The sequence below is a fragment of the Terrapene carolina genome, unplaced genomic scaffold (genome assembly GCF_002925995.2).
Source record: "Terrapene carolina triunguis isolate 2854851 unplaced genomic scaffold, T_m_triunguis-2.0 Scaffold35098, whole genome shotgun sequence".
Taxonomy (NCBI): Eukaryota; Metazoa; Chordata; order Testudines; family Emydidae; genus Terrapene; species Terrapene triunguis.
This window is the reverse complement of record NW_020699449.1, coordinates 9,517,197-9,588,742: the sequence shown is the minus strand read 5'-3', so window position 1 is coordinate 9,588,742 and position 71,546 is coordinate 9,517,197. Positions and strand designations below refer to the sequence as shown.

At 43.6% G+C, this 71,546-nt stretch overlaps 3 protein-coding genes across 3 annotated transcripts in view; 2 read left to right on the top strand and 1 right to left on the bottom strand.

Annotated features, from left to right (window-relative positions):
• Positions 1–10,309, top strand: part of ECPAS (Ecm29 proteasome adaptor and scaffold) — an 86,430-nt gene extending 76,121 nt beyond the window's left edge. The window contains exons 44-49 of the mRNA XM_024215177.2: positions 854–1,046; positions 1,823–1,964; positions 2,710–2,815; positions 3,002–3,090; positions 6,309–6,380; positions 7,425–10,309. Coding sequence (XP_024070945.2) covers positions 854–1,046; positions 1,823–1,964; positions 2,710–2,815; positions 3,002–3,090; positions 6,309–6,380; positions 7,425–7,564 — 742 coding nt within the window. The 3' untranslated portion in view covers positions 7,565–10,309. The remainder of the gene's footprint in view (positions 1–853; positions 1,047–1,822; positions 1,965–2,709; positions 2,816–3,001; positions 3,091–6,308; positions 6,381–7,424) is intronic.
• A 4,019-nt stretch (positions 10,310–14,328) lies between these two features.
• On the bottom strand, positions 14,329–52,017 carry LOC112117239 (structural maintenance of chromosomes protein 2). Its single transcript, XM_026646527.1, has 25 exons — positions 51,930–52,017; positions 48,712–48,953; positions 47,216–47,365; positions 45,317–45,439; positions 44,751–44,789; positions 44,432–44,542; positions 44,050–44,094; positions 43,098–43,331; positions 40,418–40,567; positions 37,172–37,405; positions 35,443–35,602; positions 34,379–34,496; positions 32,968–33,106; positions 32,312–32,431; positions 26,767–26,971; positions 24,774–24,909; positions 22,993–23,117; positions 22,019–22,212; positions 21,519–21,662; positions 21,010–21,204; positions 20,283–20,483; positions 19,386–19,502; positions 17,720–17,880; positions 16,602–16,749; positions 14,329–15,332 (listed from the first exon to the last, which is right to left on the bottom strand). The coding sequence occupies exons 2-25, from the start codon at positions 48,877–48,879 to the stop codon at positions 15,144–15,146; spliced, it is 3,606 nt and encodes a 1,201-aa protein (XP_026502312.1). The 5' UTR covers positions 48,880–48,953; positions 51,930–52,017; the 3' UTR covers positions 14,329–15,143.
• A 12,429-nt stretch (positions 52,018–64,446) lies between these two features.
• The window catches only part of LOC112117234 (prostaglandin reductase 1), a 41,562-nt gene continuing 34,462 nt past the window's right edge, over positions 64,447–71,546 (top strand). The window contains exon 1 of the mRNA XM_026646528.1: positions 64,447–64,529. The gene's annotated coding sequence lies outside the window, so the exon portion shown is untranslated. The remainder of the gene's footprint in view (positions 64,530–71,546) is intronic.

Sequence of the window (71,546 nt, the reverse complement as noted above, 5' to 3'; positions counted from 1 at the left end):
GAGGCGTGGGATGGTGAAGGTGGTGAATGGATGGGCAAGTGGATTATGGGGGTGGGAAAGACAGAGGGATGGGATTGAGAAAGAGGATGAGGGACAGAGGAGGAAGTGATGGGGGGGTTGTGTTGAAAGTGTGTGAGGAGGTAGGGGAAGAACACAGGAAGTGGGGAAAACGTGAGGAAGAAGAAAGGAAGAGGGAACAACAGATACTGCAAGACTGAGGAAGAGCTCAGGTACAGAAATGTACTTACAGGGAAGGAAGGGAGAACGAATGGAGCCACAGAGAGTGAAACGTTGCCCTTAGAATGGAGGGTGCGTGTATGTACGCTGGTTAATGCTGGGAGAAGGAATTCCCTGCCTCTGGTGGAGATTCGCACACTCTGGAGCTAACGGGTTAACTTTTGTTCATAGAGATTTGTTCTCCCGAATAGCATTTTTCCCATTTGCGAATGCCCCAGACTCCACCAAATGACAAGGAACCCCTCCCTCTTCCGAGAAAAACTTCCCAGAGGAGAGTGCCATTAGGATGCACCTCCAAGGGCTGCATCTTCTCCTTGCAAATTACTGGATATTTTTGGGGATGGCCAGAAGATCTTGTCTAGAGCACTTTGAACTGGCCATACCAGGCCTAGAAAAGGGCCCAGTCCGGCTCTGAGCTCTTCACTGGCACCAGTAAGAGTGTGTGTGTGTGATAACCCATTTTATTTAACCTGTATTAAAATAAAAAGGATGGAAAGTCTGAATTGTGGCAGTAATTGTGTGGCGTCCTGGGTTCAAGGTGTCGGAGCTTACTTAACTAACAGCCTCGTGGGGGTGTCACTTGTGTTTGACCTTCCATGTGCTTCTGGTGTTTCAGTGTAGAGTTGCAGAAGTCTGTGCCCAATCAGCCCAGCGTCAATGATGTTGTCCAGGCTGTCCTGAAAGAGTGTCGCAAAGAGAACCTCAAGTACAAGATGGTAGCGCTCCGATGTACGGCAGACGTGCTGAAGGCGACAAAGGAAGACCGTTTCCAGGAGCTGGCGGACATCGTCTTTCCGATGATAAAGAAGGTGACGCATCAGCTTTTTGATTTACTTTTTTTTGAAAACCAGCTGGTGGTGGTAGGCCTGCCTGGGTGAAGTCATGTCCATGGGGCTTTTTCTCCTCAGAGCTGATGCTTTGAAAAGCTCTCCCCATTCAGACTGGTCCAGTACAGGTGTGAACGTCTCCCACTTGTAATCTCACAAGGTTTTTCCCAATCCCCACTTTTTTTGATTTGTCGAGTCTTAGCCCCTCACCTTTTCAGTGAAGCTAAACACAGTTCCGTGTGGTTTCCGGCATGTGGTGCTTCTCCAGAAAGACATTAAAACCCAAGTCCCCAGCTGCTCTGCTGGAAACTAAAGATCCCATGACACTATCTCAAACCACAGGGTTTTCATAGCATTTCTCCTCCAAACCCACTGTTGCGCACTGTGATGTCTACCGGTTGCAGCCCCCCATCTGAATCTTGAAGAGTGTGACTTTTCAAGTGCTGCGCATCTGCAGCTTGGGCTGAAGCCAATGGGAACTACAAGTGTGCTGCACCTCTGAAAACTCGGCCCTGTTGTTAAAGCGCTTTGGGGTCCTGCTGGATGAAAGACAGCATAGAAATTAATAACATTTCTGTAGCTTTTCCTGATGGCAACAGAACTTCAGTGAATTGGGGTTCTCTAACTATGTGGTGTGTGTGGATTATATGATGACTAGATACAGGGGCTGGTTGTTAGCAAAGCGTACTGTGGAATAAACAAAGCATAATATCCTGTCTTCCCCCCCCCCCCCCCCCCCATTCCTGGTACCTCTCCAGAATTCTCATGAGAGCGTAGGAGCTGGTTCACCAAAGAATGATGATGACGAGAATGAAAAAGAAAAGGAGCTTCAGATGGAATCTCTGCTCTGTGCCTTTGAGAGTTTGGGCAAGGCCTGGCCTAGGAATCTGGAGACACAGCGTAAGTTGGATCAGACAAATAATGAGCAAAGCTGGCAGAGTGTGGATCAAAGAGCATTTGCTTAAAAAAGGGACTCAACCAGAAAGCAGGTTGAGGGATGCGGAGGAATGTCCAGGGCTTTCAAGAGCCATTTGCTTGAGCAGCAGGGTCAGTTGGAGCAATCTGCTGGATACGCCATCCTGGCAGTAATTTACAGTAACTGGGGAAGATGCTGTCTTTTGCACTCCAACAAACGTACACTGCATATCCTGTCTTTCCCCAGGCTCACCCCTGAAGGGTCCTTACAAGTGCACTAAATGCCATGCACCAAGCTGTTTCGAAGGCGAAGAGTGATGTGATGGGACATGTAGGCCAATGTTTTCTAACTGGGGGTGCCTGAAGCAAGACCCCTAAATAAGTGGCCTGGTTTTCCTAGGTGCTGAGCACCCACTGTTTCCACTAATATCAATAGGAATTTCAGGGGCTCAGCACCTCTGAATGATCAGGCCCCTTTTTATTGAGATGACAGAATGTGGATTTAGTTGCCTGTGATTTTGGCCCCTATGTATGAAAGTGTTGCCCCATCAGGATTAACCAGGGTTTCAGGGGCCTGTGTGGGAGGAGGATGTTTTGATCTCCTTGCAGTGACTGAAGCCAGATCTAATTTGGAGCATGAACATAGACAGCGATATTAGTGTGAAGTAGGGAACGTTCACATCTTCCTTCCCCTTATTAATGTAATGACACCCTAATTTGTTGTTTTCAGGCTGCTATTGGCAAGAGCTGTGCAAATTAATGTGTGAGCGTCTGAAACTCAGTACGTGGAAAGTGCAGCTTGGAGTGCTACAGGCCATGAACGCCTATTTTCAAGGGTAATTTTCCTGCTTGTGCTTCACTTTTATTTCCTGCCTTCACCCAGGCATTTCAATCCTTTTCATGAAATTGTGACAAATGCGCTGTTACGTTGGCTGTAATGATTCCTCAGAGTAAGCCAAGCAGATCCGTAGAGTGGCTTGTTTCCTTCGGCACGAGTCTCACACTGCTTTTACATTTGCTAGGTTAATGCTTTTTGAAGAGGCGCACTCAGACCCTGGGGCTTTGACAGAAATCCTGTTGGAAACCTGCTCATCCATCACACACTCTTTAGGTAAATGTATTTTCCCAGCAGGCGGCTGGTGATGAACAGCTCGTGTAAATGCTTGTCTTCTGGGAGCTGGCTGGTGGATATAATTTGAATCTCTCTCTCTCTCTCTCGGGACATGTTCACTGAAGTGTAATCTGTAACGTTAGAGCCCATAACTTTGAGTTCCCTTTAAGCTCCCTCCCTTGGAATGGCTGCTGACGACTATTGCCCGTGATGCTTTGACCAGAAGTGTCTTACTCTTTTAGAGCAGGAACACCCCTTCCTCTCCAATAGTAAATACCTTGATTTTGGAGGTGGTAGATTGCTGTGTGGGCTCCTGTACTTTCTACATATCCATAACTTCACCTTTTTAAAGTGTCGTCCTTGCAGAAGATGAGTCACGTAGGACTGGAGAACTGAATGACACATCATTTTCCCAGTCTCTTCATTCAGACTTTTTATAGCTAGGCCAAGTTCACACCTGAAACAATATCCCATATTTATCTCTGGTGTAGTTCCCTCAAAGTCAGTGGAGTTACACCAGAGACTATTTTGGCCCTGTATATCCATGATCATTGTCTAGGATGGAAAATTTCTTACCCAAGAATCTCCTTTCTGCTGGCAGCATCTCCCATCATTCTAATATGTCTGGGTTGCTCCCCTGCACTCTGCGGTTCCTGGAGGCAGTTCAGAGCTGCAATGCAGCGTGCGCTGGGCATGGCTTCTGTTGCTGCTTGCCATCAGATGAGTCATTTCAAAGCTGTATAAAAACTCATATGCAGTGTTGTTGTAGCCACCTTGGTCCCAGATATTAGAGAGACAAGGTGGGTGAGGTAATATCTTTTATTGGACCAACTTCTGTTGGGAGAGAGACAAACTTTTGAGCTTACACAGTGCTCTTTTTCGGGTCTGGGAAATGTCACAGCTAAATACAAGGTGGAACAGATTATTTAGCATAAGGAGTTAATACATATTTCAAGGGACCATTCGAGGGAAAAGTGGCCCATTAACATAGTTCTCCAGTCGTAAGGGGGCGGGGAGGAAGCTAAGGGGTGGGATAGGTTAGTGGGTTATAGATTGTTGTAATAAGCCATAAATCCACTGTGTCTATTCAGTCTGGGATTTTTCATGTCTAGCAAAGTTACGAAGTTAAGCTTGAAAATCAAGCACTAAAAATCATGGCTTCCACTCTCCTGTCCGTTAGGTCTTAAGGAATAACCATGTCCCTAGCTACGGAGGTTACTGTGGCACTGGGCTTCAGTGAGAGCATTCTCTGGTTCTTGCAGCTAATAGAACCGGAAGTCGTGATCGCTGATACATTTAACCTGTGTCAGACTTGTCCCGGATTATGTCTTTGAAGGAGGAGCGCAGGGGACTTGCTGCCTCGGGGGAGGATTTGGAGGGAAGGTATTTGCTTTGAGGCTTATCCTCAGGAACCTGCTCAGGTTCGATCTGGACTGTGGCCACAACCTTTTTGCACACGGCCTCAAACTTCTCAGGGGAAAAATCAATTGTTGCATTTTTTCCAAGTCTTGCATGGAGTTGGAGTCCAGAAGCTTTCCTTCCTCGGCAGAGGGGGAGGAGTCTGACTCAGAGGAGGTGTCTCTTCTGAAATATTTTGTTCTTTTTTCCTCCCCCTTTTTATTCCTTGTGGACTTTTTTGACTTTTTTGGCGAGCTTTGCTGGAGACGGTGACCAGACGTGGGTTGCTTTGTGCAGAGCCCGGAGAAGTTTCTCCCTGGCAGTGTGCTCCTTCAGGATCCCATGCTTCTTGAGCAGGAGACGGGATCTCATTATCACGGTTCTCTGACTCAAACTGGGGGGGCTGGATATAACCCTGAGGGTGCTCAAGGCCCATTCCCAGATGTACCCCTGGGTCGTCTGGATGAAGTCCTCCTTAGAGCCTGTTCTGCCCTGGGTCTCCTGGTCAGGCTTTTCTGGGTGGAGTTGTGGGGAGGGTCCCAACATGCCTGTCTGACTCAGAGCCTCACTCCCATGCGGGCGCTAGGGTTGGCTGCCTGGGAGGAGGCTGGGCATAATTCGCCCTCTGCTGATCCTGGGAAGGCTCCGTCACTTGCAGAGCACCATTCGGGTCTAGCCTGGCGTTTGTGCCAGGCCAGTAAGGGGGCAAAGGGGCTCAGCAGGAAGGCGTTGCAGTGGAGGCTCCAGGGCCTGGAGCTGCACAGACCCTCACCCAGGAAGAAGGAAGGAGAAAAGGCTCACTACTGCCTGAAAAGGGCAATAAACAATAAAGGGACGGGAGTAAATGAACTGTCACTTTGCTGCTGCAGAGGCAGGAGATCTGGCAGCAAGTGGGAGGAGGGGGCATGACCAGCACATGCTGCATCCCAGCTGTGAGGCGCTTCCGGGACCTGCGGGATGAAGGGGAGCAGCCCCACCCCAGACCTCTCAGGATGGTGGGAGATGATGGGCTGCAAAAAGAAACCAGAGATAAAAGGTGCACGACAGACTCTCAAGAGAGGCCATGTTTGTGCCCTCCCAGTCCTGCTATGCTCCAAACACGCCCCTCCTGCACCCAACCCCATGGCCAATGAAGGAGCCCTAAGGCTGTCAGCAGTGCCTTTGTTGGGGGAATTGTCCCCTGGGCAGATATAGGGCTCTTAGGGCCCCTTTATGCCACTTCCATCCTTTTATGTGGCTTAAAGGGGCCAGTGGGATAAGGATATCACCCCAGGGGCTGAGGACCGTGGAAACTCTTATGCAAGTTATGGTCACAGGAAAACAACTTGGTCTCTGATGACTTTGGCTGCATGCTTTGGGTGAAAGCCCATATAACATAACCTAATATCCTATTTGTTTAGGAAATACCTGGATGATTATTTTAAGCATTGCCAAGCCACAGGTTGATTGATTGCGATTCCTCTACATAAAAAGAGTTTTCTCAAGGGCTCCGATGTAGGAATATGACTGTACTGCAATTTCACCAGCTTTGTTAGCCTCCAATTCCTCTTTAACCCATGGAAGGGTTGCATTGTGGGTACTGTACCAGAAGGCTATGCATGATGCTTTTCTAACATGGTGGGGGAGTCTGTGTATTTGCAGACTCCATACTGCTAATACACCTGACTGTCTGGGGGGGTTTCTGAGCCGGCCATATGATGGACAGAAGTGTTTGGAGCTACAAAAGCTAAAGTCCTTTGTGGAAAGAAATGGCTAAAGCTGTATTTGTGCCACTGATGTGTACTGCGCTTTGAAAGTTGGAATGCATTCTTTCTCCATAGAAAATAGGAGCTACACCTCCATCAGAACAGAAGCGTTGTCTGTGATAGAACTGCTGCTTACCAGACTTAAAGGTGAGGTTCTTTGTTTGCTTATCACGCGGAAGAGCCAAGGCTGAGATTCCAGCTCAGTGTGTGGCCCCAAGGCCTGGAAGGGCGGAGAAGGCGATGCCTTCTGTTGCTCTGCATTTACTCGGCTGGGTGATTTAGGAGCAACGTTGACCAGCTGCATGTAGCCCTTCGCACCTGGCAGGACAGCGCAGCACTGACATGGGGTGGAGGCGGGAAAAGTGGGAGGGAGAAATTCTGAGTTAGGCGTGGAGAAGCTGTGGATGAATCTAAGGTCGGGAATACAAGGTCTGCCCCCTTTGGCGTGAGAACCCTTCAGGAGAGTTAGGTGGAGACAGCACATTCCTGGGAGGCAGGATATCGAGGTTCATTCTCCAGCTCTGTCTCAGACTCACGGTGCCAGATTCTGCATTGTGCTCTGGCCCTTCTATGCTGCTCCATGGCTGGCATTGGTGGAAATGCTGCCTGCCCCCTGGAGGGCTGGAGGAGGTTTTGCTGATGCAGGAAGTGCTTCTCTTCTTGTAACACCTGTGCTGAATTTAGCCTCTCCGTTTGGGGTTCCATCCCCTTTAAGGCCTAAACAGGTGTGTTCCTTCAAGTGCCCTACATGGCTGCAGTTGCTCTTTATTTAGTGAACTTTCTCCTGTGAGCCTTTAGGTTCCTGCTCTAGCTCCGTGTGTCTCCTTTAGTGGAAGAGGGCTGTGTTCTTTTTTCCTGCTGCTCTTCTGGCTGCTCCATGATTCACTTGGCGCAATCATGAAGTGAGAAAGAAATGCCCCCAAACCCCTTTCCCTCATGCTGAGCACTGTGAAGCACATTTAGCCAGGCCTTGGTGGGCACAGCTCCTGTGCCAGTCCGTGGGACTTGCATCTGTGTAAGGCAGGCTGAATTTCTCCCGATGGTTGATAATCCTGCAGGATCTCCTCCCTGAATAGCGATTTGGATCAAGCGTAGAACTCGAAGCAGTTCCTGTTTCATGATGTCCGGGGGCCTAGTTACTTTGCATCATTCTGGTATTCATTTGAAAATGCAGTTTTTTTATCCACACAGAGTCTAAACAATGGGACAGCCTGCCACTGGAAAGTAGAGCGCTCCTCATTGGCTCACTTACTACCATGGTATTGGACAGCAGACCTGAGCTGCAAGAGAAAGCATCTTTATTGAAGAAAACACTTGAAAACCTTGACTAAATTGTAAAACACCAACAGCAAAGTGCCATGTAAAACAAAAACAAGTGCAGTGTGATCCGAAAACCAAGTGGGGAAATGAAGATTAATCTGTAGCATGCATCATTCCTTGGCCAAAATAAAAAATGCCTTAAATTCTGTTCCCCATTAACTGTATTTTTACTGTTTTAAGCAGCTGGTTAGTAAACAACTTTGAAGTTGTGGAAAAAATAGTTGTATCAGTAAATACCTCTAATGATCTGCCCTAAAAGACTTATAGGTGTGTGATCTAAAAGAAGTATTAAGGGCAAGAAGCATCTGATTCTTAAAATAGGCAAAGGATGTAACTTAATTTACGCTAGATCCCAAATGCCCCTGTAAAGAATTGTTGAAGGTGGCTGAAAAACCAACAGCTCTGGAAAGTTTAAATGCTTGTTTTCATTTCACTGAACCTTGCATGTGGCGGTTTAATACTTGGTGCCCAAATAGTGATTCTTTAAGTCTCTCCAGGAGATCGGGGGCAACTAATATTTATATTAACGAGGGTTGAAATCCTGCCTCTGTTTAAATCAATGGCAGAATTCCCATTGACTTCACTGGGGGCAAGATTTCATCCCAGAACTCCCAGCTCACTGCTAGCCCAGTCTGGTCCTCCCTGGCACACGCTCCCAGTGTTTGTGAAACGTGAAAGGCAGAATATTGTTGACTTATTTCCTCCATCTCTGCCTTGAGTGGATTTAGCAAATCCAGGCCCCCTTCACAGCTAATGGATCCCTGCCTCCCACATTTTAAACAACAATGATTTTCTCCAAAAGTATGCACCTGAAAGAGCACTTTAATGAGCGGCCTGGGGCTGAGGTGGTTTGGATCTGTAAGAAATGACAGCTGGGGAACACTGCTCTTCTCAAAGTTGTTTTGCATGACACTCCTTAACTGCGGCAAAAAATGACACCCTCCCGCCAACTTTTTCTAGAAAATGTTTTTCCAGAGTGTTCAGTTTGCCATGATGGAAATTTTTATAGTAGTAGTCTTTTTTTCATGTTTGTAACTCTGTTCTTGCTTTGGAAAGCTGTAACAATTTAGACTTCTCAATGTTTGTAACAAACTGAATAATCGATATCATCTATCAGTCGCCAGCTCACACTGGTTTCTAGAAAATACTTTTAATTTGCACTTAATAAGAAAGACCATATCTGCATTAACATGGAGTAAAAATTCTATTTGATTAAATGGCCACGCTCCCCTATCCCCCCTCTTTCTTAGACAAAAGGCGTAAACCTGGATGCTGTGACGACAGGCTTTAGAAATGTAAAATGACCACTGTAACCTTAGCGTGGGTCGTTCATCGCTTTGCTGATTATGAATAAAATCATGAGCGTTGGCAACCTCACAGCCATGGATTTCAGCAGAGAAAGACTTGTCGTTTTCTTAAAGACTCCCTCCAGTCCCTTTCTGACTTTCTCTCCCCCAGTAGATTATCAAATAACCTTGCCAACCATCATTGCTCTGTGTTGCTGGCATATTCAGGATTGAGTGTTCAGTACCTACCTTTCCCTCAGCTCTGTGCTATTTCACGTACATTGGAAAAGCATTGAACTAGCTTACTAGTCTGATGTACCTAGGGGGAGGGGCAGTGCAGTCCATACCCATCTCATCAGAGAATTTCAGCCAATGTTGGGGTAAGACTCTTCATCTTATGGCACTTCTGTATCAAGCTCTAATGCATCTTGTATTAGCACACATTAGGCAATCCCTTGGTGCTGAGAGCTGGTGCTAAAACATTTGATCTATGACTTAGTGGCAGGGAGCTGCTGTTTGTTTACATTGTTTGGATTACCAAGCACATTTGTAAATTTTAAAAGCTTATTGGGCAAATCACTTGCATAAGATGGTACCATTTAAACAACTTGCCTTCCATGAAATCTTTCCACAGGAGCTCATTTTTGTATGAATGAGAATTCCCCGTGTTGCTTTGCTGTAGCCATTGTTCGTCTGACTTATTCTTTTTCATATAGTTCAAAGCAACAGACAGTTACAGGAAACCAAGCGCTCCCAATCGCTGAGCCCTTGATTTCAGCAGGGATGTGCGTATTGGGAGGCAGTACCTAAGATTATGTAGCCCTAGCTAGAGCAACTGGGCTAGCTGCCGTAACAAATGTTTTTCTGCTAGGGGTTTATAGTACATAGAAGAAGAGGTTCTAGAAATTCTACTGATGTCTGGATTGACAACTGTGGCCAGGATTACTGGGAAGCTGGAGATGGTGTATTAGAATCTCTCTGACTCATAAAGCAATATGTTTTTAATGATTAAAAGTACAGATTCAGAATTCTTCTACAGCATGTGCCTATACACAGAACCTACCTGCACAGAAGTTGATATGAATTTAAACCAAGGTCTGATTTCTACCCCCCTTTTCATTTGTAAACTTGACAGGAAAAAAAAAAATAGATGTGGCCTTCCTAGAGTTTTTCCTCTGAAAGTGATTGCACTATGTAAAACACACTGTACTTTGCCCAAGATGGGCATTTCTTGTGCTGCTGCTTTGTAGACCAAGAGTGAGGCGTGCAAGTCTGACACTAGCACTCATTCTAACCTGCAAGCTGTTGCTTAAATGGATGTATATTAAGAAAAGTTTTCTAATGTTGCAAGGTCTCCATCAAATTCATTGTGATCTGTACTTGGATGTTGAAGTATGTAAATGGACTGATTGAAAGAAAACCCTCCCGCTTACCAAAAAGGTAACATTAAATAAAGGTGCATGACCTGTTCTTGGAAGCAACTGGTAATTTTTTCCCTATTAATGTGTCAAAATTTAACCTATCCAGCACTTTCTAACATTCAAAGCTGGCATTAATGTTATGAACTAGTCATACATGACTGGTAACTTCCCCCCTCCCACCTTAGGAGCAGTTTAAGCTGCTGTCTCATCTCTCAGCTACTCCCAAAGTCTAAATAATATACAATGGTTTTATTTCAAATAGTGGCTTTGCTCCAAGCCATGGCCCCTCTAGCTGGGTTACTGCCAGTTAGAATAGACTGCATTTCTGGCCTGTTGAGGTCAGTAGGGTTGCATAGATGTCAGCAAAGGCAGGACTGGGCTGTGATGTTGAACGTTACATAATAAGCAATGTTAAAAAAAAAACCCTCACCTTTTGAACTATTTATCAAAGCTACCAAAATACACAGGAACCCCTCCCTGAAAAATACAGTGTAGAATATGTTGGATGTTTTTTTACATTTTCATATATATATATATATGTCATATTCTGTGTTGTAATTAAAATCAGTGTAGATTTTTGCTTACAAATATTTGCACTGTAAAAATGATAAAAGAAATAGTATTTTTTTATTTACCTGATACAAGTACTATGGTGCCATCTTTTTATCATGAAAGTGTAACTTACAAGTGTAGATTTTTTTGTTACATGACTGCACTCAAAAACAAAACAATATAAAACTTCAGAGCCTACAAGTCCACTCAGTCCTACTTCTTGTTCAGTGAATTGCTTACATTTATGAGAGATAATGCTGCCTACTTCTTATTTACAATGTCACCTGAAAGTGAGAAGAGGTGTTCACATGGCACTTTTGTAGTCAGCGTTGCAAGGTATTTACATGCCAGACATGCTAAACATTCGTATGCCCCTTCATGCTTCAGCCACCATTCCAGAGGGCATGGTTCCATGCTCATGACACTCATTAAAAAAATAAGCATTAATTGACTTTCTGACTGAACTCCTTGGGGGAGAATTGTACATCCCCTGCTCTGTTTTACCCATGTTCTGCCATATATTTCCTGTTTTAGCATTTTAAGAACACTTTCACTGCAGATTTGACAAAACGCAAAGCAGGTACCAATGTGAGATTTCTAAAGATAGCTACAACACTCAACTCAAGGTTTAAGAATCGGAAGTGCCTTCCAAAATCTGAGAGGGATGAGGTGTGGAGCATGCTTTCAGAAGTCTTAAAAGAGCAACACTGCAATGCAGAACCCAAACCACCAAAAAATAAAATCAGCCTTCTGCTGGTGGCATCTGACTCAGATCATGAAAATGAACATGCGTCGGTCCGTATTGCTTTGGATCGTTATCAAGCAGAACCCGTCATCAGCATGGATGCATGTCTTCTGGAATGGTGGTTGAAGCATGAAGGGACATATGAATCTTTAGCGAATCTGGCACGTAAATATCTTGCGACACCAGCTACAACAGTGCCATGAGAACGCCTGTTCTCACTTTCAGGTGACATTGTAAACAAGAAGTGGGTAGCATTATCTCCTACAAATGTAAACAAACTTGTTTTCCTACGCTAAGCAATTAGCTAAACAAGCAGTAGGACTGAGTGGACTTGCAGGCTCTAAAATTTTACATTGTATTATTTTTAAATGCAGGTTTTTTTGTATATAATTTACATTTGTAAGTTCAACTTTCACAATAAAGAGCTTGCACTACAGTACGTAAATGAGGTGAATTGAAAAATACTCTTTTACAGTACAAATACTTGTAATCAAAAAATAAATATAAAGTGCACACTGTACACTTTGTATTCTGTGTTGTAATTGAAATCAATATTTGAAAATGTAGAAAACATATTTGAATAAATTGTATTCTATTACTGTTTAACAGGGCGATGAATTGAGATTAATTTTTTTAATTGCTTGACAGCCTTAGTAATTATATCACTCAATACTGTAAGGTACAATTTGTGTATGACAAGTTCTAAAGCGCTATCCTGCTTGAGAAACCAACATGGCAAACTGAAGTGGTATTTAGTTCAGTCGGTCTTAAAAAGGGACCCAGAATGGGTTAGCCAGAATGAAACTGCTTCCACAGGAGAGGGTGAGGGAGCCCTACATCAGATCATCCCATAGCTCAGTGGTTGGCCCACACTGCTGTAAGGTGAGAGCCACCTCTTCAAATACTTTCTCCCCATCTGGCAGAGAAGGGGGAATTGAACCCTGGTCTCCCATATCTCCAGCAAGTGCCAACAGCAGCATCACCTCATCTACCTGATTTTAGGTGGTGGGTTCCCAGTTGTGGCTCACTAAACAGAGCTAGACAACTTCCTACAACCTGGATTGATTGAAGGGCAGGATTTAGGACACACCACTGTCATCAGCATCTCACATGAGCTAGCTTTGGCAGCTCCCTGGTTAGTCTGCTAGCTTTTGTGGATTGCATTCTAAGGCACCTATCTGTCCCCGTTCACTGGATAGGGAACCTTGTCGGTTAACTCAGCTTTGTGGATCACAGCGTTGGTCCTGTGTTTTCCTAGGTACCTAAAACGTTAGGTGTTGCAATGTGAAGTATCACAGCACCTAAATCGCTGCTTGGTAGCTGGTTCTCAGATTTCTAACTTTCAAAGAAACAAGATGACAGGTCTTTTTACTGTGCCAGCTAGTGCAGAATTACTCCTTACTCGCTCCAGGGGCTGCTTCTTGTCTTCAATGATCCAAGCAATGAGGGGTCTCCTGCTTCCTTTGCCATGCTCGTAGACAGTGACTTTGTTCAATGTCAATCAACTTCTAGTTCTAGCTCTTTAAGCATTACAAACAATTCCTTTCCTATTCCTTTCAGTGAGAACGCTATATGCCTTACGTGTTACCCTCCACACTGCACCGAACACTGAAAACGAGTGGGGGAAAATCTGTATTGTGGCAAATGAAGGATTAGTTTAAGGGAGATGAGGTAGCTGAGGCTAGCAATGGTTTGTACCATACAAAAAAAAATTAAGCAGCCCCTGCTGTAGAACTGAGCTGGTGCACATTGACCTGGCCAGAAACAGGCCTAATAGATGCAGGTGAGGTTCCTTTTCTACATGCATGTAACTGGGAGCTACTCATTTTATTTCTGAGGAGCAGCTCATGGTCAGATCATAATACCAGATGACTAAGCTCCATTAGTAACTTGATAGAAGCAGAGCTAAATTACCATTGGAAGTACCCTTTGGCCACAGGTGCTCCAGACAGTCAACTAGGACACATTGTTATGAGCCTAGAAAGCTGCTATGACAAGGAAGCAACTCATAGGCAGACTTCGATTGTAGCTCGGGTGGGGAAAACCAATGTATTTCTAAAACTGCACTGACTAAATAAAACAGTGATCAGTAAAATGGAACTATTGGCAAACCAGATTAGTGCCCAACAAGAGGTGGACTGGGATTTCAGGAAGAGCAAATGAAAAAAAAAAAAAAAAAACAGTTCAAAACTTGGTCCTGCCCTGCTGAAGATGCACTGCATATTGACAGCATATCCAGTTAAAAGGAATCACCGCAGGGATTGATACAATGGAGCATCTGGTTTTTCGCTGTTCTGTTTTTGATATAACAAGAGAATGTGTCCACTGCAGTGGAACAAATCTACTGATATCCTTTCCAGATCCAGCATCTACACACACAGCTGAAAGCTCCAGAAACAACTTTAAGGGACTTAGAAGAAAACCAGTAGGTCTTATGCCTCCCTGGCAAAGCTCCAGGTAAGTTTTGACCGAGGGAACCCCTCTTTTGAGCAGTAGTTTTTCCTCAGAATTCTTCAGATGGCAGTCAGCAAGATACCTTAAATGTTTGACCCAGAATCAAACAATTCCTGCAGAGTATCTTTCCCTTTGTTCTTGTTTAATTCAACTAGTTAGACACTGATGTTATGAACTACATAACTAACCCCAAGACTAGTCGGAGTAATGTATTTCAAACTTGCCCAAGCATAGTCACATGCCACTCTGCTAAGTGGTTACCTACAAGGTGAGAAAAGAAACCAAAAGTGAAGTTAGGCTTCATGTTTGAGCTAAAATCATTTATTGACAAGACAAACAAATTAAAATATTAACATGGCAATTTTAGCAACTGTACCAAAGTTATAGTTTAGAAGGATAAGAAGTTCCTTTCCTGTTTTGCTTTTTGAAAAAAGTCAGCAGTATAAACATTAGCATTTCATTTTTATGTTGTATTCTTTAGCAATCAAGCTTCTCCCATAAGTATTTTCAATTGCTTTTTGATACAAGATTTAAGAACTCAATTAAGTAGTCCCTATTCCCCTACCTTACTGAAATTTCACACACATTTACATGATGTCAGAATACAAGAACCCGTTTCTCGTTTTTAAGGAATCATGATAGAAAGAAAAAAGCAGATTTTAAAAATGGAGGAAAACATTGAATTGTGAGTGGGACACATAATAGAAGTAGCAATTGTTCATGGTCGGCCTGGCTTCAGCCAATACAATGGCAATGCTTTGCCTGAGTGGAGAGGACAGAGTTAGAAATTCAGGTATGAAAACAAAAAAGGAAGGTACGTAGGATAAAACAGAGGACGTGTCTAGAAATGAACAAGCGGAAAGACAAAAGTGAGTGGCTATTTAGTCCAGATTTCTCTTTAGAAAACCAAGTATAATGAGAATTTTAAACATGAATTACAATTAGAGAATATATAGAATAAAACTGGCCAGAGTATTCACTGACTCCCTCATGCTCACTTCAGGGTTTTGTTGTTTTTTTAAGTTGGCCATTTAGTAATGTGTTTTTATAATGGCATTTCCAGTCTCTTCAACGTAAAGACAAGAAACACAGGACATTCCAACAGAAAGTGCTGCAGGTGGAAGTTTGCTCTTCAAGCATCCACATAGGGTCTGGGTCTATTCTTCTGTTTTGCCTTGTCAGCTTTTTGCTGTGCAGATACATTACTTCCATTCTGTGCCTGAGTATATCTTGCCACGGTGGATACACCATCTACAAACTTGGTCTTATAGAGGACATTTGCATTGTTGAACATCCCATCCTTCAAGGATACCACAATGAACTAAAGAAAGAAAAATGTTTCCACAGCATGAAAACCATAATCTGAACGTAAAAGGACAATAGAGATTTTAAAATTAAGATTGATAAAGCCTTCATAAAGTCCTATAGGTATGGAAATAGTCTAAAAGCAACAGTTTAGATACACTGCTCCATTTATCCTAATTGGCTATTGTCCTGGGCACTAGTTCTCCAGGAACGTTCTGAATAGGTCACCTGAAACCATAGCAAAATAGAAACCTCCCCTGCCCAAACCACAGAGACAAGATATAAGCCCAGTTCTAGGGTTGGGATCTTTTGGTTGGGCAAAAAAATAAGGTAAGCCCCATGTATTAGGCCGTCCCAAATTAAGTCCCTGATGCTGAACAAGGCCCCTTCATTTCAGATCAAACAACCTGTCACTGACAGATATGAGGTGAGCCTCCTCCCTCATAGTTGGGAAGGGCACTTTACTCTCCCTTGTGACAGCCAGAAGATAGTTCTCTCTTCTTCAGTCCTTCCCACTTTGCATGGGTGGGTCTAGTCCATTTGTTTCACAGAAGCACTTTGCTTAGCCCTAGGCAAAGAACACTTCACGGATACAGATAGTACAAGTAGCATGTTCAGAGCTCTCAAATTTGTGCAGGTGAGAATCTAGTCTCAATAACAGGAGGAAGACAGAGACCAGACTGGGAAGTTGGGGTGAGGTATGTCAAACCCATACTGATTCTGTTTCAGATTGTGTGTGATTTGCCTATAAAGGACCCTTCAGTTCTACCACATGAACACACAGGATCACCTGAAGAACAAACTCCTCCAGCCCTATACATTTTCCTGCCCAAGTTGGAGTGATATGAACATTCTCTCCACTGATTCCTGGCACACTTCATAAGGGCCCAAAATAGAAGAACAGAAGTTATACTTTTAAGGCGGGAGTCCTCAAACCTCTTAAAAAAAGTGTGGAGCTTATCTTAATAGATGGATTAATTCACGGACAGAGCTCTTCCCATTTGCTACTATGTACCGCTCTGTTGGTTACAGCAATTGGTTACCAAGAAAAACAACATGAGGAAAGTAATGAGTTTTACACTAGAAGGTGAGAGGACGACTAGAACAGGACTCCATAAAAATGTTTCACAGTTTGCAGAATAATCACTGCGACCTCCGTGTTTTAGGCCTCATGAATACAGAATATCTAAGCACTTACGCTTCCCCAGTTGTATATGCTCACACTCTCGGAGAGTAATGAACTACACAAACAGACCACCACATATAGGTATTTGCAAGATCATACCTGGGAATGTCTGAAGTGAGTGCGAAGCATCTGTCCAATGTTCTGTGTGTGAGAAAGATCAAGGGCTGCATCCACTTCATCTAAGATGTAAATTGGAGCAGGTTTGAAGAGAAGCATGGCTAAGATCAGGGACAAAGCCACCAAAGATCTAAAAACAGACCAAAGACAGTTAATTCTTTATAAGCTACAGGGGAAAAAATATTCTCTCCCCCCTTTGGCTGCTCCACCAAAGCACAGTTGTGCTGCAGCAAGGACATTCTGTGAGTGTAGACAGATACTAGAAGCTCTGGAGCAGTAGGACAGATAGCTAATACCATGGTTTGGTATACTGAAACTCAGATTTCTGCCCAAAACTTAATGAAAGATATAAAATAACCTTTCAAAGTCTGACTGGTTGGATTGTTACTTTGAAGTTCATGCTGTTGTTTTACCCATTTCCAATTGTGAGTTTTGCTACATTCTCATTGGTCTACATTGTTGCTATGTTAGCCAGTAGCTATTCTGGATGATTCTCTCCCTTCCCCTCAAGAGAGTCCTCTGCTTCCTTCACCATGCTCCCAACAACTGTCTTCTAGTCCTCCACTTTCCAGATCCACCTTTAAAAGACACTGCATAGCTTCTGGCAGAGAGAATGGTATTCTCTTCACAGTAACTTACTCGCCCTCTTTAATATGCTAGAGGGGTAGAGAGCTTTCAGTGCCATGGTGGCACTTCTTTTGAACCAGAGGAGGAACACATTGTATCTAGGAGCCAGAGACTACAAATCAAACATGGGAATAGTACTACACATTCCTCAATACGATCCATTATTTTTAGAGTTATTGCAACTCTCCTGTAATTAATTTCACTTATGCCATTTCTCTGCAGAAGCACAGTTTATCTTAATAGCTGTGAAAAGCAGTGTACTCATCTATGATTTAAATTTCTCTTTGTTCTTGAATGTCTCCATTATGTAGATACATAAAAGTTAGCTCAGCACTTTATGTTATATGCTCTGGATGTTAAAATGTGAATTGATAAATACATGTGTATTTTATTTAAGGAAAGCAAAACAATCTACCTCTGGGGGAAAAAAAGAGGACAACAAAGGAAAAGGAAAACAAAAGCATCACACCAACCTTTGACCTCCACTAAGTTCTGTTAAATTTTCCTTCCAGGTATTTCCTAAGGCAACCTTGAATTCCAAACCATCTAAGGCAGTTTGCCCCTCAGGGGCTGCCAGCATTGCATTGGCCCCAGGTAGAAGAGTAGAGAAAATTGAACCGAAGTCTTTGTTCACCTACAAATCAGACCACCACAAATATTTTCTAAAGGCCTTTGAATCATGAACAATTGCTGTATACTTAAACTAACAAAGAGCATTATAAACAAACACTTCATTTCTGCCTCCTGGAGTCAGTTTCTTTTAACCCGATGGAATTGGATGTCCAACGGAAGATTAGCATGTGCTAGATGGTGAGAAGACAGACTGTACAGAATCCTGTCTTTGTTCCATAATTCAAGACAAAAACATGGTCTAGATCAGAGGTCCCCAAACTGTGGGGCGCACCCCAGGGGGCACGAAGCACTGTTTTGGGGGGTTGCAGCTGGGACCCGGGCCAGCCCCCACGGGGGGGCATGGAGGGAGCGCCACCCAGCTCTGCTCCTGGTCCTGGCCCAACTTCGGCCCCTGCCCCCAGCTGAGCCCAGCCTCAGCCCCCTTACTCCTGTCTGCATCCAGTCCCCCCCCGAAGCCGGGGCCCCCCCCCCGGCCCGGGGGGGGGGGGGAAGGGGGAGAGAATAGAGGGAAAGGCAGATAGGAATAAGGGGGACATAACCCTGAAAAGTTTGGGTACCGTTTTCTTTAATGATTCCAATGAGGAAGTTAAACACATTTGGTTGCATTTCAGTAGTTGGTATGTCAGGTGATAAAATGCTTTGGGATTTCATCTGGATGAAAGGTGCTATTAAAAATAGCAAACTCCTCTTTGGACACACACATATGCAGCCCCCCTACTTAACTCCCTTTGTTAAACAGTAATGGGAAAATATTTGATGTAGTCTTCAAAATCATAGCCTGTATTGAAATGCTCAGGGTTGGGACTGTGCCTTTATTTCCCAGGCAAAGTTACTGTGTACTACTGCACACCTATGGCACTATATTAAAAAAAAAAATTATGTAATTTCTAATAGATGTCAAGAAGTACCACTGTTTTGTCTTTTGTTGGTGATACCTTAAATATATGCAGCAATAGTTTACATTTGTAAATTAGTGTCTGAAATTTAGATATATTTTAGATACTCTTAAGTACATCCAATCATAAAATTAGACATGTCAAAACCCAAGAAGTTATTTAACAAGTATCATAAAATTTCTTTTTTACCCACAAAAGCTTATGCCCAAATAAATCTGTTAGTCTTTAAGGTGCCAGCGGACTCCTCGTTGTTTTTGTGGATACAGACGAACATGGCTACCCCTCTGATACTTGTATTAGGTGAATTGAAAAATACTATTTCTTTTGTTTTTTACAGTGCAAATACTTGCATTCAAAAATAAATATAAAGTGAGCACTGTACACTTCGTATTCTGCGTGTAATTGAAATCAATATATTTGAAAATGTAGAGAACATCCAAAAATATTTAAATAAATGGTATTATTATTAACAGTGCGATTAGTCACAATTAATTTTTTTAATCGCTTGACAGTCCTTAAAAAAAAAAAAAAAAAAAAAGGAATAAAGTTGATCCTCCATGTTTAGAAAACAACACTCTAAAATGTGAAAGCTAAATCTGAAATAACATACCTTTTGCCAGGCAATGTTCAAAGCTTCATTTTTCTTTTGGTCAAGCTCCTCGATAGTTGCAAGTATTTTAGACTTGTCATTCTCTACAATTCTTTTTCTCTTCATTAAGTCATTATACTGGTTCAATTAGAAGAGAAAATTGGTCTCAATTAACTTTGTACTTGACATGTTTGGCTCTAATCCTGTAAATACTCAGATGCTTAACTTTAAGCATGTGAATAGGCCTACTTACAAGAGTAAACTTAAGAATATGTATATAACTGCTTGCAGAATCAAGGCTTTCAGTACTTTATTCTAAAATATATTCTAGAAATTTGCTACAATAATTAACAAAGGTTAAAACTAAATCCTGAGGACACTTCTCTCCCTCATGTTAATAGTGGTTCATTGTAATTTTTACCTATTAATTGGTACAAAAGGATAATTTCTCCTAACCGCGAAAAATGCACCAATCCTAGCCAACTACAGTGATACTAAAATGTCAACTGGCCAATTCGTCCTGAAACACCATGGGCTACAACCCACATTTTTGGCGAGGTTTTCATTTTGATTTAATACTCAATCAAGCATTGCAGTAGACATAGTAATGCTGGACTGATATACTCAGAATTGAACTTTTTAGAAGGAAACTAATCTTTTGTCACGGGAAGTCAGGATTTTCCCCAATATCAATTGCTGATGCCCAGTCGGTTAAAAATGTATTAGCATCCAAGAATAAATAAAATGGGTCATGCTATTGACTTCTGAATTAGACAACGTGTAAAGCTTAAGCAGATCACTTTACTTCTTTGGGACACTGAGTAGTACTGTGCAGGTGATAGAAATTACACTGCCCCTAAACAAAGAGATATGCCACAAATTGTCCAGACTCTTGAGGTTAAAGCAAGAAATTTTTACCCTTTCTTCTGCCTCTGAAAGCATGTTCATAGCTCTCATATTGACATTCCTTCCCAACTTCTCTTTTTTTTCCTGTAGTTTCTGCAGCCTCTGACCTGCTTCTTTAGGATTGTTAGTTTTAAAATCATACGCTGTGTTAGGCTGGCCAAAAAGTTGTTTCTCTGAAGCTATCCACTCATAGTCTTTCAGCAGTTTAGCCACCTGGAAACATGCACAAAAGCACACATGTTGAGAGCATTTACATGAAAAATATCAGCATCCTAAGTTGTTATACAACATTAAATCTCAGTATACAAAATGCTGCTTTGCTGAGCATCAAAAGAACACTGACTTATATCAAGTACTGAAGAAAAAAGTCAGGAAGGTCAAAACATGGGGAAAGTTTTTGAATGAGTTTGACCTTGTGACTTGAACTTAGATTTCCCAAATGGCAACACAATGTTCTGCCACTGTGTCTCCAAGTCAACCTTCTTTAATGGGTACTTGGTTTGTCCAATAGATATGAATGCATCTGCTTCACTGGTTGTCTCCCATACGGACATGCTCTGTTTGCCTATGGGACAATGTATGGATAAACACTTGTGATTTTTCTGAGATGTTTCTCAGAGTTCAGGATGTACCATTATACCAATGCTTATTAGATAAAGGAGACTATTTCCATTACCCATGGTGACTGAAATAACCACCTCTGGTTACAGAGGCAAAGAAGGCTAGAGTTCTGGGATACCTTGGCAGCAGCATCAGTAGTTTCTCGCTTGTGTTTGTTGATGTTATGTTCTAGCTCTTTAACCTTAAGCTGCGATTCATTATTTTGTTCTCTATATTTTACAGCCTCTGCAGATTTGGCTTTAATTTCTTTATCCTGGGCCGTGATTATTTCCTTTTGCTTAGCCAGCTCCTCCTGGGCTTTCTTTACAGATGCCTGAAAAACAACGGAGACAAGCATTTCTCTTTTTTAACCAATTTATATTATACCTTTATTATGAATAAAGGAAAATGACTAGCGGGAAAATATAGAAATTCTTTGAGGGTGAAATTCAAAGGATAAAAAGTCTGCAGAAAGGTCCTGTAGGCTATGTACCTCCTGTGTGGTGGGAGAAAAATCCATATCAAATTGAATAAATAATCTATAGTATAAGGTTTAATAGTTTCCATTCACAGTTACACACAGATGGAAAAATATCAGACCAAAGTTGTCTTTGGTATTGAAAGTACCTCCAGTTTTGCCAGACCTACCTTTGTCTTGGACACCTCAGATGCCATAGCATCAATCTGATCCTGGTAGGATTTGATAGCTTCATTCACAGCCTCAATCTGTTGTTTATAGGAGGCCTGTTCTCGCTTTAGCTCTTCTAATTCCAGAACTAATGCTTCAACTTCCTAAATAGATGACATGTTGAACATGTATTAAGGACTATACTTGAATAGAAAGATTTAATATTCCGCTTGCTTCTGAGTAAAGACTGCAGAAGAAAGGTCGAAAGTCAATGGCTCCACAACCACAACTATAATATCATTATAATCAGACAGCCTCACAAAGGGAGAATGGAGCATACTTATGATTCTAGAACAAATCATGCATCACCAATTTCTATGTACGTCAATGACTATAAAATAATATCCATGCACTGAAACTGATAAGGTTGAAGAGAATCATAAATCTCTGCACACACTTCTGCTCCATTGTGGCCATGTTTCAGGATTGTTAAACTTGCTACCAACAGTGAAAGATTTACCTGCTGCTTTTCTTTCATTTTTTTGCTGGAAGCATCTGCCTTTTTTTTGGCACCATCTAGCTTCTGCTGGGCATCTTTCAATTCTCTCTCACGCTCCACTTCCGCATTTTTCATTTTGTTCTCCAGCACTTTATATTTTTCTTCTGCCTTTTTTTGGATTTCCTTGGTTTTCTTTAGTGTCTCTTCACTTTCCTCTGAATCCAAAAATATAGTATTGATCCTGGGAGTTCTTCCAGCCCCTGACTAAACTTCTACACATATACTTATAACTCAGATGTCAAATCAATTTTAACAAAGGCTTAGTACAAAAAAAAAGGGTAATAAGAATTTTTACTAACTTATGAGAGCAGCAATTTCAGTGTTCCCTTGTCCACGGGTCAGTATAAATGTTGCCCAAATACTAACATCACAAATAAAATATATGGGAGGGTACAGCAAGATTGAAATTTGTTCATTAAGTTAAATAAGCTCTCCCTTTATATGCCAGATAAATATACACTTTACATACCACAGGATGAACAAATTAATTCACTGAATGGTAGTCTACCAATCTGTGGTATCCTATCAGTTCCTTCACTCATGACACTGTTTGAGACACTCCCACTACACATCTGCCTATTTCTTCCTCTTGAACCTGTATGCTTTTGCTATTCCTTCTTTCCAGATCTCCTTTATCTGTATGAAAACTAATATTTTTCAAATAATTTCTCAGGATTCAAAGTATGTATAGTGCAAATCCTAAATACAAGAAAATCAGCAACCATAACTGTATCCTCATTTTAGTCGATCTATTGTTATTTTAATTTGTAACATCTTTTGTATTTGTTAAACAAAAATCCCTAAAAAACAAGTTTCAGGTTTTTAATGGAATCTAAAAGCTATTAGCTTTATACAAATCTCAAAAGCAAATAAAAGGATTCCACTATGAATAGCCAAATAATGTCCTTCACATTTTCAGCAACTTGCTATCTCACCAATGGTTTTCTTAAGGGTATCCAGCTCCTCTTGCTGTTTGTGATAGGCACTTTGCTGAAGTTTGGTTTGCAATAGCTCTGCTTCTTCTGATTTCATCTCCCACTGCTGCTTCAGTTGGCGATATCTTAGCAGATTATAGTAGACATAATCAGATGTATTCGCATGATAAATTACAGGCATATCACTTATGTAGGGTACACAGAGCTTTAAATTTTCAAGCTATACATGAGATAAATAGACAAGTATTTATATTTCCATTTTACAATGAGGAAAATTGAGGCTATCAGCCGTGAATTGGGAGTTCCTACCTTCAAACCTCATGCCATATCCTTTAGGATAATATGACAAACATTTACACATCTGCAATGATAAATCCTGTATAGTCTCATCAATAATGAAGTTTACAGTAGAATTCCATTTATCTGAATGGCCTGGGACATCCAAAACATTTGGATACCTGGACACTTGGATAAATGCAAGTGCTATTTTAAACTGGAGTTTGATATTTTCATACTGCAGTGATGCCAGTTCCTGAGGATGGAAGACACGGGGAAGGAAAGGAGGGAAAGAAGTAGCTGCAGAGGACAGGAGTCTCCTTGGTGCTGCTGAGTGCTTCCTGGCACTGAGAGCCGTAGGGGAGGGAGCCAGTCTTAGCCCTTGCTATTTGTACTGGTGGTTTTCAAGCTAGGGGCTGAGAGTGCCTGGTGGTGCTTGAGCACTTCCCAGGAGGCTCCTGTCTTCTGCAGCAACTTCCCCGCTCCTTCTTTTCTCTCCTCTAGCTTTGGGGACTGGCATGAAACTGTGAAATTGCACCTTAAAATTGCATGTTCATTTATATGAATGTCTGATTATCCAAAAGCTACATTGGGGACACACTATGGCTGTGGATAACTAGGATTTTCAGATACATGGAAAACGTCTGTTCAAACAATTTAATAAGTACATAAACCTTACTAGGGCTGATCATCAGTGGCTTAATTAAACTGATTCCTCTTAGTGGACGTGCAGCAACTGCCCTATTTATTTATAAGATGTCTAACTCACAACTAAATCTTTTTAACTGTACAATATCAGATTCTAGATGAAAGTGACACAGAAATGTTAAAAACTAAGTTTGAATCTGGTTTGCTCCGTTTATTTATGTTTTTGGAAAAAATCATTAAAATGATTGAAACAGGGTTTGAAAAATAAAGTACAACATGTACATAGTGTACTTTATTTTTAAGGACTCTTATTTGCTTAAGTATATTTCATAGAAGACCTTTAAATAAAAAGGAAGATTCCACAATTATTTTTAATTGAAATTCACACAGAAATATTTTCTAAGTAAGAAGATCGAATTTAAATTCCCAAATAGCAAATATTTTGGGGGATACTGTTGCAATTTCAGTGTTTTTATAACTCGCACCTACTCTGATTTTATTCTCTAGAAGCTGAAATTCTGGATAGGAGTTACAGAATAGGACCCAAGGAAAATCATTTGGCACTTCAGTGAATAGGAAAAGCAGAAAACTGAATACAGGTTTCAGGAAAGCACCAGTGTGTACTAAAATACTATTTTCCCAAGCATAGCAACAATATAAGCTTTTCTTGCTACTATTTTCCTGCAGATGTTGTCCAGAAATCTCCTTGCCTCCCCATGAAATTGTGTAGTGAAGTGGTCACACTATTCTGGCTTTCATACAAAACCTGATCTGACCCTCTGTGCTCCTACAGTATTATATAAATATAAATAAAAGAGAAAAAGAATTTATAGAAGCTTGTATATTTTAACCCTTACTTTTCAGCAGTGTTCTTTAAGCTTGCCAGCTCCTTTTCTACTGTGTCTAGCTCAGACTCCTTTGTTTTTAATTTTTCTTGAATATCTTTCATTTCCAGAAGCTTGGACAAAACAGGTGTAGACTGTGAGCGTGCGCCTGATTAGTGAAAAAACAGAAAGCTGAGATGATTGATTGCCTACCATTACTTACTTAAACTAAAAGATGTGTTTAAAAATTGGGCTACTCACACGGCAGACATGACAGAACAAAACTAGAGTCGCTTATAAAGCAAAGATTGAACATATAATAGTTCTCAAACACAGTCAGAGACTATTTTCTCACCTCTGGAACTAAGGCATGTTTATCTACAACTATTTTCCCTAGATTTTCTGGAATAGAAGTATTACTAGAATCTAGTATTACTGGACTGGAAGCTCTCAATGGAGCTCAATCCAAGTTTTTATGCTATTGCTTAACGAGTTGGGCCAAGTAGGGTACGTTTGGCTGAACTTGCAGGCTTTTGAAGTCCAGTAACTCTTCACTTAACATTGTAGTTATGTTCCTGAAAAATGCTACTATATATAAAACTACACACACTCACGGTCTAACAATTTAATACTGTACACAGCAATGATGATTGTGAAGCTTGGTTGAGGTAGTGGAGTCAGAGGGTGGGATATTTCCCAGGGAATGTCTTGCTGCTAAATGATGAACTAGCAATCGGCTGAGCCCTCAAGGGTTAACACATTGTTGTTAATGTAGCCTCACACACTACAAGGCAGCACTAATGGAGGAAAGAGACACAATAGACACATGGCAGGGGCTGCAAACATTCCCTGCAGAAACGGAACCCACGCTATCCCACTGGAGCGCACCACTCCCTCCACTTTCCAAAGTGCTGGGAGAAAGGAGGGGGAGGGAAAAATGCATGTGTGTGAGAGAGAGAGACGCATTGCCCCTTTAAGTACGCTGATCCCACTCTAAGTACACTGCCTTTTTAAGTAGATCGACAAGTTGAGATAGCAGCTGCTGCCGGCAAGTTCCCTCGGTCCTGAGCCAATGTGTACCTTCCTGCTCTCTGGAGATGGGGTACAGGAGCAGGGGGAGGGGGACACCCTGACATCAGTACTCCTCTTCCCCCCCTCTGCACAGGAAGCAGGAGGCTCCCGGGAGCAGCTCCAAGGCAGAGGGCAGGAGCAGCACATGGCACTGGGAGGAGGGATACCTGAACTGCCCAGCAATTGATAGCCTGCTGAGCGGCTGCTGCACAGGGAACTTAGGGGAGCTGATAGGGGGGCTGCTGGCCTACCCTGGTTCCAAGCCCCCAATGGGGCTACAATGGGCTGCTCTTCCTGCAAGCAGTGGACAAAGCAGCCGGCTGCCAAACAACATTGTAAGGGAGCATTGCACAACTTTAAATGAGCATGTTCTCTAATTGATCAGCGACGTAACAACGAAACAGTGTTAACCGGGATGACATTAAGTGAGGAGTTACTGTACCTGTCTTACTGGATTATTTAATTATGTAATAAATACGTTTTTGGGTTTAACTGAAATACTTAATTGAAGATATTTTTCCCTGTTAAATGGGCTCCCCTTCCTGGTTAAAGCTTATGACATATGTTATTTGGTACCAAACAAAAGCTGGCTTATTTTTCCTGGATTGGAGATATTTGTCTATTACATTTGTAAACGGATTATCCAATACATTTCACGTGCACAGGGAACACTATACAGTCATAACTTTTAATTAAAACAATTTAAATAAGGCAGATATTTTTGTTCCAGTATTTTCATTTATGTCTTGCAGAATTCTTTGAATGGCCATTTTTCTTAAATCAAGGGACTAACTGGGATTTGACTTTAAGTAGAATACATCTTCAGTCAAATAGATTTCAGAGTTATCCAGTGTAAGGTTCTAAATACAATTTTACTGTTGGCATTTGTTAAAACATTTAAAGCAGTACACTGGTCAGCGGAGAGGATATGGTAGGAAACCAAAATAATGATTACCTCCACTCAGAGTCCCCTGAGGATCAAAGGTATCTCCTCCAAGAGTGACCGTTCTTTTCATTATGTTTTTGTCAAAAGTTACTTTCTTGGCATTATTCATGTTATCACAAACCAGTGTTGTTCCAAAGACATATTCCATTGCCTTCTGCAGTTCAGATTCATATCCAACCAGAGAGAGGGCCAAATGCACATTATCAGCACCAACCTAACAGTAAAAGGAAATGGTATTAGTGTTCCACAAGAATTAGATAAAGAGTTTTTAAATCCAGTTTCTTGCTCCCCTTATAAGGTTTTGTAACATATTAGAATTCCTCAATACCATGTCCTAATACATCAGCAGCAAGTGCCTTTGAACTACTTGACTGTAGGGCCTGGTCTACACTAGGCTTTTATGTCGACTTTAGCGCCGTTATATCGAATTAACCCTGCACCCGTCCACACCAGGAAGCCATTTAGTTCGACATAAAGCTCTCTTTAAATCGATTTCTGTAATCCTCCCCAACGAGAGGAGTAGCGCTAAATTCGACATGGCCATATCGAATTAGGCTAGGTGTGGATGGAAATCGACGGTAATAGCTCCGGGAGCTATCCCACAGTGCACCACTCTGTTGACGCTCTGGACAGCAGTCAGAGCTCGGATGCTCTGACCAGCCACACCCCCGGGAAAATTTGAATTCATTTTCATTTTCCTGTCTGGGCAGTTTGAATCTCAGTTCCTCTTTGGACATCGAGGGGAGCTCAGCAGCAGTGGCAACTATGCAGAGCTCTCCAGCAGAGATGGCCGTGCAATCTAATAGAAAGAGGGCCCCAGCATGGACTGATCGGGAAGTCTTGGATCTCATCGCAGTGTGGGGCGATGAGTCCGTGCTTTCAGAGCTGCGCTCCAAAAGAAGGAATGCTAAGATCTACGAGAAGATCTCCAAAGCCATGGCAGAGAGAGGCTACAGCCGGGATGCAACGCAGTGCCGCGTGAAAATCAAGGAGCTGAGACAAGGCTACCAAAAAACCAAAGAGGCTAACGGACGATCCGGATCCCAGCCCCACACATCCCGTTTCTACGAGGCACTGCATTCCATCCTGGGAGCGGCCGCCACCACTACCCCACCCCTGACCGTGGACTCCGAGGATGGGATCATGTCCGCAGCCGGTTCCTCGTCGGACATGACAGCGGACGGGGAAGATGAAGAAGGAGATGAGGAGGACGAGGCAGTCGACAGCGCTGGCACCGCTGATTTCCCCGACAGCCAGGAGCTCTTCATCACCCTTACCGAGATCCCGTACCAACCGTCCCCATCCCTTACCCCGGACACAGAATCAGGGGAAGGATCAAGCAGTAAGTGCTGTAAACATGTAAACATTTATTTAAAACAGAACGGTAATATTTATACTATTAACAATGTACATTTATAAAAGTTCTGTAAACTAGTAAAAAAATAATCAGGTACAAAACAGGAATATTTACAAAGGTAACAAATGGGTTTTCATGATTTCTCTGTCTTAGGCTCTTCTCAATTTAGTCCCAAGTGTTTTAAAAAATTTTCACAATGTCCGTTACTACATGATTCCCAGGCCCAAGACGCTCCACTCCAAAGTCCCAGTGCACCTACGCGAAAATCCGGTCAATGTGGCCGGGGATCGACGAGAAATCCTCGTAGGAGAACTCCTCGTAGGTCTCGTGGAGGTAGAGCTCAAGCCTGTTGATCAGGTTCCGGGGTAGGGCGATCTTAGTGGGCCCTCCGTGGTAGCAGACATGTCCCCTCCACGCCACAATCAAGTACTCCGGGATCATCGCACGACATAGCATGGCGGCATACGGCCCTGGTTTCTGCATGCTTTCCCGCAGCATGCGTTCTCTCTGGGTGTCCGGGATCCTCAGGAGGGTGATGTCGCTCATGACGCCCTGCTTTGAATTAGGGAGGGGAATGTTAGTATTGGGACTGCTTGACAGCCACGCGGTGGAGGGAGAGGGGCAGCATACAGGGATCTTTCCCTGGGACAGCCGCGAGGGGGTGGGACAGGGGCAGAGTTCATGCTGTCCTGATTGCTGGCAGCAGAGACTGGCATTGCTTTCAATGTGAAAGGAGGCCAGTGCTACTGCTGGAGTTTTAAGCAGCCACAAGTCTGCGGCTTACCATTATTGCCCGCTCCAGAAGTTCAGGTCTCCAGCCACAGTTCTCTGAACACTCCAAGACCTCCGCAAGTCCACAGGCACTGAAGGCGACGGCCGAAAATTCGACCTTGTCCTGAGTGCGCATGTGAGAGGTTCAGTGCATGGTCTTGTTCACAGAGAAAGACTAGGTTCTTTGTATACAATTTCATTTATCTGTCTCAGGAATTCACTCCCTTTTTACAATTCACACAGACACATCTGCGACTGTCTCCCAACCCAGCCTGTCAGCACACTCCCAGAGGCTAGCGCAGATTAGGCGGAGGAAGAAGAAGACGCGTGAAGACATGTTCTCAGAACTAATGGACTGCTCCCGAGCCCAGGCAGCCCAGCAGACACAGTGGAGGGAGAACTTGTCACAAATGCACCGAGCAGTCATGGAACGGGAGGAGAGGTGGCGTCAGGAGGACCAACAGGCTACTGAAAAGCTGCTTGGACTAATGAGGGAGCAAACGGACACGCTCCGGCGCCTTGTGGATGTTCTGCAAGACCGGAGGCAGGAGGACAGAGCCCCGCTGCAGTCTATCTGTAACCGCCCTCACCCGCCACCAAGTCCCACACCCCCCTCACCCAAAGTCCAAAGAAGGAGGGGCGGCAAGGGCCGTTAAAACTTTCAGTCAACCCCTGCAGACTGCTCTAGCACTAGAAGGCTGACATTCCCCAAAATTTCATAAGCCCTTTCCTACCCACCTCACACAAACCCCCGTCCAAGTTTCACACCCCACGTTTCATGTCTGGTTTGCAATAAAATGTTTGTTTCTCTCCATTACTGTTTCAGTCAGGTTCTTTTGAGGGAGAGTCTGTCTGGGGGGGGGGAAGGGGCTTGGTAATTGGACAGGACAGTGACCTTTAGCAGGGTACAGAGGCGGTGTCAGGTCCAGCATCAGGACACATACACAGTGCAGTCACTGGTTACCCTGGTCAGTCTGGGAGGTGTTTTTCATGTTCTGGGGAGGGCAGTTACAGATCTTATGCAGCGGTCCTTATCCTGGCTCACAGATCCACGCAGCAGGGGATCTGTAACCCTACCCCCCCTGCCAGAAAGTCACATAGCCGACACATACACACAGTCCCCCCCAGGAGTGCTGGCAGGCTCCATTGAAATAACCAGTCCACCAGTGCGGAGCCTGTCATTCCGGGAGTTTAGAGGCATCATTTGCATCCGAACACTGAACCCGCCCCCCGCCACAGTCTGCGTCCCCGGTTTAAAATATTCCCGCGAAAACAGCAATACAGACAACGGTGTTCATTAACAAAATCGAAATGATTTTATTTTTTGGGAAGGGGAAGGGGGTGAAGGGGGTATGTAACTGGAGAGGATAGTCAAAATGAACTGGGTAAAGAAACGGGGGCAGATTCAGCTTTTCTGTCCACAAACTGAAAAGTCACTGGTTGCCCTGCTCACTCAGGAACCTAGCTTTCAAAGCCTCCCGGATGCACAGGGCGTCCCGCTGGGATCTTCTAATGGCCCGGCTGTCTGGCTGGACGTAATCAGCAGCCAGGCTATTTGCCTCTAGCTCCCACCCCGCCATAAAGGTCTCCCCCTTGCTCTCACACAGATTGTGGAGCACACAGCAAGCTGCAATAACGATGGGGATATTGGTTTCACTGAGATCACAGCGAGTGAGTAAGCTTCTCCATCTCCCTTTGAGACGGCCAAAAGCACACTCCACCACCATTCTGCACTTGCTGAGACGGTAGTTGAACAGTTCTTTTTCTGTGTCCAGGGCGCCAGTATAGGGCTTCATGAGCCAGGGCATTAGCGGGTAGGCTGGGTCCCCGAGGATGACTGTAGGCATCTCCACATCCCCAAGAGTTATTTTGTGGTCTGGGAAGTAAATACCTTCCTGCAGCCGTCTAAACAGACCAGAATTCCTGAACACGCGAGCGTCATGAACCTTGCCCGGCCATCCGACGTAGATGTTTGTAAACCGTCCCCGATGGTCCACCAGTGCTTGCAGCACCATTGAAAAGTAGCCCTTTCTATTGATGTACTGGCTGGCCTGGTGGTCCGGTCCCAGGATAGGGATGTGAGTCCCATCGATAGCCCCACCGCAGTTTGGGAATCCCATAGCGGCAAAGCCATCTATGATGACCTGCGCGTTTCCCAGGGTCACTACCTTTGGGAGCAGTACCTTCACGATCGCCTTGGCTACTTGCATGACAACAACCCCCACGGTAGATTTGCCCACACCAAAGTGGTTCGCGACTGACCGGTAGCTGTCCGGCGTTGCAAGCTTCCAGAGGGCTATGGCCACTCGCTTCTCAACTGTGAGGGCTGCTCTCATCCTGGTATTCTGGCGCTTCAGGGCAGGGGACAGCAATTCACAAAGTTCGAGGAAAGTCCCCTTCCGCATGCGAAAGTTTCGCAGCCACTGGGATTCATCCCAGACCTGAAGCACTATACGGTCCCACCAGTCCGTGCTTGTTTCCCGGGCCCAGAATCGCCGTTCCACGATATCCACATGCCCCATTGCCACCGTGATGTCCTGGGCGCTGGGGCTCGTGGTTTCTGACAGCTCTGTGCTACTCTCCGACTTCAGGCCATCACGGCGGTGTCGTAGCCTCCTCGCCTGATTACTCTTCATCTGCCTCAGGGAAAGGTGTATGATAAGCTGCGAGGTGTTGAGAACGGCCACAAGTGCAGCGATGGTCGCAGCGTGATCCATGATCGCAGTGCTGTGGCGTCCGCGCTGTCACTGACCAGAAAAGTGCGCGAACTGATTTCCCGCCGGCGCTTTCATGGAGGGAGGGAGGGCGTTAGTGACGGACGGATGACGACAAATTTTTTTTACCCAGAAGGCATTGGCGGCTCGACCCAGAATTCCGATGGGCAGCGGGGACTGCGGGAACTGTGGGATAGCTGCCCACAGTGCACCGCTTCCAATATCGACGCTCGCCCGTTAGTGTGGACTCACAAAGTCGAATTACTGTCCTTAGTGTGTCCTTAGTGTGGACACACACGTTCGACTTTGCAATATCGATTCCACATATTCGATTTAAGTAAAATCGAATTAACCTCGTAGTGTAGACATACCCTAGGTAAAAAACTCTGACTCAATCTCTCCCCTTCTCCAGTCAGAGTACTAATAGGCACCACAATCAAATAAGTACAGCAATGCATCTCCCCCAGACATTATTTAGCTCACTCCCTTCTTTGTGACTGGCAACACAAAACTTTATTGTTGTGCTCAGCTCCTCCTTCCTCTATCTAACAGTGAGTTCAGTTCTTTGCCCCACTCCCACTCAGCCCATGTATTGTCTATTGTGCTTTTACAGAATGGTAACAGCTAACAAAGCATTTCAATTTTAAGTAACAAAACAAAATAAAATAAAGAAAAACATATACACAGCAAAAGAATATATCTAAAGACATACCAAGCGTTTTGCCGCCATCACAGTTTCTTGCCTAATACACTGTGCTGAAATTTTATTTAGTGGAATTATGGTGTATCGACGCTTCAGTTCACCTTTTTCTAGCAGTTTTTTACCAATAACCTGAAATTTAGGGGAAAAAAATGTACATAAGGGTATCAAAACACATGTCAAATTGTGAAAACTAAGACAACTGAAAAAAATTCTTACAGGAATGATACACATACTGGAAAGTTTAACATTTGGCCTAAGGAGGCATGACTCCATTGACCTATATTAATTCATACTCACTAAAAGTAAATTCACTACTTGCTAAGGTATCTGCTTAAGGATACCCTATTGGTATGGGGCCAAGATTTTTAGTGGTGACTAGGGATTTGAGGGGGCCTCAAATTTGGGAGTGGGGACCAACTGGATATACCTTAAAGGCACCTGATTTTCAGAGTGCAGGTGCTCAGCACTTCCAGAAAACCTGCATTCTTTTAAAGTGTCTGAAGTTGAGGCCCCAAGTCACTAATCGCTTTTGAAAATCTTGGCCTTAATGCACAAAGTTTTAACTACACATCTCCCAGGAGTGTCCACAGAAGTTGCATGACTAAATCACAGGGTTGAATACAGCCAAAGGGATGTACTCAAAAGTTATATGTTAAGAAACATACCTCTGTGTCCACCACAATGTTATAGAGTTTTCCCCCAGCTACCACTTCTAGAGCTGTTGCTGTGGAGATCTCTTTCACGGTGATTAGAGAGGCAACAAGCCCTTTTATATGGTTTGGGTTCCAATTTTTTTCTGGATCCCTTAAAATAAATTAAAACGATATGATAGCATACAAATTATGTTTCTTTAGGATGAAAACAGCTTATGACAAACTCCGAACCCACATATATTAATATAAAAATTCCATAATATGCAGAGCTATAATATTCTGAAGCCACGGACAGCTAAATTATTTTAAAACTTCATAACAAACAAATAAGGTTTTCCAAGTAAACGGTCAGCTGTGAAATAAATAGAACAATCCTGCCTTCAACATTGCCTCAAGTTGTTCATAAAACTTGGCACTACAAATAGTTATGCAGAACTGACTTTATTAATAAGCTAACAAAATTTGGGAGCATTGCTAATATTTCTAATTGACATATAAACGGACATATTTTGGCGTTAAATTAAAGTTACATGAAGCAAGCCTATTCATTGGGTACGAGGTATAAATCTTTCATTAAAGTAGTTTTTTTACATAGTTACATGAAGGAGGTTTGGGGAGATTATGAAGACGTTCATGAAATTATTTTTCTTGAATGTAAGAAGTTATTGATTTTTTATCATTTACATGTTATCACTAGCCTTTTAGATTTGAATGAACTTGTCAAAGGCACTATTTAAAGAGGCACACATACAAAATTTGACAATATAACAATGGATCACAGCAAACTTTAGACAAAAAGATATAGCATGTTTCTCTAACTGAAAATACTAATGCCTATGGACATTTAAAGAAAACTGCATTTCTCAGTAGTGACAATATAAAACTGATCAGTAATTAGCTGCTATAATATTTCTATGGGAAAAGGATAACACAGTTTTGATGCTAGATCATCAGAAATTAGCGGCTAACATTTGCAAGCATATAATAAATGCATCTGCTGTTTTCACTTTTACTTGTCCCAGTGGATAGTGCACCGGACTGTGGCTCAGGAGACCTAGCCCTGCCACTGGCAGGATGGACCTTGGGCAAGTCATGTTACTTCTTCATACCCCAATTTCCCCATCTGTAAAAAGGAGATGATGATATTTACCGCCTTTGTAAAGTGCTTGGACATCCGTGGGTAAAAAGAGCTGTGTGAGTGCCAGGCAATATATTATTGTCCTAAATACCCAGGCAGATTAATCATGCCGTAACAGAAAGTCAGTAATGGAAAGGGAAGCAAACTATTGATATACCAATAGCAAAATAATGACTTCCTGAATTGTCGTCCTCCCGAGTTCACACAATCTTATAAAAGTTTCTAGAGGACATTTTTTTAAAATGGATGTTTAGTGAACATTAGAGTACAATTCTAAGGCCTTACTTATATTCAAACCGTAGACTGGGAAACTTGGCCATTAAGGCTTCATATGACTCTCTCAACTGATTGACATCACGAGACAGCTCTCTCCGTTTTGCTAAAAGAGTTTCTTCTTTTTTGTCTAAAAAGAGCCAAACAAACATATCACTGAACTTTTTAGTCACAATCTTTGCAGATTTATATATGAAGCAGTTTAGAAGCAGGTACACAGCATGTAGCCCAAGCCATAATGAGAAGTCCTTCCTTCTTCCAAGATTCTTACAGCTATAATTTAAGCAAAATATTCGCACCCAAATATTCCAAACCGACATAAATCAGAAACTTGGAATCTTGCAAGCTTCAGTGAGATTTATAGAAAAACAATAATTGGTGCTTTTAGCTAGATAAATGCACTTTTTGCAGTGAGGGGACACGCAAAAAATTCCAAGACACTTTACCTTGTTTAGGACAACATTTTCCAACGTAGGTGCCTAAAGTAAGGCACTTAAACTGGTTAGATTCTCAGAAATGGCAAACACTGGCATTTGCTATTGACTTTGGGCTGGATTTTCATTTACGCTAGAGCCTCTTTACACTCTGGCTCTGCATTTGCACTGTAAAGGGGCCTCAAATTGGATGTGAGTTACACTTATGTTGACAGAGTGGTGTGAAGGTGCCTTAATGAAAATGAAAGTCATTGCCCTTTACTGGGAAAAGGCTGGGGAAAAAACTTTTAATCTGGTGTCTCAATTTAAATACCCAGAGTTTGTAAATCTTGGCCTATAAATTTAAACTAGTATCCTTTTACCTTCAACAGGCAATCCTACAGCCCCAACCTGCAGCTCTGGGATCTATGAACTCTTACCTGCTGCAAGTAAGAAAACTGCATATTTTCCCATCTAATTCTATTGTGCTACCTCCACTATACTAGTAACCATTAATTAAAATGGCAGAAATATTAATTTCTTCAGAGTTCTCTTCCTATATTTCCAGGCTCTTTCTTCACACCAGGTTCTTCTAGATCGTCCTATACTTCCCACCCACCAATCCCAAAATTGCTATTCTACCAGTAAGTCAGTACAACAAACCTTCATAGTTTAGCTTTTTCATTTCATTTTCTAGTTTTTCTTTCAGCTTTTTGACAGCTTCAAATGCTTCTTGATCTTTCTTGTAGCCACCATCCATCTTTTTTACTTCCGCTTGTTTTGTCTTTAATTCTTGTTGAGCATGTTTCAACTTCATTTGAGCCTATTGTGAAATACAGGACAAACACAGAGCCTGGAGGTTTTCAAACAGTACATTGTATAGATTTAGAATTTCTACATTATCAGGGTGCTTGGGTTATTATTCAGGATCCTTACCACTTACAGTAGTGTCAAATAGCATCCTTGGCATTTAAAAACATAGTGCAATGGTAGATGGGGGGGAGAGAGTTTGGAAATAAAAATAGGATATTGTGCATCTCTCTGTTATTTTAGGTCATATATTAAAAGGCAGGATGGGGGAAGGTTTCAGAGAGGGTAATGAATAGGGTTAATAAATGAATGAAAAGGAGCAGGCCCCCTTTAGGGTTTTTCAAAACCACATTTCTTCAGATGAGTCATGGAACACATTCCTCAATAAGGACTATGCATATGTTAAGTTTGAAGTTTTAATTTAAAACGGTGCATTAGAGCACAATAACGCATATGAAAGTTTGACAGAAGAGAGACACATTCTTACTTCATCCACAAAAGTGAATAATTTAATCAATTAAAACAAACAAACAAAAAAAAAAAAAACCACACAACCAAAACTAAAGACACCACTGAGAACAACCAATTCTGTGTTTACCATACATGAGAACCTTCAGTTTCAAAAGATAAACTTTTGGAACACGTTATTAATGAGTCTGGGACAAAGGGTTTAGTATGAATGTACCAAATGACTATTACTAAGGCTACGTCTTCATTAGAAATGCTGCAGCAGTGCCACTGTAGCACTTCGGTGTAGACACTCATTACAGCGACACGAAGGGTTCTCCCATCGGTGTAGTTAATCCATCTCCCTGAGAGGTGGCACATAAATCAACAGAAGAATTCTTCCTTCCCCCTTGCGCTGTCTACACCGAGGAGTGGAGTGGGGTGGGGTGGGGTGGTTAGGCCAGCTTAACTACATCACTTAGGGATGTGAATTTTTCACACCCCCGAGAGACATAGCTGGGTTAACCTAACTTTTTAGCCTAGATCTGGCATAAATTAGAACAAATACCAATATACCTTGACACAGATCTGCATGATTTAAAATTAAGATTAATCTTTTCATGACTACCAGGGCCAAAATCAGGACTTTCAGAGTTTCCCCCCATCATTAAAAACACTGAGTGACAAAGAGAACAAGTATCCATCTACTGAGCAAGACCAATCAATGAATTTTTATGAGTCTGGTTTTCATATATACAGTGGAATTTAGGGCTTTAATATAGCTTGAACTGGTTAAATTTAATTTCAAACAATTAATGTAAACATAAAAAATAAGTTATTACAGGAAATTGAAGTTAAAATTAAAAACATTGAGTACCATGACTTTTTCTTTTTTAAATCTAATATTATAATTTTTGTATTTTTTCTCATGTCAATGCCGTAGCTTTTCCCAATTTATGTTATCACAAACAGCTAGCCTTAATAATACAATATGCTATCATGCATTGCCTGTTACAGAACATCCCTGTAAAGCATTTTTTGATAACCAAATGGAATATTGCTGAGCAAGCTTTTCAAGACAAAGTTAATAAAAACATCAATGCTTGTTTGGGACATGGTTAGCTTCTATTCTTACCTGCTTAGCCTCAGTTTCTGCTTTACTAATGTCATTCTTGCATGTCATCATCTGTCCAGCAAGAGTTGCTTCTTCACCATCTTCATTGCTGGACAGACCAGCAGACACAGCATTAAAATGTTGCTGTGCAGCAGCCAGAACATTTGTATCTTTATCACTTGCCTCCTGCAGAGCATTTAGCCCATCTTTTATCTTCTTTACTTCCTTCTCCTTTGCCACTACAGCCTTAGAATCCTTTAGCAAAACAAATCAGATCAATCAGATCCATTTGAGAGAATAACATCAACTTGAAATCTAAACAGTATTGAAAAATAAGTTGCAAATAGTTTAAGGTACTATGTTCCCAAGCCCCCTTGCCATTATTTGTGATTGTACAATCACATTTATATTTTTTTAAATGTTTTCTTGCCTGTATTGTTGCATGAAAGAGCCACACAAACAGGGCAAACACAAAGTGTTGCACAAAATACACTGGAAAAATAAATTACTGTAACTGATACAGATTAGAGGGGAAAAGTTTTTTTTAAGTATTATTGGTAACAGTAACAGGTAAAAAGATATGACAAATGTGAACCTTGACAGTCTCATTTAATCTTCAGAGCATTGATATTCTTATAGAGCAACATATTTTAAAGTTATTGTGATCCTCCCTGAACTTCATAAAAAATAAAATATTAGCTGAGGGGGCCTATTCTGTTCATGCACACACCTAATTCCTAATGGGAATATATTCTTTATATCAGGCTACACACGAACACCAAGCTTAAAACAAAGTCTGTCTCTCAGGTGACACTGAAAGGGGAAATCAAAGCTTTATTAAAGGGAAAATTTAGACTACTTTACATAATACATGGTATTGTAAAAAGGTAATGCCACTTATTCTTTATCTCTACAGAATACAGACCCTGGACTTCAGAAAAGCAGACTGACTCCCTCAGGGAATTGACGGGCAGAATCCCCTGGGAGGCTAATATGAGGGGGAAAGGAGCCCAGGAGAGCTGACTGTATTTTAAAGAAGCCTTATTGAGAGCACAGAAACAAACCACCCCGATGTGCAGAAAGAATAGCAAATATGGGAGGCAACCAGCTTGGCTTAACTAAGAAATATTCAGTGAGCTTAAACACAAAAAGGAAACTTACAAGAAGTGGAAACTTGGACAGATGACTAGGGAGGAGTATAAAAATATTGCTCGAGCATGCAGAGTTGTAATCAGGAAGGCCAAAGCACAATTGGAGTTGCAGCTAGCAAGGGATGTGAAGGGTAACAAGAAGGGTTTCTACAGGTCTGTTAGCAACAAGAAGAAGGTCAGGGAAAGTGTGGGACCCTTACTGAATGGGGGGAGGTAACCTAGTGACGGATGATGTGGAAAAAGCTGAAGTACTCAATGCTTTTTTGCCTCGGTCTTCACAGACAAGGTCAGCTTCCAGCCTGCTGCACTGGGCAGCACAGTATAAGGAGGAGGTTAGCAGCCCTCAGTGGTGAAAGAACAGGTTAAGGACTATTTAGAAAAGCTGGACATACACAAATCCATGGGGCTGGATGTAATGCATCTGAGGGTGCTGAGAGATTTGGCTGATGTGATTGCAGAGCCATTGGCCATTATCTTTGAAAACTCGTGGCAATCAGGGGCGGTCCCGGACAATTGGAAAAAGGCAAATATAGTGCCCATCTTTAAAAAAGGGAACAAGGAGAATCCGGGGAACTACAGACCAGTCAGCCTCACCTCAGTCCCCAGAAAAATCATGGAGCAGGTGCTCAAAGAATCCATTTTGAAGCACTTGGAGGAGAGAGGAAGGTGATCAGGAACAGTCAACATGGATTCACCAAGGGCAAGTCATGCCTGACCAACCTGATTGCCTTCTATGATGAGATAACTGGCTCTGTAGATATGGGGAAAGCAGTGGACGTGATATACCTTGACTTTAGCAAAGCTGTTGATACGGTCTCCCACAGTATTCTTGCCAACAAGTTCAAGAAGTATGGCTTGGATGAATGGACTATAAGGTGTATAGAAAGCTGGCTAGATCATCGGGCTCAACTGGTAGTGATCAACGGCTCGATGTCTAGGTGGCAGCCGGTATCAAGCAGAGTGCCCCAGGGGTTGGTCCTGGGGCCGGTTTTGTTCAACATCTTCATTAGTAATCTGGATGATGGGATGGATTGCACCCTCAGCAAATTCGCAGATGATACTAAGATGGAGGGAGAGGTAGATATGCTCGAGAGTAGGGATAGGGTCCAGAGTGACCTAGACTAATTGGAGGACTGGATAAAAAGAAATCTGATGAGGTTCAACAAGGACAAGTGCAGAGTACTGCACTTAGGATGGAAGAATCCCATGCACTGCTACAGGCTGGGGACCGACTGGCTAAGCAGCAGTTCTGCAGAAAAGGACCTGGGGATTACAGTGGATGAGAAGCTGGATATGAGTCAGCAGTGCGCCCTTGTTGCCAAGAAGGCTAACGGCATATTGGGCTGCATTAGTAGGCGCATTGCCAGCAGATCAAGGGAAGTGATTATTCCCCTCTACTCGGCACTGGTGAGGCCACATCTGGAGTATGGCGTCGTTTTGGGCCCCCCGCTACAGAAAGGATGTGGACAAATTGGAGAGAATCCAGCGGAGGGCAACGAAAATGATCAGGGGGCTGGGGCACATGACTTACAAGGAGAGGCTGAGGGAACTGGGCTTGTTTAGTCTGCAGAGGAGTGAGGTGGGATTTGATAGCAGCCTTCAGCTACCTGAAGGGGGGTTCCAAAAAAGGATGGAGCTCGGCTGTTCTCAGGGGTGGCAGATGACAGAACAAGGAGAAATAGTCTCAAGTTGCAGTGGGGGAGGTTTAGGTTGGATATTAGGAAAAACTATTTCACTAGGAGGGTGGTGAAGCATTGGAATGGGTTACCTGGGAAGGTGGTGGAATCTCCATCCTTAGAGGTTTTTAAGGCCCAGCTTGACAAAGCCCTGGCTGGGATGATTTAGTTGGGGTTGGTCCTGCTTTGAGCAGGGGGTTGGACTAGATAACCTCCTGAGGCCTCTTCCAACCCTAATCTTCTATGATTAGAAACTTGTGGTGCCCTTGCATGTTTATGCCATAAATTTGTCCCAACGCTCTTATCCCTCTTGGACATACATTACAGAAAAGTAATAAATAAATCACAACATACAGCTATTATATATTACTGAAGATGTTTGTAGTGCACCAGTTTAAATATTTTCCTAAAATTTTAAAAACAAGGGCCTTACTGTTTACCTCCTCCATGCTTTTTACTAATTCTTTACATTTCTTCTCTTCACTTTTTAAGTTTTGCTTCTTGAGATCAAGAGCACTTTGTGCTTTTGTATCAACTCTCTGAGTTTCTGCAAGAACATCTTCCAGTGAACGTAGTATGCCACCAACTTCCTATAACCAAGACAAAAAAAAAAAAGTAACTCATACTAAAAGAAACCTGTTTAATAATCATAAGATATTGTACATTCTATCCAGCTGCATTGGGGGGGAAAAAAAAAATTAAAAGCAAATATCCTTACCACTGTCACTTAAAAATTCTTTTAGTTTTAATCATCATAATTACAAATAGGGGCCTACCAAATTCACAGCCCATTTTGGTTAATTTCATGGTCACAGGATTTTAAAAATCGTAAATTTCATGATTTCAGATATTTAAATCTGAAATTTCATGATGATGGAACTGTAGGGGTCCTGACCCAAAAGGGAGTTGCGTGTGTGTGTGTGTGTGTGTGTGTGTGTGTGTATTTTGCAGTATTGCCACTCTTACTTCTGCACGGCTGCTGGCAGCGGTGCTGCCTCCAGAGCTGGTTTCCCAGCCAACAGACACCACTCTCCACCCGCCCAACTCTGAAGGCAGCAGCACAGAAGTAAGGGTGGCAATATTGCAACCCCCTCCCTCCCCACACACAATAATCTTGCGACCTCCCCCACAACCTGCTTTTGGATTGGGACCCCCAGTTTGAGAAACGCTGGTCTCCCCTGTGAAATCTGTATAGTATAGGGTAAAAGTACACAAAAGACCAGATTTCATGGTCCATGACATGTTTTTCCACGGCTGTGAATTTGGTAGGGCCCTAATTATAAATCAAGTTTATTTTTCACTATTTATGCTGTTCACTTGATGCAAATCTCCATGCAACGAACACACAGAGCAAATAGCTTCATTTAAAAAAAAATCAGTTTCAAGAAAGCTTGACTTCCAGGTTCCGATTGGATAGCAGGGTGCTGCTATATTTGGGTTTAAATAATACAGGGCAACGTTTGAAAAGGCTACGTTTAAGAATCATTTCATTGGCACTGGAAAATAGGGTAGAAACATTTCTATTATCTTGCGTGAATGCTTATTTTTATAAAACCTGAATTTTGAACCCAATTTGACTTGCTGAAGTGTCTTAACCACAATATAAAGTACACAAATATAACATTTTTGTCATTTTACATTAAAGAAAGTGGATGGGAGGCATCAGAGAATGAATTGTTTTCCAATGGATCTAGAAGGATTTTCATTCATTTATTCTGAACTGTGGCATTTATTTCTCTTCTAGTAAATATGTTGCCTTTCAGGCATCTTCTCTCTGACTGGACATCTCCCCCTCTTTCAAAGATACAAGAATGTTCATTCTCAAAATGACAGGGTTTTCTGAGTTTTAGAACATCTGAATGTGAATCCTCCACACCAAGCAAAGATCTACTTCCACAAATATTATTTATTCACATAAGTTGAGCTACTCGCATGCATAAATATTCAAAGAATCAGGGCCTAAGTATGCTAAACTATGTTCCTATTTCCACTGGCATGGAAGATAGAAATTGTGAGAATATGACTGCACTTGGCTTAGTTCTTCTACAGTTATAATACCATTGAGATAACTGCATAATCTGGTGTTATGTGAACTATAAAATATCAGTTAGTGTTTATATCATAATAAAGGATCATGCTTATTTGTTATTAAATGGATGCCACCAAATAGAAATCTACTCAATCTCAAAAAGATGCTCAAGAACTACAAAATCCCTCTGCCAACGTTTGTGGTGTATAGTCTTATTTTCTTTTTCTTAATGCTATTTTGTCCCTAAACTGTGTGAAAACTCACACAAACAAGTGGGGACACAAGCCAACTAAACACAAATAACTATCAAATGAAAAAAGTAAAAATAAAAAGCCTGAAAAGACAGTATTTCTAATCTTTTGTTTATCTTAGGTATTACTTGTAATGATAGGAGGTAAAATATTTCAGATGGAAGTATAATTATTAAATCAACAGGGTGTCTTTCACATAATGGCTAAGAATTACAGTATGTAGTGTATAAACATAAGCATATCAAATCCAAAGGAAATCGTTCTATCCTAAGTTCCCTCTAAGCTACGCAGCTGCCTATTTAGCCAGCACAGGGGCTCAAGGCTGCAGCGGGGAAAGGCGCCCCTCCCTGCTGGCCCCAGCACGGTCCCGCTGTAGCGGGGAGAGGCACCCCTCGTACGGCCCCGAGCTGCTGCGGTGAGAGAGGGCTGAGGGGAGTCCTCCTCTCCCCACCGCAGCCCTGGGGCAGCCTGCACCCCAACCCTCTGCCCCAGCCCTGAGCCCCCTCCCGCACCCCGAACCGCTCATCTTTGGCCCCAACCCAGAGCCCGCACCCCCCCACACCCCAACCCTCTGCCCCCTCCCACACCCCGAACCCTTCGGCCCCACACCCACCACATTAATTTTGTTATGTGCACCAATATGAAGGTGATGTGTCACACATCACCTCCATATTGGTGCACATAACAAAATTCATTCTGCACATGAATGTAAAAAATGAGAGGGAACGCTGGTTAACTTCTCTCTATATTTTAATTCAGAGAAATGAAGTTATTCCTTTCCGGTTTAATCCCTTGTGTTAATATATACATCGACATAAACATATTTGTGTTCTCACTTACCTGATCTCTCTTCTTTTCCATCTCTGCTATTTCTTTGTTAAGTTCCTTCACCTTTTTCTCATTCTCAGCCATTGTTTCCTGAAGTTTCGCTATGTTAGCCTGCATTTCCTTTAACTCATCGGCAGAACGTACCTTCGTCTCTTCAGCCAAAACAAATTGATACGCAACATAGAGACGGCTTAAGTGTTCTATCTCTCGCATTACCTTCTGGTACTCTAAATAGGATGATCGTTCCTGAAAGAAAGGGCCACCAATAAAAATAAGCCAGCATTAAAAAAAATTTGTAATACGCCCATAGTATTTCTAAAAAGTTCTGTATAATTTTATGATCAATATTTGTAGCTATACAAGCCAAGACGAGTAATTAAATCTCATGCTTCAAAAGATATATACCAATTCCCCTAGAGGGATGAGAAAGCAAGGAAGGATTCTCCTTTCCTACATACAATAGTACCCAACTGGCTATATGCATTACACTTTTGCCTTCCTCTGAAGCATCAGATGCATTATACATACACATGCCTGCTTAGCAAAATGTTAGCAAATGATGCTAATACAACAGCCTGTACTGTGCAAACAACACTTGGATATCCTTTCATGAACCAAGTTAAAACTTCATCTTGCTATTGTCTTCTAGGGTTTTTTTCCCCTATAATATCTTGCAGGTCCTGAATGTCCAATGTTACCATAATAATTAGACATCTGAAAATAAAATCTCTCTATAAACCATGATTTCCACATTAAAAAAATATTCAGACTAGAAATGCATGTAGATATTTTAGAGTCTAGAAGAGCATTTTGTTTCAAAAAAATGAATCGTTGAAGAGATTATCCGAGTTAGTCAGGCTATTTTCCGATATTTTAAAAATTGCCCCCCCAGTGTAATTTCACCCAGTATAACATTAAGTCTGTTTAAAAGCCAAAGATGTTTTTCCGGTCTAAAGTTCAGTACCTCTTTCAGTTTCTGTAAGGTTGGAGTGATTTCTTCCTCTAAAATCTGAAACACAAAAACAGAATATATTTTCAGATTCTTAAATCTGAAAACTCTCCCAAATCCTACTACTCTGACCACATGCACATAGCCTTAGGCAGAGAAAGCAAGCTTTCCACAAACCATAAAATATACAACAAATGGGGGCGGGGGAAAGAGAAGGGACCATGGCAGTGCAAATGGGTCAAGTACATCTTCTTCTATTGTGGCAGATAAGATTTTGTTCTTTCTAAGGCTACACAACAGGCAATTGAGTCATTCAAGTCAGCTTACAACTGCTATCATTGATGTTATTCAATTTATGTAAAGCATTAAAAAGCCACACAACTGCAAACAATAGTACCGTTTGAATTTCTTTCAGTTTTGCCTCTTTTTTCTCTATAGTTTTCTGGGCAGCTATTTTCTTGCACTCATACATCCTTGTACCAGCTGCTTCTTCAATCATAGCTAAAATCTGAAAAAAAAAAAAAAAAAAAAAAAAAAACACCCAAGCTTATGAAATAGCTTCAAAATCACCAGTGTTAAACAAAAAAATTTCTCTACCCACCTTTCTTCAAAATACTGTTCCAACAGTCCTGAGCAAACAGTCAACTCAAAATTTTACACGTATAAAGGATATCAAGAAAAAAGAGAAGGAAAGGAAACGTCAACTGTGTTCTCACCTCTGGAGGTTTCATGTTTAGAACTTTGGTAATTCGTCCCTGGAAATAAAGGCAAAAATGATTATGGCCTTTAAACTCAAAGTGCACTACACTGTCATATGCAGTGCAAGATTTTTATATAGTAAATTCTCAATCAAAAGTTTATCAGGTAGTATAATAATTTTTTAAAGATAAATTTATTTTCTGTCTAAAAGAATAAACCTGGTTTGACTTCAGTTATCTAATTCTTGAAAGTTCAGATTCAAATCTGAAACAGCTTGTGTCACATTACATTCAGCTGGTAAGTACGATGTGCTATACTTTATAACTTTGCTTATGCTGCGGCCAGCTATACGTAGTTACACCGATCAGGGACACTGCTTTTACTCCCTGTTTGGAATCTCTTACTGACTGACTGATTTTTATTAAATTCTTAGTCACAGTTTGGCTTTTGAGAGATTTAATTGATGTCAGTCAATATGTGGAAGCCTCTGTGGTAATAGAAACAACGTGTAGAGCTAATGCAAAACAAAATTCCCAAATCCAGCAACAAAGGAAGTAAGTTTTTAGGAACATGTATATAATACCTGCATAATAAGAAAGTGAGGGTTGTTGACATTGAGTCCAACGGAACAGAAGAGATCCTGCACTCTTGTATTGTTTGCATTCACACCATTGATTAGATACTTATTTCTACCACCAATGACGACCTTGAGAAAAAGAAAAATGGGATACTCAAAATGAACTAAAAAATGGCTTTACTGTTTGAGAATACAAACTAACGGAATTCTTAGATGTAGGAATCTGAGCAAACAACAAATGGAAAATAGTTTCAATGTGTCCCGAGGAAATTAACAAAATTACAAAATATACGTATCAAACAAACCCTCTCATCAGTTTGAAGTACTATTTTTAAAATCCTCTACCCCAACTGCAAAAATGTGAGCTAAACCATCACGGCAAGTACCTTTGGCAGTTTCTTGGCAGTCAGGAACAAGGGAAAGTCTCTCAGTTCAGTGTCAGACCAGAAAAAAAAATACCACCACCACAACTAGCAAACTTGTTGTCAGTTTCATCAGAAAGGTTATGGTTAAGGCTATGTTTTACTCACAGGTATTTTTAGTAAAAGTCATGGACAGGTCACAGGCAGTAAACAAAATTCATGGCCAGTGACCTGTTCATGACTTGCACTATGCCCTTAATTAAATCTTGGGAGTGCCGCGGCTTGGGGGGCCGGTCCAGGGAGTGACACTGGTGCTCGGCGCGGGGGGAGGGGGGCAGGAAGAGAGGAGGTTGGCGGGGGTGGCATGCTCCCTATCTGGCTTCTTGGAAGCGATGACATATCCCTCCCTAAGTTCCTAGCTCCGCACATTGCCAGCTCCACAGCTCCCATTGGCCGGGAACCACAGCCAATGGGAGCTGCGAGGGCAGTGCCTGTGAGCTGCGAGAGCAGTGCGCGAAGGTAGGAGGTGAGGGACATGTTGTCGCTTCCGGGGAGCCCCCCCAAGGTAAGCACCGACCAGAGCCCTCACCCCCTTCTATACCCCAACCCCCACCCATGAGACACCCCCCCCCCCAAACTCCTCCTGCTGCTGCTAGGGGGTGGGAGGAAGGCGGTGGCCTGAGTTTGCCCAAGCAGCGGCCGGTGCGACTGGCCCAGGGGCTGCCTGAGCAGCCCCGGAGCAAGCCACACCGACAGTTGCAGAAATCACGGAATCTGTGACTTCCATGACAAACTCGCAGCCTTAGTTATGGTTAGAAGTAATTGGTTTCCATGACCCATATTAGAGGTAGTCCCTTTGTGTCAAGTCAAAGCACACTCTGAGACAGTGTAGGAAAGCTTGCAGTGCTCCTGTCTGTACCATATCTGTTCTGTGAATAAATGAATTCAGTATCCCAAGTGGACAACCTAGCATTTTTCAATATTAAGGTCACTAAAAAATTAGAAAGGGAAAGGAGAAAGGCAGAAAAGGGAAGCACATCATTTTCTGTAGAGGACAATATAGCTTGCTTCAGGAATGTTGTCTCATGACTAGGTGCGTTTCCATTTAAGGGAGTAGAATCATTGTTTATGGTATATGGAATACTACAAAATGTGTAGTGTGAAAAGGCAACTAGTTGTTATATCCTTATTTAGTTGCTTAGCTCAAATCTTACATAGTTTGTTATTGAGTTCACTCTGGAAACATTGCTTTAATAGCACAAGTTCATTGAGTGAATATTTAAAAAAGAAGAATTAGTGCACAATCAAGTAAAAGAAACCAAGTGTTCTTTAAAACCTTACCTGAAAGAATCTTGATTATGCAAAATAACTTGAGGCGTAAGGGTAGAGAGCATTAAAAAAAAAAAAAAACCCACAACATTGAATTCTATATCATCTAGTTGAAAAATAACAATCTGCCTTTTATCTTAGTATGGTCATTTTCCACTGAGAACGGTGGAAATACGTAAATCTTTGTGGACAAACACAGATGTTGAACACTCACCTGCCTGGTGACTGTGATCTCATCATGAGCCTCAAATCCCAGCGGACTCTGTTTCTTGTCAGAATTATCAAAGGTGATTGATACAGTCGCTTTAATAATTCCAGCCTGACCATTTTTGTAAACCAAATCTTGCAAATTGGATGCTCGCACCTGAAAATGTGGAAGAGGAATACATTTGTTAACAGAAAGCCATTGCATTGCTTCACACTGTGAACTATTAATGGCTAGAATTTGAGGGAAAATGTATGAAATATTTGAAAAATAGGAATACTGTACATTTAGATACTCTAGCAGCTCACAGGTATAAAAGAGCATGGAGAAAACGTGCAAGATGGTTGCACGGTAAACTAACACACAGTAAGTCAGCTAAGCATTTTTTTTTTTTAAACCAGATACATGAGAAAAATTAAATGCTTAGATTTAGAAACCAGATGACAAGATCAATTAATACATAAGTGCCTTTAGGTAAAGTGTTTGATTTCATGATACAGTATGTGTGTGATTGTAAAGATAGAATAGGATTTACTTGCAATTTTGCTGGATTTCCCTAGAATTCCAGAGCAGCATTGTTTAAAGACTGGGATCCAAATTTGCTTCAAAATGCACACTTTTCATATAAGTAGCAGTATAGGCCAGTGTCTTTTAAATAAAAATCATTTCAACAAAACCTGCTTTCTGTTTTTCTGATGAGTCAGCTAATAGTGTTCTCAGATCAGCTCCAGGTATGCCAAAGTTTATTATAGAGAAATAAGTTTGTGTTATATTCTGTGATTGTACTTTTACCTACCAAAAATCTGCAGTTCCAACCTACTACTTCTTATCTTGGCATTTTTTCCCCCCTGTGGTTCTGGACTGCATAATTTGTATCAATGTATGATTATTACTTCTATACAAAGCTTACATAATAATAATATAAAATATAATAGAATAATTAATATAGAGAGATATACCTATCTCATAGAACTGGAAAGGACCCTGAAAGGTCATTGAGTCCAGCCCCCTGCCTTCACTAGCAGGACCAAAAACTGATTTTGCCCCAGATCCCCTTGAGTGGGCTAAGTGGCCCCCTCAAGGATTGAACTCACAACCCTGGGTTTAGCAGGCCAACGCTCAAACCACTTAGCTATCCCCCCTATATATTTATAGCCTTCTACAAAGTGTTTGAAAAGAATTCCCTAGTAATTGTAATAGGCCTCTGTAAAAGAGTATTGACACTGTAGATATGATTGTAAGTCAATTTTGAGAATAAGAGTCAGTGGGGATTACAAATTCATATTTAATTATCAATAAAAATAATTTTTATTGGATAATTTGAACCTAGCCAGAAAGTGGCATAGAAAATGCCAGTCTGTCTCATTTTGGTTACAAAGTAAGACCAATCTCCACAACATTTTGTGACGATTAACCTCAGGTTTGTTGCACAAGGATGCTATTCAGCACAAAGAGGAGTTTCTCATTGATTCTTCCTAACTGCAGTATTTCTCCTTCCTTTTTACCTGAGATAGGTTGGAGATGCCCAACAGAAAACAAATAGAGTCCAGGATGTTGGACTTGCCACTGCCATTTAATCCGGTGATAGCATTGAACAGTGGGTCGAAGCCATTAACCTCTGTCCTCTGGGCATAGGACTTGAATCCTTCAAGAATGATTGACTTGATATGCATCTTTTCTGTCTCTCTGGAGGACCTGGCCAAGCCCCGCTCCAAGGGGTATGAAGAAAGATCTCAGATTTATAGTCCTGTGTGTTTTAAAACAACAAAAGCAGACTTACTAAAATGAGAGGGCACTCCTAATATAAACCAAAGTATGAAACAAATGGAAAAGAATAGAATACTACTCTAGCATGGACAATGGTATTTGGACCCACATGCAGGAATGTGATAAGATTTTTTTGCCACAACAGTACAACCTCAGTTATCTGAATCTCAGTTATCCAAAGGAGGGATAATTGAGTCCTGCAGCAAATAGTACTCAAATTTAAGATTTCCTTGATTACATGAATTTATTCAATATGACTCAGGATATTCAAATAGAAGTTGTACTGTGGTACAAAACAGGTTTCTCATCAAGAAAAAAAATTACAAGACTAGTAGGGGGCAAAAAGACAAGACTAAAGTCTTTTAGGAGAAAAGAGAGAGGAAGAAATTTAAAAGGGCAGTGCTGATGGAGTACCTTGTGGACGGTTATCTGTATCCAGAGTTGAATGTGACTTTATGTTAGTCTTAAAATTATGTTAAAATAGTTGAGAACTTCATAGCGAAAATATATGTAGCTAAAAAACCCAGACTGTTCTGTATTTCAAATTGTTAAACTATAAAAAAAAAAAAAAAAAAATCCCAATACTGTCTGCTATTTTTACAAATGTTACTTTCAGATTATCCCAAACTGAGATTAGAGAGTAATGTCTCCTTATTCTGTACACCTGGCAGCACTTTGTTTATAGCCAGTTTCACTGTGTGATTTTGTAAATCTGACAACTTCTGGGCACAGTCGCTGTCACCCAGAAAAAGGAAAAGACAAACATTAGAAGAACAGGGGCTTGCAAAGGCAGTGACTGGGGGCAGGCTCAGGCCTGGGGCTGCTGTAACTCAGTGACTAGGTTTAAACTGACCAATTTTGCACCCTCCCCCTCCTCCATGGGGTGAGTGTGTGTGTTGAGAGGGCTTGTGCCCACAGGGCAGGCATGCGGGGCCCTTCGCTCCCTCACTGGTATCAACCCAGACCCCCCCAGCCACTCGCACTATTGAACAAGGCCCTTCTGGGGACACTGAGGGAAGGAGCCAAGTATCAGGGGGTAGCTGTGTTAGTCTGTATCCACAAAAACAACAAGGAGTCCGGTGGCACCTTAAAAACGAACAGATTTATTTGGGCATAGGCTTTCGTGGGTAAAAAACCTCACTTCTTCAGATGCATGGAGTGAAAGTTACAGATGCAGGCATTATATAATGAGACACGAAGACCATTTCAGATTTGAAGGTATACATTGTCCCCAAGTCAGTGGCACTGCTATGGGTACCTGCATGGACCCACAGTATGCCAACATACTTTTATGGTTGCCTTAGAACAACACTTCCTCACCTCTCGTCCCCTAGCGCCCCTCCTCTACTTGCGCTACATTGATGACATCATCATATGGACCCACAGAAAGGAGGCCCTTGAAGATTTCCTCCTGGATTTCAACAATTTCCACCCCATCATCAACCTCAGCTTGGACCAGTCCACACAAGAGATCCACTTCCTGGACACTACAGTGCAAATAAGCGATGGTCACATAACCACCACCCTATACCGGAAAACTACTGACCGCTATACTTACCTACATGCCTCCAGCTTCCATCCAGGACACATCACATGATCCATTGTCTACAGCCAAGCCCTAAGATACAACCGCATTTGCTCCAATCCCTCAGACAGAGACAAACAACTACAAGATCTTTATCAAGCATTCTTAAAACTACAATACCCACCTGGAGAAGTGAGGAAACAGATTGACAGAGCGAGACAGGTACCCAGAAATCACCTACTACAGAACAGGCCCAACAAGGAAAATAACAGAACATCACTGGCCATCACGTACAGCCTCCAGCTAAAACCTCTCCAGCGCATTATCCACCATCTACAACCTATCCTGGAAAATGATCCCTCACTCTCACAGACCTTGGGAGACAGGCCAGTCCTCCCTTACAGACAGCCCCCCAACCTGAAGCAAATACTCACCAGCAACTACACACCACACCACAGAAACACCAACCCAGGAACCAATCCCTGTAGCAAACCTCGTTGCCTACTCTGTCCCCATATCTACTCTAGCGACACCATCAGAGGACCCAACCACATCAGCCACACCATCAGGGGCTCGTTCACCTGCACATCTACTAATGTGATATATGCCATCATGTGCCAGCAATGCCCCTCTGCCATGTACATTGGCCAAACCGGACAGTCCCTACGTAAAAGGATAAATGGACACAAATCAGACATCGGGAATGGTAACATAAAAAAGCCAGTAGATGAACACTTCAACCTCCCTGGACACTCAATAACAGATTTAAAAGTAACTATACTTGAACAAAAAAACTACAGAAACAGACTTCAAAGAGAAACAGCAGAACTAAAATTCATTTGCAAATTCAACACCATTAATCTGGGCTTGAATAGGGACTGGGAGTGGCCGGCTCATTACAGAAGCAGCTTTGCCTCTCCTGGAATTGACACCTCCTCATCTATTATTGGGAGTGAACCACATCCACCCTGATTGAATTGGCCCTGTCAACACTGGTTCTCCACTTGCGAGGTAGCTCCCTGCTCTCCATGTGTCAGTATATAATGCCTGCATCTGTAACTTTCACTCTATGCATCGGAAGAAGTGAGGTTTTTACCCACGAAAGTTTATGCCCAAATAAATCTGTTAGTCTTTAAAGTGCCACCGGGCTCCTTGTTGTTTTTGAGGGAAGGAGCCTCCCCCCAACAGCCCAAAGGAGAAGCCCCTCACTGGAGGGGGGATCTTCAGACATCAGACCCCCCCCCACAGACACACGGCCCCTACCAATGTAGCAGGGAGGGGTGCCTAGTCCTTAAGGACACCCCCCCGTGGTGCACCCGCTGAGCCCTCCCCCGGAGAGAGACCGGGACGGGACCGGCCACGACCCGCCCCCTGGCCAAGGGTGGTGGGGCTGGGCTGCGCCCCTGCCCGGCCGCCCCCGCCGCCTCTCACCTGCCGAGCCCTGGGAGGGGCGGGGAGGCGGCTCTAGCGCGCGGGCAGACGGTTAGCCGCGGGTTCTAGAATCCCACCGCCCGGCCGCTCCCGGCGGCGCCCTTCCGCTTACTTGAATTTTGGCGCGCAAGGACCGACGGGAGCGCCGCGGCTGCCTGATTGAGCTTTGCTCGCGTGAGCTCATCTAACCCACGCGCGGCGCGGCGCTCCCGGGGGACTAGCGGGGCGCGAAGGAGACTGCACCACAGAACCCCACGGCGCTGTTTTAAACGGAGAACGTATTGATTCCGGCGTCTGCCGTGGCCAGACCCGGTCAAGAGAGGACCCCCCCCCCGCAACCTGATAGGTGGAGATGGAGAGTGGGGGCTTCTTCAGCGCGCGTCGCCTGGCTGCTGCTGCGAGTGCGCATTGATGGGGGGCGGCGGTGTATAACAGCGCGAGCCTTTACTCCCTATTTCGTGGGGGGCGGGGTCATAGAGGGGAGCGCGGGTCTGCAGCAGGGCGAGTCCCTGCTCCGGGGGGAGGGGGGGCAGTAGAATAGAGCCAAGAAAGGGGCTTGTGCGCGCGCCTGCAGCGTGCGCGTTCCCGCTCCTGCGGGACAGCTGTGCACGAGCCCCTGTTCCTAGGGGAGCAGTCGGGGGGGGGGGTGCACGCGGTGTGCGGGGCCCTGTTCCTAGGGGGGGGGGGGGGGGGGGGGGGCCGCGGTGTGCGAGTCCCTGTTCCTAGGGGAGCAGTAGGAGTCAGGGGGAGGTTGTGCACGTGGTGTGCGGAGTCCCTGTTCCTAGGGGAGCAGTGGGGGGGGGGGTGGGCAGGGGGGGTGCGAGCCCCTCTTCCTAGGGGAGCAGTAGGAGGGGAGGGGCTGTGCAGACGTGCGGTGTGCAAGTCCCCGTTTCTGGGAGGAGTGGAGGGCCAGTGCATTGGGGGAGAATGTCTCCATCACTTGGATCAGTCCGGGATTATTCTCCTCCACCCTCTAGTTCCCAGGCATGTAGGTGCTCCATAGTGTTCCAGGGGAATGGCAGGATCTTAAATCTAGAATCAAAAATGTAGGGCTGGAAGGGGCCTTGAGATCGTCAGGTCCAGCCCCCTGCACTGAGGCAGAACTAGGGGCTTGTCTACACTTACATTTTATAGCACTCTAACTTGCTGGCTCAGGGGTGTGAAAAATCACCCCCGAGCGCAAGTCCAAGCGCTTTAAAGTGCTAGTGTAGACAGGCTCCCAGCGCTGGGAGCCAATCCCCTCGTGAAGGTGGATTATCAGGAGCACCGGGAGAGCTCCCTCCCAGCACTCACACGTGACCACACTCGCACTTCAAAGCGCTGCTGTGGGAGTGTTCTTGCAGCAGCGCTTTGAAGTTTCCAGTGTAGGCATACCCTTAGGGCATGGCTACACTTGCAGATGTAGAGCGCTGTGAGTTAAACCTGCCTTCGGAGAGCGCAGTAGGGAAAGCGCTGCAGTCTGTCCACACTGACAGCTGCTTTCGCACTGGCGTGGCCACATTTGCAGCACTTGCAGTGGCATTGGGAGCGGTGCATTATGGGCAGCTATCCCAGCATGCAAGTGACTGCATCGTGCTTTTCAAATGGAGGGGTGAGGTGGAGTGTGACAAGGAGTGTGTTGTGTGTATGTGGGGGGGAGAAAGTATCAGCATGCTGTCTTGTAAGTTCAGACAGCAGCAGCCCCTCCCCCTCTCTCTCACACAGCTTTCCACACTAATGGTTGCTTTGTCTCAGAGCAGATAAGCAGACGGCTGTCAGAAAAGGAGCTTTCAAAGGGCATATCTGCATTCCTACAGTGATTCAAAACAATGACAACAGTGGCCACCTGACTTAAGGGGATTATGGGACGTTTCCGGAGGCTGATCAGAGCGCAGTAATGCAACACCTTGTCCACCCAGGCGTGGTAGCCAAGACGCAGCAAACATTATTCCTCTCGCCGTGGTGGAGTATCAGGAGCGCTCTAGCTGTGGAATCAGAGCGCTCTGTGTGCCTGGCCAGTGTGGACGGGGAGTGAGCTAGTGCGCCGGGGGCTGCTTTAATGTGTTGTAACTCGCAAGTGTAGCCAACCCATAAGTAAACCTAGATTGTCCCTGACCATGGTTTTTCCAAACTGTTTTTTAACACTTCCAGGGATGGGGATTCCACAATCTCTCTTGGAAGTGTGTTCTGAAGCTTAACTTTTTCTTAATATCTAATCTAAATCTCCCTTGTAGAGTAAGTAATAGCGGTCCAGCTATATTCACGTCTTGGACCAGATCCTCTGTTCCACTTAGGACTAAATCAGGAATTGCCTCTCCTCTTGTGGGTTCCAGGACTAGCTGCTCCAAGGAGGAGTCATTTAAGGTGTCAAGAAACTTTATCTGTGCATCCCAGCCTGAGGTGACATGTACCCAGTCAATGTGGGGATAATTGAAATCCCCTATTATTATTGAGTTTATTTTAATAGTCTCTCTAATCTCCCTTAGCATTTCACAGTCACTATCACCATCCTGGTCAGGCAATTGGTAATATATTTGTACTGCTATATTATTTATTAGAGCATGGAATTACTATCCATAGAGATTCTATGGTACAGCTTGGTTCTTTTAAGATTTTTACTTCATTTGATTCTATGCTTTCTTTCACATCATATAGTGTCACTCTCCCACCAGCACGACCTCTTCTGATACTTCTGAAAACAGATTATGGAATGGGTTTGCAAAGTTGTCTGAAAGTGGTTATTTACAAGACTTTGAATGATCAGCTCAAAACAAGCAGTGATAGGGAAAGTGGGTATGTGATTAGTATTCTATTAAAAGACATTATCTATAGTCATGGCATTCAACTTAGTATCTTAAAGTATTTTTATTTAACTTTTGTCTCTGAAGAGAAATACATTTACATAGATTTGTGAGAATCATATTTACAATATAACAATACAAGCACAAACTACAGTTAGATGTGACCCAGAGTACTTAGTTTCCCTTATTGCAGCTTTTGGAAACTATCACGTAGAAGAATAAAAGTTCAGAAGAATTAGTTCAGTTCTGTTCCTCCAAAAAAGGTAAAAGCAAAATGTGTTGCTGTGATAAATTGAGGGTTCTGTCTGTACCACTTCTGAATTGGGGATAATTTAATGAAATTGTATAACAACATTACTGTGTCTTGGAAAGACTGTATGTATGTGGATCCCCCATGAGTTAGCAGGGTTACAGTGGTGAGTGATCAGCACTCAAGATCATCTATTCAAAGTAAAACAGTCTGGCACAATGGGTTTGCTCTAGCTGAGAGAAGACACTTCCTCTTGTCTGAAGGGGACGGGTGGGTTTGAGAGCTGTGGAAAATTACTGAAAGGCAGAACAAAGGAAGCAGGAGTCTATGAAGGGAGTCACAGGTGAACTGGGGAAGAGAACCATTTTGTACCAGGTTAAGATGGGGGAGGCTGCTGCAGGGGTATGGTAGGCAAGGTGCATAAAGGACCCTGCCTCACTGACAGAGCACAGATGATCCTCCAAGGTCTCCCAGGAAAGGGTGATCTAGTGAGAGACATTGCATTAGGATGTCTTATATTATATGATCTGTCCTCTACATGATTAGATATGTATCAGAGGGGTAGCCGCATTAGTCTGGATCTGTAAAAAGCGACAGAGTCCTGTGGCACCTTCTAGACTAACAGATGTATTGGAGCATAAGCTTTCGTGGGTGAATACCCACTTCGTCAGATGCATGACAGGCGTCTGACGAAATGGGTATTCACCCACGAAAGCTTATGCTCCAATACATGATTAGATATATTGAGCATAAAGATGTTAGACTGTACAAAGTGTGTGTGTGTGTTGGCTGCTTCACAACTACTACGTGCCCCTGAGAGAGTTAAACTGTAAACCTGAAGCTTCACACCTGCTGGCCGGAATTCTGTGAGAAACGTGTGTTTCAGTACTGAGGAGTCTGAAAAGTTTTATCTTTCCTGATGAACATGGCATAATTTTTAGGGATACATTCATGCTTGCAGACAAAGGACAATATCTGTAGTAGCTGTAAGATTTGATGTATAAGTCATTTGTAACAGTTAGTGGTTCCTTGTCCATGAGTGGTAGACTCGTTCTCTGTATGTATTAATCAGGCCAGCTGCATATATACTAAATAATTTAAATCACTTGAAGAATAAATTGCTCAGTACCTTCAAACTTCTACATGTGCATTTAATTAAATACTCCTCCAAATAAACAATATCTTGAAACAACATGTCAATCTTTAATCTGTGCATTAGTATCTGATACTTAATATGTTAGCCAATCATAATTACTAAGATGCCATCTGTTGTCATGGTCAAATTATTTAGTGCCTGATCCATGGTATTTTATCATGTCATTAAAGTCCATATCACAAAAAGCAGCAATTGCACATTAACACTGTAGCAGTATTTCTTTACTGTGTGCATTCTTTTGGGGGGAGGAGGGATATCCATATAGCAGTGTGTGCAGTCCATTCTTCTTAAGACACTTCTGAGTTATATAGAACCAGTAGTCTTTTAATTGTAAATGTGAGCAAGAAGAACTATACTTGTAATAGAACACAGCTATCAAAATTCTGTAGGCCAAATGACAGATAATTGACAGGTCACAACAGTAGCTATATGCTTGAAAGAAGCCAGTATAAACTACAGCTAGTCTTACCATTACTTTCTGTAGGGTAGTTCTTGTAACCATGGCTTTAAATTGCTAAAAATCACAACTCCCAGACTGCTCACCTAATTAAAATCTGTGTATACAATCTGTCAGGACACCTTGCATTCTACTATGTATTTCCCTTGCCACTTGTCATTTTATTCTTTTGTAATCATGAATAATAAGATGGCAGCAGATGAATGTGAAACAACATCTTTGAGCAGAGAGCAGACAAAGAAATGCAATATAATATGCATGCTTTAGGTTCAAAATACTGAGTAAAGTGCAGATGAACTCTTGTGAAGTTTGGGACTGGGTAAAATCTGGAATAGCCCATAATGGCATTTTAATAAAAAAAAAAAACTTGCTTTAAAAACAGTGGAAATAGTTCAGCAACCTTGAGAACAAGAGGATCAATTAATAGCACAATGTCATTAACCCTTCTGGCTCAAAAAGGACCCAAATGGTTGTTTCCAAAGTTGCACAGATGGTAAAAATTATACATATAATACAAATAGGTGGGAATAACATAATACTAATGAAAAACCTGTCCGAATCGACCTTTAACTGGCTATTCCAGACAATAAATAGCTTCACTACGAAAACCACTCAACGCTGGGTTCTGAAGTGGCATGGGGGAAAAAAATGATATACATAATAAAACAGAATAAGGCCATACTACAGAAAAATGTCTAAGCTGACCTTTAATCTGACATAAACAGCTTTATTACCAAAACAGCCTGTAACACTCAGTTCCAAAGTGGCATACAGGATGAAATAGATAAATCTAATACAGCTAAGTGTGAGCAACGTAATACTTAGGGGAAAAATGGGCCAAAACGACCTTTAACTGCCTGTTCCAGGCAATAAAGGGGTCAATTATTAATAAAGCCACCTGGAACACTCAGTTCCAATGCTGCACAGAGAACAAAATTATTGCATATAATACAACTAAGTGAGAATAACTTAATATTGCCAAAAAAACCCAATCAAACCAATTACCACTAAAACTTTAATTACTCATTTCAGTCAATAAATCAGTGTATTATAGATTAAAAATATCCAGAACCACTTATTCTCAAAGTGAAGGGAGAGTAAAAATAATTCTTAGGCCTATGTAACACAGAGCCATGACCGAAAAAAATAATACCTGTCAAAACCCAGTTGAAACCACTTTTTATATTGTAAGACCTTCTGTATAATAAAACATTTTGTATTATTACTATTGTTGTTGGTAGTAATAGGAATAGTTGTAGCCTCTTTATATAGTATTTCCATACAGTCTAAGAAATATGGGGCTAAAAAGGCTCTGTTTAGGTCTTGATACAGATATGAAATATTTTACTGCTGGAACCATTTCAAATAGTTTTTGTTGCTGTTGTTTTGGTTTTGTAGAGAACCCTATTTCATAGGTTCTATGCTACAGTCTAAATTGGCTTTTTAAATCAAAATGGATTGTTCAACTTTCCCTTTTCCCTACAATGGAATATAGTGAGGCCCTATTTGTACTTTGTATGAAAGGAAGTGATAAAGTAGCTTTATTTTCACAAGTAATTGCACTAGGTCTGGAATTGTTGGTTGCTTATTAACTGCAACTGTTTGATCTAATTTTAAACAATCTATCATTAACATAATTATAGAGCTACAAAAATTTCACATTTATATTGGCACATATTTACTGGCTGGTTTGTTTAATACAAGATTTTTTTTCTTGAAAGCCAAAATACTTCTGTACAGAACTAGCAATGAACCAGTTGAAACTTTAAACAGCCATAGAGACTTATTGAAATCTTGATGGTTTCATAAAGAACCCCATGCATACCACCAAGGGTCATTTTTTCTTAGGTGACTGATGTCACTGGCTGCCAGTGGGGGATATTGGGCTGCATGTGCAGGGAAGAGAATATTTTCAAGTTGAAATGGGTTAAGTAAGTAGGCCTACATGTAGAGCAAATGCATAAGATCATTGTGATAGAGTAGTTTGCCCCTTAAAGGCAGTAGTACCTGGTGGTCAGCCCATCTCGCCTCATGGGATGACCCTGGAAGGGTTTGAAAGGTCCAATATAAGAATCTGTGGGTGATGTGGTGAGAGAAGAAGCAGTCTCAAGAACGAATGATGCTGGGAGGAAATCCTTTCACTGTATCTTCAAGGACCTGGGGCCAGGAGCCTTGCAGGCTCCTGTCTCCCCGTAACCAATTAGGAATGAACTGGAAAAAGGAACCACCATAAATACTGCCTCCTCCCTCATATCAGCCTGTAGGGTAGATGCAGACTCTGCAGGGAGTAAGATGGCTCCTTAATGAGTACCTGCACTGGATATCTGCCGCAAGGAGATGCCAGCAACGTAACTTGGCTGCCACCCCCCACCCTCATCCTCTGCCAGGTTCCCAGATATTTACTGATTTCTTCCTTAATATAATATATTAAGGACAAAATATATCTGCTCCCTTGTGGGATATGTGTACCCCATCCTCCCTGAATAACATGGGTGCCAAATAAGATATGTCAAACTGAGAAATCTCCAGCCCCCCCCTTAATTATGTATGAATTTAACCACCTCCCTAGTCACACACTTCCAGGTTATCTCACCTCACGGAGACTTTGTGGCTCCCTGTCGCACTATCCACTTTGTAACGTGTCAGACCAATTGATTCTAAGTTTTTATTTAACCGGATTAAACATAACAAATAGGATTCATTAACCCTTCTATTTCTTCTTCCAAGAGGGAAAGCCTAATCTTATAAGAGCTCTGTCATGCTGGTGTTCCTGACCACAGTCTAGCTCTCTGGCCTCCTCTGTGATCCCATTCCCTGTCTCCTCAGGCCTTGTCTACACTGTGAAAAAACGCCCCCCTGAGCGATGCAAGTTTCAGTGCTATAAAGTGGCAGTGTAGACAGTGCTGGGAGCTATTCCCCTCGCAAGCTCTCTCCCAGTGCTGGAGCCGCGACTACACAGCCACGTTAAAGCGCTGACAGAAGCCAACTGACCATCCTGCAAATTCGACAAAGTCTGAAACAAGCAGTCTGGATGGAGCTTCTATCCAGGAGTCAAAGTCTCTGTCTCTCTCTGCACATGGCAGCCTATGTTCTTTTTGAGCTTCATTCCTTAAGATATCACATAAAATTCTGCTTAACACTTATCCTGTAGCAGCATCTCATAATAAAGTCCCTTCTCCACAGCTGGACTTGCTCAGATGCAGAGAAGTGTCTCTTTGGTTGCTATGCCATATATAGGTTTATAAAGTTAAACTTGTGCTAGTGGTTTTGGATTGGTCCCATCACCATAGTATCTGATGTTGGATTTTTATTGGCAAAAATGAAGCCGGTGGTAGTGGTTTTGTTAAGATCTCCTGAAAAGTTGCTCGGGGGACCATACATTCTATACTGGCTAAGGGGACGAAAAATGAAATTAGACAGTTAGGAGCTAAATGGCCTATCCATTATGAGGAACTTATTTGTGCCACTGCCCATGTATTTGCTTTAAAGAAACAATCCTTATCCTCGACAAGTAGCCAGTGCCTTCCCTTTCATTTGGAAATTGTGAGCTACTGTAAACTGATAAAGCTTCGCAAAGACACCAGTCAGGATTGGGACGTGGTTGTGCTAGGCACTGGACAAATACATAGGTGGAGGTGCTCCCTTCTCAAAGCACGTCACTAAAAACAAGTGAGTAACTAGTATGGGAAGTGGAGAGAGTTGATGTGGATGACAGCAATAGGCTGCAATTAGACAGGACGTGGTGCACAACTTGATGATTCCAAAGTTGTTTAAAACTTCTCTATCAAATCAAAAACGCTCTGTGCTTCCTTAACAGTTACACCTCCTCTTTCCAGACACACCGGAAAAATTGACTGGGCTTGCTGCCTATCTTTGGGTGGTTCTTCCCACCCCTTTCTGTATAGGCTCCCCAGTCTGCCTTCTAACTAGCATCATCAGTTCTGCTTTTTAACAAACTATCCTGAAAACTGAGACAGTGAATGCCTGCTCCACATGAGTCTGGGATATCACCAGGCTCCCTGGGATTCTGTCACTGTTCAGAGGGTAGATTTGGGTTCCTGCAAGAAATCAGAAAAATCATAGATCAGCTATGTGCTATGCTAGCAGTATGTGACCTTGGGCTCTGAAAGTGCCCCCAAGGCCTGCCCATCACCTGGTCCTCCTGGGGTTAGCTTTCCTCACTCAACAGTCAATCTCCCAACTCCACAAAGCAACTCAGCGCCTTAAACTGACACTCATCATGTCACATAAGACTGTATGGGAGCTGTCCCTGATGCTGCTGGGATTCTGCCCCAAATTCTATAGGTGCGGTGAGGTTGAGGATAGGGGCTCAGCCATCTCCAGCTCCATAGAGCTGTGGAATTTTTCACCTGTTCTAATGGGAATTGCAACTTGCATAGCTATGTAGGGGTTAAGCAGCTGCTGCATTATACCCCAGAGGTGGTTGTATTTCAGTAGTGGGCAAAGTGGTTTTATGCATAGTTTGATTATCTGCTATTTAAGGCTCTAACACACTTCAGAAATTTGAGTAAGATAAGTGTGGATGCTGCCCAAAATGTGTTCATGTCTGTGCTCTTTATATTTTGGCCTGCTTCTGCAGGGTGAAAGTTGGGAATTTCCTCCAACTGAAGGATATGGACTCTTAATGAGACAAGCTCCTGGAGTGAACCATGTGACTCTCAATGAGATAAGCTCCTGGAGCATAAGAGCAAATGGGCAGAATGGGACTGCCCACTTGACTAGCTGGTTGTTCTCCAAGGAATGCCAGTCCACTCAATGGCAAGTATTTGCACTTGGGATGCTGGGTGGTGGATGTTCAATGCATTCTGTCTCAGATATTACAGGTGGAACTCAGTTTCCTGACTTGCCAGGTGAAAATGGTATGGCACTGATGGGTTTTTGGTGCTGTGTTTGGAGAGGCATGTCTAAGTGCTGCTAACTTAGATCCAATTGAAGTGCAAGTTGCCACTGCTGCTAAACTCCATGGAAACATGCTCCACACTGGTGCATAGGTTGAATGCCACCAAATTTGCAAAAGATTTGTGTAGGTGATTGCTGGCTTCACTGGGGGTGATGTACTAGCTGTCAGGACTCCAGCAAATGCACAGCGACTCCCAAAGTAGTTCTCAATCATGCTGCAGCAGGGTATAGTGTTGGCACTGAGCATTTCTTGTTGCCTTGGAGGAGACTTAGATGCACGAGGCACCAGAGGAGTTTGTGAAGCTGGAGGCATGTCCCATCAGTTCCAAAACAGCTACTGGTAAGACATCAGGCCCCAGTTATAAGTACCCCATGGCGCTCTGTCCCTAGACCTGCTCCTATGAAAGCATCAGTGTTGAGATCTGGATCTCCCTGAGGCGGGTGGGGGCAAATTTTGAACCCTCCCATAATCAGACCTGGATATGTAAGATCTTACCTTCAACTCCAAAGAAGAATAGGAGCAATCCAATGGCCATGGAGCTCTGGTACCAGGTAATGTAAAAGGAGTTGGCAAGTGGGATGGATGAGGCGAAGCAGTAGGTGTGGGTGAAACATTGGGGGCTTGCCTGCTGACAGTACCAAGCATCTGATTTGGAGATGTTCTGAAGACTGGTAGCAGTCATCCGTACCAAGGGCTGCTCTGTAGAAGTCAGTGTTGAATGGGCGAATGCTGAGGATGTAGTGGGTACCGGTGCTTGCATTGAAAAAGACAATGCCAGGACATATGGGCAGGAGTGGAGTGTCTGGCACTGAAAGGCAGAGGTGGTCCTTGGCCACTGTGGACACTTCTGGTGTTGTCAGCACAGAGAACTTTGGGTAGATAGCAGCATGCAAGAGAAAAGTCAACTCTGTAGATGGCCCTGACAATGGAGTCGGCCTCAACAGTACCAAAGTTGGTGCCAGAGTCAGGGGCCCCAAGCACGGCAGTCCGCTAGTCACGCAGATTCGGCGGCATGCCTGCGGGAGGTCCGCTGGTGCCACGACTTCAGCGTCCCCGCCACCGAATTACCGCCAAAGCCGCGGGATTGGTGGACCTCCCGCAGGCATGCTGCTGAAGGCAGCCTGACGGCCGCCTTCACAGCAACCGGCAGGCCACCCCCCGCGGCTTGCCGCCCCAGGCACGCACTTGCTGTGCTGGTGCTTGGAGCCGCCCCTGGCCAGAGTCAGTGATTCTAAATGAGTGGCTCTGAAATAGAGGTGGTGCTAACCCATTGGGGGCCTTAAGCAGAGATATTTTTGCCCTCCCCCTCACAACACATAATAAAAAACGAATAGTGGTGCCCCCTTGAGCTTCTCAGGGCCCTAAGCAATTGCTTACTCTGTTTATGCCTGGCGCCAGCTCCGTCAAGGAAGTATGCGTTACCTGGTAGCACCTAACCGGTTCTCTGAACTCAGTACCTGACTTGCTCCTGGAGGATTCTGCTGGAGACTGAGTGATGATGAGACAATTTCATAAACATCTGAGAAACTGGATTTGAGTGCTTCCCCGCTCCTTACCCGTTATTCTTACCCAGTAGACGATCCCAAGCCAACTGGTTGGCCAACATTTGTGAAATGTTTCATTTTATTGTTGGGAAATTCAACCAACTGGCAGCTTCTTTTCATCTATCAGAGAAACTGCAAGGCCAAAGAAATATCTAGGTTGTGTGTGTTTACTGTGAATTACAACATGTATAGATGGTGAAATGCAGACCATAGGCACCGGACAAACTGCCTCTGCAGGTCTCAATATTGCAAAGTTGGAGCAGCCTTATGGTAAGAAAGCTAAGTGGACGGATTAGAATTAAAAATGTATGGACCGAGATTTTTCAAAAGTGGCCAGTGATTTCGAGTGCCTCAAATTTTGGGTCCCCACCATGACATATAATAAAGGGGCTTGAATTTTAGAGGTGGGTGTTCATCCATTCCAAAAATCAGGGATCCATTTAAGCTGTCTTAGTTTGGGCTTTTACCCCATAATTGAGGTATTCGGCCACTATTCCAATTGATCAAATTTTTCCTCAGTCTTACAAGGAGAGGGTCTCAAGGCCACATTTGTCCCAAGGTCACATTTGGGCTCCCTTGTCATAAAGTTAATCTACATACTATAGTATTAACTGCTAAGGAAGTACTACAGGCACCAGAAACTGTCAGATTCCAGCGTGGTTTTTGTTCAGGTCACCTCTTTCAAAACTTCTAATTTTCAGACTATTATATCCAGGTGGCTGATTTCATCCCTGCTGTAACTCCATTGAATTAGTTGGAGTTACACTAAAGATGAATTTGACCGAGGGTCCTTCCCTGGTTAGGAATGTCCATGTTTTGTTTTTGGGTGGGAGTGCACTGGGAGTCACAGTACAATCTTCTACAGTGGTGATCCAGAACACTGCAGCAATTAAAACTCTGTGTAGGAGGAAATACCTTTGAACTAGTTTAATAACTTTCTATAGCAGGAGGGGACAAACTTCTGGTTTTTGTTATTACTTGCCTTCTGCAACCCTGAAGCTATACGCGTGAGCCAGAGAGTGCCAGGTGCAAATCACTGTTCCCTTCCTTCATTCCAATTGCATTTTCTTGTTTACCACCTCCTTAGCTATCTTCCCCATCCCGATATCGCTCTTTCATTTAGTCCCTCCAACACCCAAACCCAGCAGTGCTGTAATGTTAACAGGTTTTTCTCTGTAGTTCAAGCAAATGGATAGCATCTCAGATGTGTTCTAGGTGCAGGAATGATTTTCCATTTTAAAAGGGAGACAGAAGTCAGGAGAATATACAAGTCCTTTTAGAAAGCATTCAGTCTAGGAACTCAGCCTTTCCGCAGCGCTGCTAGAGAGCTATTAGTTGTAGTGATACAAAGATGCAGCAGGTGGCATCAGAGGAAGTGCAGATAATTACAGTGGAGTGAACCCTACTTCCTTGAGCCAGAAGAGTGGTAAAGCAGAACAGAGGGGTCTAACTTCGGTGTTCAAAGAAACTGCATCCGGTAACTGTTGCACAGGTTAGTAACGGGTGATAGGAATGAACAGTAGTAACTGGGACTGAGTTGATGATAATTAAAAGGCATCATTATCTAGGCTCTTACACATTTGCAAAGTCAATCCAATTCTGTGTCTTATCTCAAACCAATTCTGAAAGAGAAACTGCTGCTCAGAGTAGGCCAAAGTTTAGGTTTTGTAATAAACAGCATTTTCCAGAAATCTAAGAGTAATAGAAATGTTTCCTTAAATTATAAATTGAAGTGAAAACGTCTTTTAGATAGTCCCATGCAGTGTTAGTAAGCCAAACACTGCAACGCCAGACTAGTGCAGGAGAACCAGAGAGTGAAACGGACTATAAAAAAGGGAAGCTAAGTATATTTTCATTGTCTAGACCAGGAGTCGGCAACCTTTCAGAAGTGGTGTGCCGAGTCTTCATTTGTTCACTCTAATTTAAGGTTTTGCGTGCCAGTAATACATTTTAACGTTTTTAGAAGGTCTCTTTCTATAAGTCTATAATATATAACTAAACTATTGTATATAAAGTAAATAAGGTTTTTAAAATGTTTAAGAAACTTCATTTAAAATTAAATGAAAATGCAGAGCCCCCTGGAACGGTGGCCAGGACCCGGGCAGTGTGAGTGCCACTGAAAATCAGCTCGCGTGCCGTGTTTGGCACGCGTGCCATACGTTGCCTACCCCTGGTCTAGACTGAGTTTAGGGCAGGAAGGAAACATGAGCGGTGAGAAACGTTGTAAGAGCCAAATTCTGACCTTAATTTCACTAGTGTCAATATATTAAAGTTAATGGAATTATTCTGGGTTTATACGGGTGCAAAGAAAGAAGTATATGGCCTCGAAGTTTTAAAAAATTATTTGTTTCATTAATGTAAGAGTTTATTAGTATCACACAGATTATGAAAGTTGTGGTTTGTTTGTTTTTTGTTTGTTTGTTTTAAATTAGGCTTTAACTTGAGAATGTTTCTTGAATCTGGCAGGTAAATTTTTTGAAAAATCAATCTGTTACTCCAGCCCAGAACTCCTGAGTGAGACCTGTAGTAACAATCAGTGTAGACATTCCCACCCAGGTTCTGAGACCTGGCGAGGAGGGTGGGTCTCTGGGCCTGGGCTCCCAGCTAGAGCAGGAATGTCTACACTGCTATTTTCAGCTTCTATAGTGCAAGTCCTGCGAGCCCAAGTCAGTTGACCCGGGCTCTGAGACTCGCTGCCATGGGGCGGAGGGGTGTTCAGTGGAGACGTACCCTCCTAAGGTAAGATTTTTCACAAGCACTCAGCACATTGGGTGCTGCCTATGAAAATATGGCCTTTTATTTTGGTGCCTGAATGGGAGTTGAACTCTTGAAAACCTGGCCTTAAATTAAGTGGATTGGAAGTGGGGAAATGCCAGTAAAGAAACCTGGTGGAAAGTTTTTCAGGCTTCCTACAGACTGGGATAAACAAGCAAGTAAAATTTATTTTAAAATTTTGAAAAATGCTTTGATATCAGCCTCTTAAGAATCGGTATTTGTATAAAGCTACTTCAGAGATGGTGGGCAAGATAGAGCCACAGCTTCCTAACAATCTGGGTTAACAATGTAAAAGTCGGATTCTGCTCTGTGTAAATCAGTGGGAGTTTTGCTAATGACCTTAGTGGAAGCAAAATCTGACATAGTTATCGGGATCATAGTTAATGTTCTGAAATCTGTTGTATTCTTTCTTCATAATTTTATATATGCTGAACCTTTGTCCTGAAATTTTGATTTACTGTGTAGCAACACTAGGAATGCATGATAGTCTGTCCCACTGTTCTCAACCTTTTCCATAGTGGGGACCTCATTCTTCACACCAGGACAGATATGGGGGCCTTTGTCTGTCTAGCTTGGATCCCCCTTCTACTTAATAATATGGGTAGGGTCAGGGCCGACGGGGGGGGGGGGGGGGAGGGAGCCGGTACAAATTACTAGGGCCCGGCAGTCCGGAAGGGGGCCCAGGGCCCAGCTTCCCCGCCCTCTCGTTGACCCTGTTTAGTCAGTCTGCCCTTGCTGGGGGGCCTGAAAATTTTTTTTCTCCGGGGCCCGAACCCACTCTCGGAGGCCCTGGGTAGGGTAGTTGCAACTGCCTGCCACCTGTTGGTGACAGTGCTGGGAGTTGCAACCCTGAGGTGGAGAACCTATCTTCTATCCAGCCCCTGGAGAGACGTACTCTGAGCAAGCCAGTGCTGGTCAGTGACCTATTTAGCAACGGCAGAGCTGCATTCAGCCAGGAAAATCCTTATGCATTCTCTGTGCTCAGACACGCAGTTCAGATCTTTGTCATTTGAAAGCCAGTGACCCCAGAGCTGCCAGTATTGAGTGCTCATTTCCTCACAAAAAATAGCCAAGAGGCATGCATTAAAAAAATCCAGAACTTTTACAGCCTCATCAAGTCTTCTTTTCAGCTCCACTGGAATCCTGTGAGCTGCTAAAGCTTCCCAGGGAGTTGAACAATGTGCCCAAATGGCTTGGGGTGCAATAGATTGGATTCTGTTCACTGTCTTTTTCTGTGGTAGCTTGGGCACCATCAGTGCAAATACTAACACAGCAATGCCAATCCACTGGCTGCAAGCAGGGCCGGTGCAAGGAAGTTTCGCGCCCTAGGCGAAACTTCCACCTTGCCGCCCCCCCCCCCAGCCCTGCGGCAGCTCCCCGCTTCCCCCTCCGCCCTGAGACGCCCCATCCCACGGCAGTTCCCCCGCTCTGCCCTGAGGCGCCCCCCCCCCGCGGCAGCTCCCCACCCCAGCTCACCTCTGCTCCGCCTCCTCCCCGAGCACACCACCCCTGCTCTAATTCTCCTCCCCTCCCAGGCTTGCGGCGCCAAACAGCTGATTGGCGCTGCAAGCCTGGGAGGCGGGAGAAGTGGAGCGGCGACCGCGCGCTCGGGGAGGGGGCGTAGGAATGCTGTAAAAAAAAATTGGGGGCACCGCTTTTTGGTGCCCCCAAATCTTGGCGCCCGAGGCAACTGCCTAGTTTGCCTAAATGGTAGCACCGGCCCTGGCTGCAAGAATTGATTGGTGGAAAGCTTCAAAGATTTCCCACCTCCGCCCTGTAGCGCGCCCTGAGTGGACAGCAATACAGGGAGTCCTCATGTATGGATCCTTCCTACCTGTATTGAACTCATGTGGGGCAGAAGACACATCTCTAGTTTCACCCGGTTGTGTTGAGAAATTGTGGCTCTCCTGAACAGGTACTGCTGACCACTGGAAGCCATATTGTGAATTCATCAGCTGACTATGTCATGGGAGAGAGGAACTGCTTGGCTTGACTGGCAGATCCCAACGTAACATTAACAACAGCTAAGAGAGACGATGTAATTGTTGTTTCCACAATTATACAAGACTTGGAAGCTTGTAGTATTCACTGCGAACCCAAGTCTGATGCATGCAGGTTTTCATGCCATTTAATAAAACAGGCTTCTGATTTTGTCAACCCATGCATTGTTGCTCAAGGAATATAATGGGTTTCTTTAATAAATGTAAGGGACTGTTGGACTGGGTTTTTTTTGGTTGGCTAGCTCCCAGTAACAAAAGAAAGGGGAAGGGTCGATGGGAAATCAGGACCCTGAGACTGAGAGTCCCCAGGGGCAATGGGGAGAGGCCAATGCTCCAGGTCAGCCTGATTGGCAGGGCGGGCAGGCTAATGAGGGAGTCAGGAGGCCAGGGAGGGCCCGTCCTCCCTGTGAGCTGGAATTGCCTGCCTGGGTCAGACAGAGTGGGGCCGAGCTAAGGAGAGAGTAGGGGCCCGAGCTGAGCTGGGGAGCAGAGTCGTGCCAACCAGAGAGAACCAGAGAAGGAGCCCAGGGAGCAGATCTGTGCTGGGAGCAAAGCCGTAGCAACAAAAGCCAGAGAAGCAGCCCAGAGAGCAGGTCAGGGCTGGGAGCAGAGCTGCAACAACCAGAGTCAGAGGGGCCAGAGAAGCAGCCCAGGAGGCTGGAGGCAGAGCAGCAGCAGTGCTGAGGCAGAGTGGAGCTGGACCAGTCCAGAGCCGGGTGCGGTGAGCAGCTGGGGAGAGTGAGAGGGACTCTGGGCAGCAGGCCCAGTGCAGGGACACGCCCCCCAGCCAAGACGACTTGCAAGCCGGACTTGGAGGGGGATCGTAATCCCGACAAGGTGGGGGTGATGCTGGGAAGAAGGGTCCTGCCACCCTAGAGATCAGGGCGTGTGGCCACCGCCAGAGCAAGTGTCCGACCCGCAGCATCCCTGCAGCACAGCCAGGGCCTGAAACTTGTGAGGAACAGACTGTGAACTGCCCTTACAGTACAGAGATACTGGTTGTGATGTCCCTGTGCCACAGAGCGGGATGATGTGTTTTTCTTTAACTGTTCTCATTTTTTTCCTTATTTTTTTAAAAATTGATTGCTGTTTAATAAACTGTATTTGCTTTGAACTGTATGAAATGATCACTGGGTCAGGGAAGCATCCAGTGCAGAGAGAGCACCCCGGAGTGGGGACACCCTAGTCCCTGTCCTACTTGACCGCAGCAAGGTTGGGGGTCAAGCCCCCCCAGGAATCCTAGGCCCAGCCTTGTCGGGGTTATGAGGATTCTGCCACAAGGAGAGTGGAAGGGGAGCCCTGGAGGTCAGGCAGGCATCTGGGTAAAAGAAGTGGGAGCGAGGACTCAGATCCTTTCGCTAGCTCATTTCACCAGGGTAGTGTATAAGCCAGGAAAGTTCCCCACAATAGCGGGCCTATTCCCCTGCTTACATAAAGATGATCGCTTCCTCTCCACATGCCTCAGTGTTCCCTCCTTTTGATGGTCATAAGTAAGGCTCCGTGTTAGTCACGGAAAGTCACGGATTCCATGATTTTTCTGTGACCTCCGTGACTTCTGCAGTGGCTGGTGTGCCTGGCCTGGGGGCCGCCTGAGCAGTTTGGGCATCCCCCGGGCCCGGTGTACTGGCTGCTGCTGGGGCAGTCTCAGGCCACCACCTCCCAGCAGCAGGAGTTTGAGGGGGGGGAGGGGCTCAGGACTGGGGATTGGGGTGCGGGTTGGTGCTTCCCTGGGGGGGCTTCCCTCCCTTAGCCAATGGGAGCTGCAGAACCGGGACTTGGAGTGGAGCGGAGGCAGCACGTGGAGCTCAGGAGGCACCAGGGAGGGAACCTGCCCCAGCCCGGCCAACCCTCCACCCATGGCACCCCCCAGGCCGCGCTCCCACTAAGCACCTGCGGTGCCCCCCCGGGCTGCGCCTCCTCCCCAAGCACCACGGTGCCCCCTGGGCCATCCCCCAAGTTCCCCCCCCCAAGTTTTAGTCAGGGGTACATAGTAAAAGTCATGGACAGGTCATTAATTTTTATTTACTGCCCGTGACCTGTCCGTGACTTTTACTAAAAATACCTGTGACTAAAACGTAGCCTTAGTCATAAGGAAACCTCAGAATCCTTTGCCGGCTGCTGTGAAAACTCCTTTGAAATATCACAGTAGCTGAGAAGCAAAGCATGCTTGGGTCTGGGTCCCCAAGTGAGGAAAGTCAGCCTGCAAGAGGCAGATCCATAAAGAAGGGGAAAAGGGTAAGAAAGGGAGGCAGGGCCAGATTAAGATATTCTGAGGCCCTAAACTATGTCAAGTGTAAGAGGCCCCGTACCATTAAAAAAATCAATTTATTATTTTCACAGAAAGGACAGTGAATATATAAACACGAAAGCTTTATATTTGCATATATAGAAAGGTGAAGTTTTAAAAATAGAAAAATAATCTTCATTTGCAGCAGCCCTCTCGGTAACGATGACTTCATGGCAAATTCTTTGAACTAGTTGCATATGTATGTAACCCTTCTGCCCATCAGAGTTGGCAGCAACAAGGACCGGGTTCAGTATCTAGGGGTTCCGTTTCAATAACAATGCAAAACCGACTCAAGCCCCCACCCAGTGACCTGGGACAATTACATACCACCTCCCTGGGCGCCTCTAAGAGGCAATACTTCCCCTCTCGCAAGCCCAGAGTCTGAGCGTAGCAAAAGCCTTTTAATAAAGGAGGGAAATAATGCGGCATTATGCTGGGGAAACCACCACAAACAGGATTCATAACACAAACCATGAGCAACAGAAGACCCATCCCTAAGTAGATTGGGCCGTGTCCCTTCCCTTTGGTTCTTGAGTCCAGCAACCCAACAGTCACCCCACTCACCGTTTCTGTCCTTGGTCAGTGCAGCCCCAGAGTTCAGAAGTTCATCTGCAGAGTTTACCTACCAGCCTGGGTGGAGGTATGGTGTCACCTTACATGCTCCACTGCTTGGGTTGACAACTAATTACCATGCCTTTCCATGGGGTTCTGCACCAGCCAACCAGGTACAGATACCTATCCCCAACCTCTCTCAATTCACTGGGCTTTGGAACCCATGTCCCTTGCTTAGCGAGTGCTGCTTAGTTGAGGGCGAGTCCCTCAGTCATAAAATGCCAAGTACAGTTCTACTGTCCTTGCTTCACATCACCAGGATAACAACACTTTATTACTCCTGCCGCAATAACAAAGAGACTGGGGATCCCACAGCAGCTAAAGTGACCATTTGGGCAAGCAGTCCCATCATGCTAGCCAGGGTGGGTGTGCCCATGCAAACGAGATCAGCCCCTGAAGTCCTTTTCCACAACTCACCACCAGATGTCAGGGGAGAGCTCATTCTGACTCTGCTTACTTCCTCCCCCCAGCTGAGAATTTGTTGTCCCGACAAATCACACTCATTATACCAACTCATTGGTTCCCTCCAAAGGGCCTCAGGAAGCCCACTATGGCTTCAACAAGCCTGTGTGCTAAACTTATTGGTTCCTCACTAGTCACCCCGGTGCATCATAAGTTAACCATTTTATGGGTCTCTTTATGCTGTCCCGTCTATTGAGAATCTCCGTTGCAGGGGTAAGGGGAACATCTTCTTGAGCGACGGATGGAGAGGTTTCCGTTGAGGGTCCCTTGGCTACTGGCATAGGCCCTTGCACCTCTGGTTCTAACAGTGGAAGGCCCAAGATGCCCAGGGCACTCTCACCTGTATGTCTCCACTGTCCAATAACCTGAGTGT

Coding starts and splice junctions, on each gene's coding strand:
- LOC112117239 (XM_026646527.1), bottom strand. CDS start 48,879: ATGCATATCAAGTCAATCATTCTTGAAGGATTCAAGTCCTATGCCCAG. Junction 21,663..22,018: donor AAATGAAAGAAAAGCAGCAG/GTAAATCTTTCA, acceptor TCATCTATTTAG/GAAGTTGAAGCATTAGTTCT. Junction 15,333..16,601: donor CTCACTTCAGACATTCCCAG/GTATGATCTTGC, acceptor TTCTTTCTTTAG/TTCATTGTGGTATCCTTGAA.